This window comes from Lepidochelys olivacea (genome assembly GCF_965140295.1).
Source record: "Lepidochelys olivacea isolate rLepOli2 genome assembly, chromosome: 6".
NCBI lineage: Eukaryota > Metazoa > Chordata > Testudines > Cheloniidae > Lepidochelys > Lepidochelys olivacea.
Window position 1 is genome coordinate 95,061,315 of NC_140416.1, and position 72,089 is coordinate 95,133,403.

The 72,089-nt window shown below is 41.9% G+C and overlaps 1 long non-coding RNA gene across 1 annotated transcript; it reads right to left on the reverse strand.

Moving 5' to 3' along the window:
• Positions 1-5,629: 5,629 nt before the first annotated feature.
• LOC311521955 lies at positions 5,630-40,876 on the reverse strand. Its single transcript, XR_014712015.1, has 3 exons — positions 40,760-40,876; positions 5,921-5,993; positions 5,630-5,740 (listed from the first exon to the last, which is right to left on the reverse strand). It is a non-coding gene; the product is annotated as an uncharacterized lncRNA (long non-coding RNA).
• Positions 40,877-72,089: the final 31,213 nt, after the last annotated feature.

Genomic DNA, 72,089 nt, shown 5'->3' on the forward strand with positions numbered 1-72,089 from the left:
ACATACTTGTTTCTGAGTGAGAATGACTTCAACATTATGGAAGGGTCTCACTTCAACTGAACGTGAATCAGCGTCCCACCTTCCTCAGGAACAAACAGAGAGAATTTCTCCGGAAAGAATATGAAGCCAAGTGTAGTAGATGTTGACTTAGTACATGGGGTGTCCAGAGGTTTATGTCCACTGTGAGCTGAATTATGACTCAGAGCAGGAATATTACTGAAACTGAGAGAATCATAATTCCTGAGTATGAAAGATGAAGGGACTCGATGATGTCAGAAGCAGTTGGGCTCAGATTTATCTCACGTAATTCAGGCCGACGATAGTAAATTACTGTGTATTTTTCCAGCCAGTCTAGGGATAGTACTGTGTAGTGACAAAGCATGTGAAATCTATGTTCATTAGGAATGGAATTCTAGCATCATGGGCTAGTGGGCAAGTGTTCCTCAATCTCCTAGAAAAGAAAGTAAAAACAAACAACCAAAAAAAAATTCCTATCAATTGATGGTATTATATGAATTCAGATATGATGTCCACTCATGCACATCATCTGTAAGCAATGGCTAGACAGAGAAAGGAGCACATGTTTTTCAAAAGACTGCTGGAATATAAGTGTACCCCATATCCATATTTGGCTTTATTGGTTTAACATGCAGCTCTTTAAGAATGCAGATTATCCCCAGCAGACATTTTAATGGGGTACAAATTGCATGCAGGTTTCTCAGCATCAATGAAGACAAGCCCAAAAATGAAGTCTTTGCATGAAAGTAGACAGTTAAAAGTACAGCAAAAGAAATACCTTTACAGATCAATGAAACATCTTGTAGCACTCAGGGGGAAAAGATGTAGTACATACTGGTGTTCCAATCCTGGAAGAACTATGCTATAGTTATGAAGCAATTTAAAATGCCATAGTCAGCAGCACTCACTTGCATTGTGTGGTGTATCAAATCCTGAACACAAAGTGGACCAATCTATAGAAAATGTTGGAAAATAAATGAGACATTTCTATTTCAACCAGAATTGGATACAATCACATGACTCTCAACTGTTGAGATCTAACAGGGAAGGAACCCAAGGCTAGAGGTTAAGCAGTTAAAATAGGAACTGAAGAATTTGTAGACTAATATGTATAACAAAGTGACTAGAGGCACTATGGTATAATCTTGGCCCCATTAAATTCAATACCACAATTCTCTAACTTCAGAACTTTAACCTAAGTTACAAAGATATGTTTCTTACAGAGAAATCTTCCACTGGTGCAAGCTCTATTTCCAACTGGAGGGAGCTTGATCAATTAGCAGCATGCATCTCTATATGCATCTTCCCCTTTGTAAAGTGCCTAGCAAACCGCCAGTAATAATATATATTACCTATATTACACTGGAACCTAGAAGCCCCATTTGAGATCAGGGTCTGATTCTGTTAGGTTATGTATATAGAAGAAACACTCTGCCCTGAAAAATTTACCATTTAAATATACAAGTTAGACAAAGGGTGGGGAACTCAGGCACAGCAAAATTAAACCATTTGCTGAAGGTGACAGTGTCTGTGGCAGAACCATACATCAAACAATGATATTCTGAGTTCTAGTCCAATTCCTTAGCTGCACAACAATCCTCCCGACCAAAAAGTAAAAAGAATAATAATTTTGCAGATTAACACAGCTGAGAGTCTAACTCGGATCCTGTGGTTTGCTTAGCAAGCCAAAATGGTATCTATCCCTGGTTAAGTCAGTAGGCCTTATGAAGCATCTAGATGCCATTACAATGTCTCTGCTGGATTTTGCTGTTTGGATGTATTACAATATACTATGTTATAATTTGGAAAATCCTGAAAGATTACTGTCACTGAAGATTTTCAAAGAAAAGCTAAGTGTGAAGGCACAAAATTAAGAAAAGCAAAATTTAGATTCAATATCAGGACAAAATGCCCTAACAGTAAGCTCCATTAAGTAGAATGCCCATGGTTTGGGTCATTTCCAAATGTACTGGAGAAAGCACAGGGAATAGAATCATAGAATATCAGGGTTGGAAGGGACCTCAGGAGGTCATCTAGTCCAGCCCCTGCTCAAAGCAGGACCAATCCCTATACCATATTGAACCATCATGCACTGGCCATGGAACTGTGATGATTTAATTGTTCTCTCTGTAAAATCTATGATTCTATGAAAGGCAATTTTCACAGACAAAAAACTGTAAACAGTAAACCTTCATGCTGGGAAGATCTGCATTCACCGGAAAAACTTGGCAAAGTTTCATATTCATGAAGATATCTATGGTGAAACTGTGACCCCATTAGAGTCAATGGCAAAACTCCCATTGCTTTAAGGAGGTTAGGATTTCACCCCAGGTTTAACAATGAAAGGAAAATGTGGTAGATTGGCAGAGAAGTATCTTTTCTGATTGCAGCTTCACTGTCAAAATTTCACTGATCTCTTTGGGGCAGGAACCAAATTTTGTATTACATGTTTGCACAGTGTCTAGCATAACTGGGCCTCAATTCTGATTGTGCCACTATGCATTATTGCAACACAAATAATTATTATTGCTAGAGATGGGCATGACCCATGGAGTTCTAGGTCAAGGTCCAAACTTATCCAAAGTTCATAGAGCTTGATTCCAATTTGGAATCAGGTTATTTTCCTAGTTTGTAAAAAAGGGCCGGTCTTACCACCTGGTCCAATGTCCAGCAAAGTTAGTAGGAATCTTTCTATTTACTTCAACTAGCACCGGATGAGGCCCTTAGCTACTATTTGGGGGAAAAAAATCTTGTGATACTTTAACAGCTTTTCAATAGCAGTTTTGGTTTAGACTTTTCTTTAACTGAAATAGCCCAGAGTACCCCACATGTACATTAATTTTAACCTGGACAGATGTTAGCCGTTTACACCAAAGCAATTTAATCTTACAAGCACTGTATGAAATTATATAAATCTCTCAGAAAACAAAATCGCTTATAGTTTGTTTCTAACCAGTATGATTGCTTCCAGATGGTAACTCAGATCATGACAGTAACATTGATAATACATGGAACATATCATAAAACTATAGTATGGCTGGGAAACTGGGCTAGTTAAAAAGGCTTTGTATCAAGCCTTTCAAGATTCAAGTGTTCTTAAATGAAGATAAAGTTATTCAAGCCTCAGTAATGTAAGGAGTTATTTTCCCACAATGTTTTAAAAATGTCATGGCTTATCCTGATGGGGGGGTGATTACAGGGAAAATCAAGCGAATATATTATTGAGCTCCTTTGTTTTTATTTAGTCATAGGTGCAACATCACCTTTCAATTATTCTTAAAGTGAATTAAAGATGGCAAATTGAGAGCCACAGCAGTGGACATTCTCTGTTTCTAGAGAACATAGTACTGGCAATGTCAGCACAACTGTCCCCTATTCATCATCAGTCCTGAACTGGAAGAACCACCACAAGGTTTAGAAGAGTATCTAGGTTTTGCAGTCTGTTCTGTCCTTGGCTTCCCTATGAATGAGAGAGCCAACTGTGGTGGTGGGTTTTGTAATGTTGAAAAATGTTCAGTAGCAATGAATTTGAGATCACCAGCTCTTTCACATTGGTCTCTGAGCTACCTTAAATGGGAACAACTTTCAGTAGCTACTGGCTTGAGCTGGATTTAAAGGTGCAGCCTTGCAGGGAAGGGCACTTGTTTTTTTGTGGTTTGTCGTTTCACATTCCAGCCAATATGAGATCAGCTGTTCCTTTGCAACTCCGCAATACTTGCCTGGCTCAGTGATGAGCTGGTCTCCCAATTCAAATTAAAGCCACCTAATGGTAGCTCTAAACTATGCTGACATAGGAATTGTCATAGTTGATCAGACCAGTAAGCCATCTACCCCAGAATCCTAGTCACTCTCCTCCAATGGAGAGAATCGGATGGTTCAAAGGAAAGTGTATGAACCTTGCAATAGGCACATGTGGAGTAATCTATCCCCAGCATTAAGTCTCATCCTGATCTCTCACATTTACAGGCTGGCTTAAAGCACAAGCCCCCTAAATTTTTATTGTAATTAATTATTATAAAATTGTGGATAGTCTTGATATCCATGTAAATAGCAAATCGTTTTAAAAATCAGATTAAATTCTGAGTCTCAACAACTTCCAGTGGTGGTGAGTGCCACCGGGTAATTACACATTGTGTGAAATAGTATTTCCTTTTAGCAGTTTTGAATTTCCCACTCTTTAATTAGATTGACTATTCCCTTGTTCTTCTTGTGTCATGATGAGACATGGAGAACAGAAGTTCCTGATCTACCTTCTCTAGGCCATTGTTTTATATACATCTGTCATGTCCCCTCTTATTCATCTCATTCCCAAGGGCGGCTATACCAACCTTTTCAATCTCTTTTCTTATACGAGGGGGTGTTTTGTTTTGTTTTTAGGGGGGTTGCCAACAACCACTTGAAGACATTCTAGCAACCAATAATACTGTGATGTAGGAACACTCTGGCCACACTCCCTTTTCCTGGAAACACCTCTTACACCACGGATCAGGAGTGGGGATGGTAATCATTAAGGTGGTTGTACATCACTACAGGATTTCCAAGAGGAAATCCTTTGGTTGCTGGATCTAGCGTCTTTAGGGCAGGTTTTGGCTGGGAGATCACCAAAAGAGTATCCTAAAGGGATAAAAAGTCTGGCCCCTGGTACACAGCTCTATCAGTGGCAGAATGATGTATCAGGCAAAGCTGGTGGCATTTACACTCCATGTAAAGCTCATCCTATTGTCTTAGCTTTGAGAAGGATTATATTTCAAAGCACTGGTGCCATAATCTCTTCTTGATTTTGCAATGGGGAACACACTTATAAAGCTTTTATTAATTTTTTAATATATTTCCTTTCCACATGTATAAAATATTTCTTTGGGAATTAGAATAATTTAAGAGCTAATTACAGAAAGTGAAGATTGCATATTTCTCAGCTCAGTGGCTTTCAGATGCTGAACAAAACACCAAAATAAGAGTTTCAATAAAACTCAGCAAGGCAAGAAACTGTAAATAACATCTGTGAAAAAGCCTTGAAATGTCAATATGTTTGGATGTGAGTTTTCCAATTCATCCCTTCTGTTATAAGTGAATTATAATGAGAATCAAGAGGATGCCAAGCCTTTGAGGAGCTTGTTGAAAAATTGATTTACCTTTCAGGATTATCCCACCTGTTGTTATGAAAGGACAGACGTGGAACATAGAGCTGTAAAGTCACCTAAAATGCTTCTTAAATATTTTGAATCTTTGTAGGTATGTGCAGTGGCAACCACTTTCCAAAACAAAGAAAGCCAATAAATTCCATGTCTAACAGCCAACTGGTGTCCATTAGGTACTGGCCCATGTTGGGAGTGATGCACAGCTGCACTGCCATGATATAAGAGACAGTGTGCTTGTGGGAGCCAAAACTAACAGGGCAGCATATTTGCCTCACTTCTCTTTAACCCTTTGGAGAAGTCCTATGGCCTGTGTTCTACAAGAGGTCAGACTAGATGAACACAATGGTCCCTTCTAGCCTACAAATTTATGGATTAACCACACTGCAGTATGTACTCGGCTCCACGCAACTGGCTAGCTTCACGTGCTGCTACAGCAGGGGGCATGTTAGGCCAATGACTTCTCTTTTCACCCCATCCATATCCTTTTTGGGATGGCTAGCACCAAAGGCGACCTTGCACAACCTTCTGCGTGTGCACATCATGTGTACCTTGGACTGTCCTTCTCCATCCTTCAGCCGCCTCATCTGTAAAACGGAAAAAATGATGCTTCCATCCTTTGTACAATGCTTTGAGACCTAAAACAGATCTTACTTATACTTGTAATAATCAGGACTAAATGAACTGAAAGTTAATGGTTTTATACTAATGTTACAGAGAGGAGAAGCATGTCTTTATTTGTTGTTAGCAAAAAAAACAACCCCTACCTTCTCTGCATCCCATATTGCTTGGATGATCTGTACAATGTAATATAGGAATGAAATACATCTATTAACTGACCTGAAAAAATTAGCACAATTGATCAGGTAGGAAATAAGCAATTGTTAAGCAATTATTATGTTTTTAAGCAATTGTTTTTAAGCAAATTTTAAGCAATTGTTATGTTCTGCTAATCTTATATGGCCTGCATTAAGTTATGACTTTGCTGTAAAATTGTTTACCCCAGATACTTGAAAGCAAATCTTCTGCAGGGCATGCCAACAAATGACACCGAATATTATTCTGTATGATATAAAGATATTGCTGATAATCCTAGAGTTTTCAGGAATGGCACTGATTTTTCATCCCTTACTGTGAACTATCAAGTGCCTTATTCTGTCTCCACAGCCACAAATTAGTCCAATGGGAGTTACCCACACCTATCTGGATATGGGTGGGTATGGGAAAGTGAGATGAATAAAATATTTTTTCTCTCCTGTCTCTACTACTCACATTTCAAGGGGAACCTTTTATTGATCATCTTAGCAACTATCTGGGGCCTGCTCCTCTAATAGAAACATAGGAATTGCTACAGTGACTCACTCCAGAGATCCACCTAGTCCAGTGTCTTGTCTTTGATAGGGGCCAGTACCAGCTGATTCAGAGGAAGGCAGAAGAAACCCTGCAGTAGGCAGTTATGGAATAGCCTGACAGCAGGACCTGAGTAATTCCCATTGACTTCACTGCAAGTTACCCATATCCAAATGGGGAATGGGGTCCCTAGAATCTCATGGAAGGGTCCTCAAAGGAGCTTTGAATTATAGCAGCAAAGTTATGTTGGCAGCATGTATTGACAAGATTTCAGCTTTAACTTCATTGTACCAGGAGAGTAACCACCCAAGTCTCCTCATGATATCACAAGATATGACATGCAGCACAGTAACTCTATTGTCCTCAATATACTCAATGGAGTTACTGTGTGGCATGTTATCCTATATTTCTAGGCAGCTAGGAAGTTAGCAAGGTAGTGGTGACATGCTGAGATTTTCTGAAAAGAACAGTGTATGTTTCTCCTGGCAGAATCGAATGCTATTTGCACAACATTTAATTAAAACCCAGGACCAGTTAACATAAAGGCCTAATGATGTAACAGCACTTAATTTGTTAGAAAATACATTTATAGCTTCTGCTTTGGTTAGACGTGTAGAAGAAGAAAAGGTCGACAGGAGGATTTTTTGAACGATTTCTAAATTCTTGCCATATCAATATAAATAGCCATTCACCCTTCTAAAATGGAATGCATCAAAAACCACGGGCATGAGGGTATGTTGATTACTTTCATGCAAGTTGGTAGCACATTAGTATTCTGAAAGGGGAGAAAAGCCTAACTTGGGCTTGAGGAGCCATGAGATTGATAGCCACCAGGAAAATGGTTTCTTTAATTAATTTTCTTCCAAAAATTATCCAGACCATTAAAACTGCTTTAATACTTGCTTGCAGTGAGAATCAGTTCTGACTTATGAAATGCTGCTAAAACGTAGCAGACAAGTATGTAGGGGAAAATGCTTAAAAAGAAATCTAATTAAACTCATTTTAATACCTTTCATATTAACTAATAAGCACTTTCTCTGCAACCTGTGCTGAAAATATACATCTGGATATATATCTTCAGGTTAACATTTATTCATTCTTTTCCTGGTATAGCATTTTAATCAGCTATAACAGTGTGTAGCAAATGTGCAAGGGAAAAAAAGCATGTAAATACTGATGGACTAGCCTAAAGAAGTGAGAATTTTATGACCAATAACGACATTTGTAGATACACAAGCTAAGATAAGGGTAAACAATATTTAGCTGCAGGGTACCAGCTGATCACTGTAGGGTAGAAAGGATATTATTCAACTAGTTTGATGCACTGGGTCCGCACAGGGTGAATGGGAGCAGTAATCTTTCTCAGAAGCATTATTTACTGGCCATTACCAGACACAGCAGCACCATACTTAAAACTGCCTAAGTCAGAAAGCCGAGAATTTCTTCCATGCAGAGGAATGCTTGGTGGCTATGGACCAGATCAGATAAGGAGTGTGACAGGGTCAGGAGGAGTTAGAGCTGAAGCAGAAATTACTCAGGTGATACTGGGGTAGAGGAACAAATAAGGGAGAGTTCCACCTGGCGTAAGTTACAGAGCTGCTGTAATTTGTGCCTGAGCCAGTTCAGACCTTGTCTGCCCTATAGGGCCAGGAGAGATGGCAATGTTACTTTGGGGTATGTCTATACTGCAATCAGAACAGCACATTAGAGGCATACTCGAGCAAACTTTGATCGAGGCAGCTCACTAAACATAGCAGAATAGCGTTGGTAGTTCACAGGCAGCAGCATGGGCTAGCCGCTCGAGTACACACCTAGGGTCTTAGACAGGAATGTAGTCGAGTAGTTAACCCATCCCACTATCTATCCACCATGGCAACACAGCTATTTTTAGCATGCTAGCCTACCTTAGCTGGAAATTATGTCTCTTGTTCCAGTGTAGACATGACCCTTTTCTCCCCTCCCTTCTGTGCATCGAGGTAACATTGGATGCAGCCCAGGATACAAACCAACATGTTGTGCATGGTGTGCCAAAGGTCTAACATAGTTTAGTAATTTCTATGGGCCCGATAGCCCCCTCTGCAGAAAAGTCCCATATAACGGAGCTGGAAAATCTTTGTGTATCAATTCATGGATTTTCCTTCTAATCACTACTTTGGACAGGCAGAAGGTTTGGTGGGCCAAATACAGATTTCTCCTAATCCCTGCAGATCTTGGCACACTTCCTGATGATAGGGGACATCTGTACATAGGCCTAATTCCATAGCTTCTTGCTCCTCCTTCTTCCCCGACCTGTGCTCCTGCTGCCTCAGTCCACCTTGGAGGAATTTCACTGAGAAGAGGAGCAACCAGCAGAAGATAAATATGAAAATACTGGTCCAGTCTGCATGATCATTTATATAGAAGTCAAACTGTCTTAGGTGCTTTGAAGACAAATGAAAGATACACTTCCTGCCCTGGAGAGAGGGTGGTCCACTGGTGTGGGTGCTATGCTAGAAAGTGGAGGGCTAGGGTTCAATTCTTTCATCCACCCCGACTTAGTTCCTCAACAGTAAAATAGATAACTCTCTCCTGCCTCAAACAGCTGTTGTGAGGCTAACTCCATAAAAGTCTGAAGTGCATAGACAGTATGGTAATGGGAGTGCAGGGGCCTGTGTAACTACCTAAAGGTAAATAGCAAGTCTCATGATTCTCCCATGAATAAGCATTACTATACCAATTTCACAGATGGATGAATCAAAGCACAGAGGTTAGTGTGACAAGGCCACATATAGTACCTAAGAGTTCTGAATCTCACTTCGTAAACCTAACTATTAAGCCACATTTGCTGCAATCATCTAATATAGAGTTCAATCCATTATAGAGGTTGGATAACACTCAGACCTTGACTCTCAACTGCTTTGCACCTTCTGTTGTCACTCTCACTTGTGCAGAGCAAGTGTAAAATACTTCAGAGTCAAACAGAAGCATTTTACAATCACATTGTTCAGGTACAAAAGACTCCACAGGCACCATGGCCTTGGAGATATAGGCCCAATGGATTAATTACTGGTTTTGTTACATGGGTGAACTGGTGTTGATTAAAACAAGAACCAATATGAACCTGAACTGGAAATTCAGCCTGAAACCAAACTTATCTGGAGGTTCCAAAAGTGTAAGTAACTTCATGTGATTATCATTATAGCATTTTCTTGCACCACAAAATGCAAGACTTTTCCAAAAGTCATTTTCCTGATTCATGCTCTACTTAATCATCGCTCATGTGTCCAAATTCTCCCATCTCCATCTGACAGTTACTTCTAAAGCATCACAATCTTCAGTAGTACTGTCAAGAAAAAGCATAAAACCCTGGAAAGACCAGTTAAAATGTCTATGATACACAGAATCTTGCAAATTACAGAAGGAAAAACCTGTTTGATGCTCCACTTCATCTTCCGGACTGTCCAAAACTGTTCCCTTTGGTATAGGTCAGGGATCGGCAACCTTTGGCACGCGGCCCATCAGGGAAATCTGCTGGCGGGCTGGGACGGTTTGTTTACCTGCAGCGTCCACAGGTTCAGCCGATTGCAGCTCCCACTAGCCATGGTTCACCGTTCCAGGCTAATGGGGGCTGTGGGAAGCGGCGTGGGCCAAAGGATGTGCTGGCCGCCACTTCTTGCAGCCCCCATTGGCCTGGAAAGGCAAACCGCGGCCAGTGGTAACTGCAATTAGCCGAACCTGCGGACGCTGCAGGTAAACAAACCGTCCCAGCCCACCAGCGGCTTTCCCTGATGGGCCACATGCCAAAGGCTGCGGATCCCTGTATAATATAGTTTCTACTTTTGTTCCCAGTCTTGTTTTATGTGTCCCACAAGAGAAACGTCCAACACAACCCTTGGGAGACTGTTCTGAAACTTAAGGCATCTGTAAATTCATCAGATATTTTCTTAATAAGACTTTATGAATTAGTACAGAAAACAGGTATTCTACATAAGAAGAAGGAACATTGGGGTATCTCTGCTTTTGGTAGGAAGTGCGTCCCTGGCATACAGATCTTATTCCAACTAAGACAAAAAAATCTGTGCAGCACTCTCCTGGATTGAAGGCAGTCATTTGGAACTGTTCCTGGCTCTGTGGGATTTAGCCAGGGGGAGCTCTCCACATTCTCTCTAATAAAGCAGAACCAGCACTTTCAAATGTATTAAGCTTCAATGATGCTCGACTGTGGATGACCTCTTTTTCAAAAATAACACTACAGTGGATTCGCCTATTTGCTGGTGTCTGAACGCTATAGTTGGCCTATTTCAAAGACATTACAGAAAATCTCTCGTTCCCTTCCAGAGTCAACTTAGACATTTACTTTGCAACAGGTATTGTGCTACTGAACATTACCATTTTTGAAATGCAGAGTACAGAGGACCAGCTGAACAATGTGAGTGAGGAGAAGTTTGCAACTGGGTGAAGTACAGTGATGCTAATCTTTTGTACTCCAATGCAGTTTAGTCTCCAGGTCAGGGTAAAAAGCAAGAATATATATTCAAAAAAGTATAAAGCAATCTGCTTGAATTAGCTTTGCCCTCATGAAAAAAATCAGTGGTTCAGTGCTGTTTCAATTCAAAATTCCTTTATTTCATAAAATGACAAAATGTTGGCAGTTGGCCAGCTACCTGCCAGGTATAAATCAGAAGCTGTATGATTCAGCCTGAAGTCTTCACCAGGGCCAAAGGGCAATGCAGAAGAGCACATCTTTATACATCTACTCCTTTAAAGAGATGGCACTTTCAAACAATTGCATTTACACCATTGAATATATTTTCATTATATGAATCCAGCTTTATTTGGTTTTCTTTTATTAATATGAAGAAATGAATAAAGGAATATATAGACATTGATTTATACTCTAATAGATGAGGACAGTTGATCTCATCATCAAAGTACAAAAGTGGGAGTCAGGATTTCTGGCTCTCTCAAAGACTTCCTGTGTGACATTGGGCAAGCCAAAATTTTCAAACATGGCTACTTATTTTGAGCATCTCAGTTCTGGAGTATACAAAGTTGGATGTTCTTAAGACACCAAGACATGCAACAGTGACTAGTACCAAATGACAGGTTTCAGAGTAACAGCCATGTTAGTCTGTATTCGCAAAAAAAAAAGGAGTACTTGTGGCACCTTAGAGACTAACCAATTTATTTGAGCATAAGCTTTCATGAGCTACAGCTCACTTCATCGGATGCATACTGTAATAAATTGGTTAGTCTCTAAGGTGCCACAAGTACTCCTTTTCTTAATACCAAATGGTGCATGGAGAAGTGGCTGCCACATGGAATCACAGAACCTGACACAACAAGGTGCTGAGCATCTCTGCACATTTTGGGCACCGTGCCCTTAATGAGGAGAAGGCAATGATTCACCACGCTCTGTGTCTAAACAGGATTTTGAAAAAAAGAGTGTACGCACTCAGCAGGACCATATAGACAGTTGTGAAGCAGCCCTAGCACTATGTCAGAGATTTACAAATGTTTTAACATTGCAAGCCCCATCCTTATAGGTGGCACCATTAACAAAATGCATAGATAGGGATACCTAACATTTTCCATGTTAAACCCCATTTGGGCTGAAATGTTCTATTATTTTAATTATAATTATTCACTATTTATTCTTACAGGAGAAACTTGAGTAGGAGTAAAGAGGTTATTTTAGCTCTGCATTTGGTATTGGTGCAACCACTATTGCAATACTACATCCAGTTCTGGGGCCTACAATTCAAGAAGGATGTTAATAAACTGGAGAGGATTCAAAGAAGAGCCAAAAGAGTGACTGAAGGATTAGAAAACATGGCTGATAGTGATAGACTCAAGGAGTTCAATCTATTTAGTTTAAAGAGAAGATTAAGGGATGACTCATAGACTTTAAGATCAGAAGGGGTCATCATATCATCTAGTCTGACCTCCAGCACATTACAGGCCACAGAACCTCACTCACCCATTCCTGTAATAGGCCCCAAACCTCTTGCTGAGTTACTGAAGTCCTCAAACCATGGTTTAAAGACTTCAAGTTACAGAGAATTCACCATTTACACTAGTCCTGGTCCAATCTCATTGTCTCCACCTGGGTTTTTACCCAGTGTCTTTGCCCTGAGCAGTCACAGTATTCACCTGCACCCTGGTTCCTCATCAGATCTATCTTCCCATATATCCTCACCTCCTTGTCTCCTTCTCCTTGGTCCACTGGTTTTCATCGCCAGTCCCCTTGCCCAGCCCGTCCTAATTTCCTCCACTAGCTTTTCATTGATCATAGATATCTCCCTCCCTCCCTACATTTTTTTCTTCCGGCTCCCAGTCCCAGTTTCCTGCTTCACCCCCTCCCCCACTTCTCCCATCCCCACTAGACTCCAGAGCCAGACAAGACTACCTGGCTTCTTGTCCCAGTCTATTTCCTTCATCCCCTCCATATGTCCAGTTCTGCTCCCATCTGCATTTGAATCAGGCAGCTTCCTCCTCTAGGCTGCCTGGGCCCAGCAGGGAGGGTCACTGAGAACACAGGGGGGAGACAGGCTCTCTGCTCTCAGTTTAAGTATCTGAATTTGGCACAGCTTCCAGAAGCCCAGAGCTGCAATTGAAGGGAAGGTCCTGCTCAGCCCCAGGCTGGAGCATGCTCAGTGCAGACAAAATGTTTGGGAATTTAGCTGCTAAAATCTAAGTCTCTACTGAGCATATGTGAAATGTGATTTTTCAAAGTCTTATCACTTTGCCAGATGTGGGTGGATTTTCAGAGGGACAACAAAAAGTGCATCCCTGACACAAATGCAATTTTCAAATCCCTGCACCAAAGCTTGGGGTTGCTGGGATTTTTAAAGAAAATGTCACCAGAATTTTTTATCCTGGGCAACACAAAGTGTTTTTCCCCAGTCTCGTTCTAGTTTCCATAAAAATTCAACCTAAGGCAGATGCCTGGCATGCAGAGAAGAGCCACAGGAATGATTAAAGGATTAGAAAACATGATAGACTCAAAGGGTGCAATCTATTTTGCTTCATAAAGAGAAGGTTAAGAGGTGACTGATTACAGTCAATAAGTATCTATGTGGGGAACAAATATTTAATAATGGGCTCTATAACATGATCCAAAGATTGGGAGCAGAAGCTAGACAAATTCAAACTAGAAATAAAGCATACATTTTTAACAGGTTTCAGTGGAAAAAGAAATGCATCTGATGAAGTCAGCTGTAGCTCATGAAAGCTTATGCTCAAATAAATTTGTTAGTCTCTAAGGTGCCACAAGTACTCCTTTTCTTTTTTGCACATTTTTAACAGTGAGAGTGATTAACCATTGGAGCAATTTACTTATTGTCATGGGGGATTCTCCATCACTGACAATTTTTAAATCAAGTTTGGATGTTTTTCTAAAAGCTACACTCTAGGAAATATTTTGGGGAAGTTCTCTGGCCTGTGTTATACAGGAGGTCAGGCCAGATGATCACAATGGTCCCTTCTGGCCTTGAAATCTACTAATCTTTGGAGAATATAAACTACTGAAAACAGGGTCTTGTAACTGGAATTGTTGGGAAAACTTAAAAATAATCAATGCTACCAGTCCCACCTACATTATCTATTTATAAATTATATGATAGATAGATAGATAGATAGATAGATAGATAGATAGATAGATAGATAGATAGATAGATAGATAGATAGATAGATAGATAGATAGATTAAAAGGCAATACATAGGCTTTCTACTGAATTTACCTGTACAAAATTCAGGATACAAAAGTTACAATGCATTTGAATGCTGGCCTTTGCAATATATTGAATACATAGCATTCTTTTAACAATGTCTGCTTTTCTACTGTGCCCTGGAGATGACAAACATTGTCTACCACAAGGATGCAGTAACCCAAGAAGGAGGCACTACAAAGCATGAATTACTATTCATGAAATATTTTTTGCTCCAAAGTGTATTTTTAAAAAAATGCACTGGTTTTCTGCCCACATGACAGTTTCTAAATTAAATCTATCATTGAAGGCAGATCTAACTCCTGCCACTCATTGACATTGTGTTCACTTAACAATGTTCATGTAACTATTTTGCTGTTAAAATACCTTAACATTTTAAAATGTTAAAAACCTATATATATTAGGTTCATAGCAGTCCATATTATAGCACAGAGCCCATGCTGTCTCAGAGATACAAAAACACATTCAGTGATATATGTGCTGTGAACTTGACAAAAGTAACTTTCTTTGGGACACACACACAAAGAGAAGTGGTACATCTCCATGCCCCAATTTCCTCTTTGTTGAATATCTGGGTGTGTTTATTTCACTTGCATGTCACCAGGTAAACAGGGGATGTTTAATTTAATTGCAGAAGATTTGAGTCATTAGGTCTCAGACTCTGGATAATACACAGCAGGGAACAATCCTGCACTGGCTCCCTGAATGGACTGGATGCTTTAATAGGTCTTATGTGTCTCTAACATACTGTGAATGTGCTTAATGGAAGTTTGGGTTATGGAGAGAGCTAGGAAGGATGTGAAAACAATTCCTGAAAGGATGGGCCATAGCCCCGGGATGGGGGCTATTGACTCAGCAGCCAGTTGTTCACTCCTGCTGAACAGGCTGGTTAAACTGTGGTGATTTTGAGAGGGGACTGCATGGAACGCACACACAGGCACAAAAAAATTATCCAGTGACAGTAGTCACTGGGGAGGTTCTGAAGAAAAAGGGTTGGGGCAGTGGCAATTTGTCCCATCCTGTGGTCATGGGGACTGATTGCAATCCATTGCCTTTAAGGAGAAACAGGGATGCCAAGGGGGAAGACGCCTCAATGGGGAATAAGGAAAAGAGGGGCTGAGGTTAACCCAGAGCCCACAAGGGAAGATACGAGAAAACCCTAAACAGAAAACAACAAGCCAGGAAAGGCCAGGGCAAAGGAGAAGTGGGAAAGTGAAAAGCCTAAACAAATACCAACAAGCGAAGAAAGTGAGGCCCAGGTGAATACTAGGGCAGAAGAGAAGCCAGAAAAGGGAGTGAAAGATCAGGGTCATCCACACAAGGACAACCGAAGAAAGGGCAGGACATATACCCTAGTTAGGGAGCCCGGACAAGGGAGTGAACCCCCCAAAGACCTAACTCCTAGGAGGGATCTGAGACCATTGGCCTTTGAGGAGTTGGTTGGGAAAGAAACTTATTGGGCTGTACAAGGGGTGGGGTAGATCCCTAGCTAGAGTCATGTTGTCTCTGGTGTGATGGCTTGTGGGATGAAATTCAGTTGTGGGGTAAAACCCACCTAAAAAGTGCTTATTCTATGGACAGACAATGGGAAACCCTCACAGGTGACACCAAGAAAGTCAGATTAAGGGAACTTCAGGGGTTGTGAGGGATCACCTCTTTCATAAGGAATAGAGCTCAGTCGGAGAAAACTGAGCCCTAGAGGAAAAGGGGAACCCTAGCTAAGCTAGGAAACATGAAGGCGGGAGGTATCTGACAGAGTGCTGTTAACAGCTTTAGATTGGGCTCTGTGAAAACTAGCACCCTGGTCACTTAGAACACCCAGGGCACTGGCTGTGGTTAAAGTAAAAGGTGGTCACTTACACCTGCTGGTGGAGGAACATCTATTACTCCTGAGGGCATTCTGTGCCAAAAAAAATAAAAATTCTGCACACAATATTTTAAAATTCTGCAAGCTTTATTTGTCAATAAATAAATGCAGCAGCTCCAGCATGGCAGTAGGGAGTACAGGCCACTGGCTGTATGAAGGTGGGAGATCACCCTGAAGACTCCCCACTCTCCACCCCAGGACATGGACTCAGTGGTGAGGCTGCACCTGACCCTGACACAGCACAAGGCTTGGGCCTTCCCCAGAAACACCCTGGAGCCCTGCCCCTCTGCACCAGGAGCACCAGGTGTGGGGCAGGCAGGCTCAACCAGGCAGGATCCAAGGGTGTAGGGGCTCAGTGTGCAGGAATCCAGATGTTAGGTGAAAGGATTTTGTGTGAGACAATCTAGGTGCAGGCAGTTCAGTGGGGGGATCTGGGTGTGGGGGGATCTGGATGTACAAAGGCTCGTTGGGAACGTTCCAGGTGCAGGGGCAATGGGACTCAGCAAGGGCTTCCAGGTGAAAGTGGCTGGGACTCAGAGGAGCAGTCTGGGTGTGGGGGGTCTCAGCAGGGGGTTCTGGGTGCTGGGAGAGTGGGGCTTGATGGGGGTCTGGGTGCAGCTAGTTGGGGGTCAGTGGCGTGGGGGTCTGGATGGGGGGCTCAGGGTAGTACAGGGGATGGGGCTCATGAGGGTGGGGTTTGAGTGCAGGGACCTCAGTGGGGGTGGTCTGGGTGCAGGCGTGGGGGTCCGAAGGCAGGGGGTCTGGGTGCAGGGGGGTTCCAAATGCAGGGGTTGAGGTTCAGTGGGGTGGGGTTCGGGTATGGAGGGATGGGGGGGTTCTGTGTGTAAAAGGTGAGGCTTGGCGGGGGTATCTAGGTATGGGAGGTCCAGATGCACGGGGGTTGGGCGGATGGGGGAGCAGCTCCCCATACAGTGACCCCTCTCTCCGCAGCTAGGGAGCGATGGGGGCAGGAAGCAGGGGAGGATGCTGAGCTTCCTGCAGCTCAGGGAAGTTTCTGGGGGTGGGTCTGACACAGCCACAGCCACTCCTTGCAGGGGAAGAGGAAGTAGGAGTAGGAGCCCAGCCGGGGTAGGAGCCACTAGCTGGGGTGTCCCCAACCCTGTGGTTATTTGCTTCTCCACCATTTCCTCCGGGTTCCTGGAACAATGTACCTGCGCAGCCAGGGAGGGGTGTGTAACTGCTCTTGCATCTTCCCTTTGCTTCCCTGTCAGAAAGTCATTTTCCCGTGGGGAAGCAAAGAAACCTGCATGTGTGCAGAATTCCCCCAGGAGTAATCTGTTTGATTAGATACATAGCCCCAGAACAAACCACCAAGACTTATTTGAATATGCCTGACTGAAGTATTGATACAAAAAAGTAGTCAGCGTAAAGGAGAATACATGCATAACTCCAAAGGCACTGCCTCATCTACACTGATACTGTGTTGTAGCTGGTGTAAATGACTTAAACATTGCAGCAGGTGAGAGGGAACTCTCTCCATGTGGAGGTGCAATACACAGTAAACAGGTAAGAACAGATAAGCTGTCTATCTATAAGCAGATAAGCTGTTATATCTAAAAGGGAAGCACAGAGGTCGAAGCACATTAATAAATTCATGGATTATCAAGCCAAAAGGGATCATTGTGATCACCTAGTCTGATGTCCAGTATAACACAGGCCAGAGATCTTCCTAAAATTAATTCCTGTTTGAACTGGAGCACTTTTAAAAAAAAAATCCAATCTTAATTTGAAAAGTGCCAGGGATGGAGAATCCACCATAATCCTTGATAAATTCTTCCAGTGGTTAATGTTTTCAGTTTGAATTTGTCTAGCTTCAAGTTCCAGCCATTGGATTCTATTATACCTTTGTCTGATGGACTGAAATTATAAAATGTATGTTCCACATCTAAATGCTGATAGACTTTGATCAAGTCACCCCTTAACATGCTCTTTGTTAAACTAATTAGATTGAGCTCTTTCAGTCTCTCACTATAAAGCATGCTTTCCAATCCTTCAACCATTCTCTTGGTTCTTCTCCAAACCCTCTCCAATTTACCAACATTCTTCTTGACCTATAGACACCAGAAGTGGACACAGTATTCCAGCAGTGGTCACACCAGTGCCAAATACAAAGGTAATACAATCATCATACTTCCACTCAATATTTCCATTCATGCATCCAAGAGTTGCATTACTTCTTTGGGTCATAGAATTGCACTGGAATCTCATGTTCTTAATATCTATCATCATCCCCAAGTCCTTTTCAGAGTCACTGCTTCCCAGTATAGCCTCCCATCCTATAAGTATAGCCAATTTTCTTTGTTCCTAAATGTATGACTGTACATTTGGTCTTATTAACATGCATATTGTTTACTTTCACTCAATTTACCAAATGATCCAGATCTCTTTGTATCAGTAGGTATTTTACATTTTCTTCCAGGTCATTGATAAAAATGTTAGATTGTATACAGCCAACAACCAATCCCTATGAGACCCCACTAGTAATGTACCCACTCAATGATTCTCCATTTAGAATTACAGTTGAGGCCTATCAGTTAGCCAGTTTTCAATCTATTTAATGTGACATATTGAATTTGTATAGTTTTAATTTCTTAATCAAAACATCATGTGGTACCAAGTCAAATGCCTTGCAAAATTCAAAGTATATTACATCAACACTATTACCTTTATCAACCAAACTTGCAATCTCTTTAAAAAGTTACCAAGTTAGTTTGACAAGATGAATTTCATAACCCATGTTGATTGACATTAATTATGTTATTCTCCTTTAATCCTTTATTAACTGAGTACCATATCAGCCATTCTATTTTACCTGGGATCGATGTCAGACAGAGTGGAATTACTTGAGTTGTCTTGTTACCCTTTTAAAATATTGGCACATAAGCTTTCTTCCAGTACTTTGGAACTTTCCCATTCTTCCAAGACTTTTTCTTAATCTGCATTAACGATACAACAAGCTCCTTCGCCATCTCTTTTACAACTCTTGGATGCAAGTTATCTGGACCTGCTGATTTAAAAATGTCTACGTTGAGTAGCTGTTGTTTAACATCCTCCTGAGTTACTGCTGGAATGGAAATTTCATGATCATATGATATGAATACATCATGTGGCGTTTTTCCAAATACAAAACAAATATTTATTGAATATTTCTGCCCTTTCTTCATTATTATTGACATTTCTGTGCATTTTTGAACATTATCTGAAAACTGTGAGAGAGCAAAGTGGGTAAGAGGAAGTGAGAGAGCTGCCTGCAGGAGACCTTAAGTCTGGAGCAGGATTGCTAAATAAGTAAACCAGAGACACCTCGCACAGGAAAGGTACCTCAAGCAGCTAGTTCCTTATAAGCAACTGGATGGGGGAGAGGGATGAAGATGGGGAGGGACTGACTCTGAGAAGCCTCAAGGGAGTCAGTTTGGTTAGGGCATCTGCAAGCTGGTAAAACAGGCTCTGTGAAGGAACTTTTCCTCTTCCCCAGGCTCTTTTGTTTGTGCTTGCTTTTTTTGGAAGTGTGTAAATAAAGAAACCAGACCCCAAGAAGGGCTTTGATTGATGGAGAAAGACCATGTGGGGTTTGCTTACGGAGCCCTGAAGAAGCGGTACTGCAGAGGCACCCCTGGCCACCAGGCACCCACAGGTGGTGGCCACCCAGTGGCAAAAGCCTGGAAGGAAATTCTGACTATCAGAAAGAAAAAAAAAAAAAGAAAAAGAAACTAACAAAAAGTAGAAGAGCCCAAGAGTAATAAATGTTCCTGGAGAGGTCAGGAAAGCAGAAACTGCCATTTTCTTCAGTAGCAGTTTTTGCCTTTTGTCATAAATATAAAGGGAAGGGTAAACCCCTTTAAAATCCCTCCTGGCCAGAGAAAAAAATCCTCTCACCTGTAAAGGGTTAAGAAGCTAAAGGTAACCTCGCTGGCACCTGACCAAAATGACCAATGAGGAGACAAGATACTTTCAAAAGCTGGGAGGAGGGAGAGAAACAAAGGGTCTGTGTCTGTCAGTACGCTGCTTTTGCCGGGGATAGACCAGGAATGGAGTCTTAGAACTTTTAGTAAGTAATCTAGCTAGATATGTGTTAGCTAGGCAGCACGCTCCCACTGCTAAGCACATCAGTTCCAAACCTGCACACTATACCTTCCTTCAAGGCAGTCTCAGGCTAGTATGTAAAAGAGGTATAAATCAAAATCAAGAGACATTACACAGCACCTAGTACAATCTACATTCAGAATGTTCCCATTTAGAGTGTACACAATGTCTAGGCAAATGTTTAAATCATAGTGAATACACATTTTGCTAATATAAAATTAATTAATCTTCGTAACTTACTCTGTTAGAAGTATTTTCCTCTGTGACTGGTGGGACAGAAGAAGATAATAAAAAAGAATATCTTATTCCAAAAATCCTGTCCCAATAAGATTATACTGATAGTTCCCAGAAAACCCTTTATTTTCCATATCTTATTTTCTAAATATATTTGGTCTCAAAAAGCCCCCATGTATCCCTCATGGTATTTTGAAAGAGCGTTAGTAAAGCCGTTATATTGAACCTGCCAGACTTGGACTATTTTATTTTCCAGCCACATTTTAAGCCAGATCTTCAGCTGGTGTCAATCAACATTGTTTCACTGAAGTCAATAGAGCTATACTGATTTACACCAGCTGAAGAGCTGGATTTTTGTGTAAATGGGGCATTAATATCAGGGTACAAAATAAATATATAGGAATGACAAAATAGAGTATGCTAGTAAGGGAGTAGGACTATGTGCAAAAGAAAGCATAGATTCAAATAGAGTAAAAATCTGAAATCAATCAAACTGTCCCATAGAATCCTATGGATAGAAATTCCATGTTTGAATAATAAGATTTTAGCAGTAGGAATATGTGACCCACCACCTGACCAGGATGATGGTAGTGATTATGAAATGCTCAGGGTGCTTAAAGAAGCTATAAAAAAAGAAAATTCAATAATAATGGGGGATTTCAACTATCCCCATGTTGAGTGGGTATGTGTCACCTCAGGACAGGATGCAGAAATAGGGAATTCAATAGTGACTATAATTTCATTAAATTTAGAATCCTTGCGGAGTGGTGGGGCCAACCGTAGCAGCTTGTAACTTCAGAAAGGAGAGTTGCACAAAAATGAGGAAGCTAGTTAAATGGAAATTCAAAGAAACAGTCGCAAGAATGAAATGCATGCAAGCTGCATGGAAACTTTAAAAAAACACCATATTAGAAGTTCAAGTTAAATGTATGCTCCAAATAAAAATATAATAATAAGACCAAAAAAAATAAATACCAACAACAGAGTAAAAGAGGCCGTTAGAGGCAAAAGTCATCCTTTAAAAATTGGGAGTCAAATCCTATTGAGGAAAATAGAAAGGAGCATAAACTCTGGCAAGTCAAGTGTAAAAACATAATTAGGTGGGCCAAAAAAGAATTTGAAGAGAAATTATCAAAACACACAAAAACTAACAGCAAAAAAAATATTGAAGTGCATACGAAGCAGGAGGCCTGCCAAGCAATCAGTGGGGCCATTAGACAACTGAGGTGCTAAAGGAGCACTCAGGGAAGACAAGGCCATTGCAGAAAAGCTAAACGAATTCTTTGCATCAGTCTTCACTGCCGAGTATATGAGGGAGACACACCTGAGCCATTCTATTTAGGTGTCAAATCTGAGGAACTGTCCCAGACTGAGGTGTCAATAGAGGAGGTTTTGGAACAAACTGATACATAAAACAGTAATAAGTCACCAGGAATGGATGGTATTCACCCAAGAGTCCTGAAGGAACTCATCTTTGAAATTACAGAACTATTAACTGTGGTATATAACCTATCACTTAAATCTACTTCTGTACCAGATGACTGGAGGATAGTTAATGTAATGCCATTTTTTTGAAAAAGGCTCCAGAGCCAATCCTGACAATTACAGGCCAGTAAGCCCAATTTCAGAATCAGGCGAATAGGCAGGCGAATAGGCTGAAACTATAGTAAAGAACAGAATTACCAGACACATACATGAACACGATTTGTTGGAGAAGAGTCAACACAACTTTTGTAAAAGGAAATCATGCCTCACCAATCTATTAGAATTCCTTGAGGGCATCAACAAATATGTGGACAAGGGTGATCAAGTGGATCTAGTGTTCTTGGACTTTCCGAAAATTCCATTAGATGACTATCTACATCTTTAGGCACATAAATACCTTTACAACTTTGGCCTTTAGTCACTTTTGAAAATTTTACTCTTCATCTTTAAATGGTCATTTCATTCATCCCTTAAAGACAAGCCCCACACCATTTTGCTTCCTCTCTTTACTGCTATTTAATTGCATTGCCTTCTCATTCTGTTGAAGCACAATCTGATTGATACCATTTAGGGATTACATATGGAAGTTATTACTGTCATCTGATGAGACATCACTCTGATACCTTAGTGCCCAACACTTTAGGAATGAGGTATTGACAAACAGACTAGGCAACATCTGCAATGTGCTGAGGGCTTTCAAATTCCAGTGACTTCAGTGGGATTTAGAAAAAAACTCAGAATTTCAAAGGGGAGCTCAGCACCTTACAGGATCTGACTCTTTATGGAGATTTCAAAACTCAGAATTGGTTGGGTCACTTTAGATATTAGGGAAGGAACGTCAATGCTGTGGTATCTTCTTAAAGTCTTCATTTTTTTTTTACACCTAATTCACCATAAAGAATCCTGAGTCAGGGCGAATGGAAAAGGACCATCTTCAAAGGTAACCAGGGAGGGTATATTTCAATTTCCCAGAGCCTGAAGTAAAGTACAGCTCTGGGTAGGAGATTGAGCCACAAAAGGACTCTTTTTATTTTACAAAAGATTGAAGCCCTTAGATTGAATCCAGCCCTTGTTGCTGCCTTGGGCACCTGGCAGAAGGGTTACATGAATGCAATAATATGGGCCAAATTCTGCCTTGTGCTATTGAGAGGTGGCTGTTAGAAAATTCACAAGCAGCAAGGAGATCACAAATGAGCCTTGCCAATCTCTTTCCTGTTCCCTCAGAAAGGGACAAGGAGGGGAAAGTAGGGTTGCCAGATGTCCAGTTTTTGACTGGAGCACCACCACTGGGAGGGTACCGTGGCGGCCATTAAAAGTCTGGCTGGCAGTGCAGTGGGGTTGGCAGGCTCCCTGTCCATCTCCATGCAGCTCCGAGTAAGCGGTTGGCATGTCCTTCTGGTTCCTAGGCAGAGAGGTAGCTAAGGGGGCTCCACGCACTGCCCCCACCACAAGCACCGGCTCCGCAGTTCCCATTGGCCTGGTGCTCACACACTGCACCCTCTCCTGAACCCCAATCCCTCACCCCAGCCCAGAGCCACTCCCACACTCTGAACCCCTTGGCCCCAGCCCAGATCCCCCTCCTGCACCTGGAGCCCATACCCCCAGCCCATCGCTCATACCCCCTCCCATACCCCAACCCCCTGTCCCAGCCCAGAGCCCCCTCCTATATTGCAAACCCCTTATCCCCAGCCCCTCATCCCCAGCCCCTCCTGCACCCAAACCGCTCATCCCTGTCCTCATTCCAGAACGCTCCTCCCTTCCCAGCCAGAGTCCACACTCCCTTCCCCATCCTGGAACTCCCTCCCACACTCCAAACTCCTTGACCCCACCCCCCATTCTGGAGCCCCCTCCTGCACCCAGAGCCCTCACCCCCTTGCGATCTCCAACGCCCTTCCCCAGCCTGGTGAAAATGAGCAAGTGAGCAAGGGTGGGGGATAGCAAGTGATGGAGGGAGGGGGGGATGGATTGAGATGGGGTGGGGCCTCAGAGAAGGGGCAGGGCAGGGGCAGGGCCTTGGGAAAGAGTGTTTGGATGTCTGCAATTAGAAAGTTGGCAACCCTAGGGGAAAGTTACAGTCCTGGCCTGGGAGAGCAGAGAGTCCTGGGCCAGGACTGTGAGGAGGAGTCATTGTCATCCCTAGCTGAGGAGGAGATCACCAGCTGCTGAATGGCTCCATTGCTGGGCAGGAGCCATTCGGTAGCAGGGAGACCTCCCCCACGGCCGAGCTTTCATCCTCCTCTTCGCAGCCCTGGCCAGGGGTCTCTGCTTTGCCTCACCAGGACCTCAGCCCTCCCCACACCTTGCACCTGCAGGGATCTGGTGTCACCACTCCTGCAGCCAGGAAGGGAGCCCTCCTCTGCAACTCTGCTGTCATGGCCCTGCTCGCTCGTTCACCATACAGAAATATGTGAGTTGTCCCCAGGCAGGAACTGTTCAGCAGTGGGGTGGCCTCCCCTGCAGCCAGCCACTCTTCCTTGGCCTTGAGTCTCTCTGCTGTGCCAGGCGAGGATGACCGCAGCCTCCCCCACGCTTGTGCCCTGGCATTTGGTCCCTGGGCCGCACATGAAGCCCACTGCAGCCCCACTATAAGCACTGCCCGAACCCTATCCCCAACTGTAAAAATAAGTCAATAAAAAAACCAGAAAACAATCTTTAAAATAAATATCAATATTAACATTGCTGAAATTAGAAAAGAAATTAATTCTGTGAAGCCTAAGTATGCGTGTGCTGAGTTCCGTGGTCATTCCTCCCCCTATATAGTTTGAAAATGTGTCCCTACATTTACGAAGGAGTTCAGTGCTTATGCAACTGTGAGGCTGATCACTGATGCACCAGGCTTAACCTGGGCAAACAATTTGCATCTCCTATCCACCCCTGTCTGCCAACGCACCTCAATCCAGATTTGCAAAACCCCTGCCAGCCCAAATCTGAGCCTTTTTTTGATAGGAGAGCTAGTTTTGTGATGTATAGCTGCTGATGCTGTGATGTGATTCATTTTCTCTTGGGATGCTGAGATCTGAAATCATTTCTCCAGAGATAAAATATGAATAAAATATCCCCTACCTCTTCCTCCCATCAACACAATTAATTAAAATAAATATAGAGAGATCTGCTGACATGATACGTTGTGAATTCATAATTAATAGGACAGCTGCAGTCTAATAAATGACAATCATTTAAATCATTAAGAAAGGATAATGGTGGACTAATCAAACTCCCCTCCGCCCTAGGGATTTACTCAAGTCTGTAGTGACAAGGCCTGCAGGCAGTAACTGGAAGGGTCCAATTCATCAACAGGATAAGGGGGAGATGGGGTTTCCCCCCCTTCACATTGTAATGATGAAAATGGGGCATTTACATACATAAAAATGTGAAAGCACATCATAGTGCCAATCATTACCATACCCCCACATTTATAGAAAACCATTACCAAATTTTTATATTTATAGAAAACTGGCAAATCCTGTATGGAGCGGAGAGCATAATTCGAAATTTATGAAGCACCGACATTCCACAAATAGAAATTAGATAATTTTAATTTATACAACTTTTTTGTTTCTCTGCATTTGAAATGATTTGGGATGAGGGTGTGAGAAGGAAATGGAGCAGCTAAGCACAGCTAGGCTATAAGAACAGAGAAAGAAAGAGAGAAAACCCATTTGCTTCAAGACAAAGGAATTGGGAGCTAGGAGTCTGATGATGTTCCTTGAAGCAGGGAGCATATATGTGTAGAGATGGTGCAGCAACTGAGGAAAGAAAGGCCTGACAATGGCAGTAGAGAAAGAAAGAGATTGAACCATTGCCCTGGTTTTCATAAGGTAAAAACAAATTGTAGAGAAAGAAATAAACAGAGCCATTTAGGGTCAAGGATCTAAATATTCCAAAGTTACTAGTGATTTTGGCTGCCTTAGTTTTTTAATGCCTAAGATAACAAACACCTAAAATGGGCCTGATTTTCAGAGGGTGGACACTCAATACTTTCTTAAAATCAGGCTCCTCTTGGGCAAAGCACTCAAGAATTAAAGCATCCCAAATAATTACTATTTTTTGAAAATGTAGGCCAGGCTTCCGTATTCTTTTTCTGACTCTTTTTAAACTTTAAACAAGTCACTCAATACATCTATAAAATTGAGACAGTAATGCCTTACTCCCTCCCTCAAAAGGGGCATTGTGAGGCATTGTAATTTAATTAATGCTTGTAAAAGGCAGTGAGATCTTTGGATGAAAGATGCTACGTAAGTGCAGAGTCAAATTACATTGGCACTAGTGGATAATGGGATGGAGAAGATGCCTAGGAAATAATGTAAATATCCAAGAGAATTTACCCTTTACTAAGATTCTCATTAGACATTTACATAGAGTAGCATCTGCAATTTTAAACTAGGATAAAATTAAAGCATTCTATTACTTATCATGTGTCAGGCCATAAGCTACCTGCTGAGGTCAAAGGAATATCTCCCTCTCTCACACACATACATACACAAACGCAATGGAACACTTGCAAAATTAGGGGCACTATGAGGAGTTTAGATCTTCCTCTGACTTGAGGTATTGGTGTCTTTTGGAGACAGGATGCTGGACTAGATAGTCCATTGGTCTGTTTAACTGTAGCATTACCTATGTTCCTATGCTTCAAAGCCTAAATAAAGATAATTGCATTTTGCTGCTATGCAGACTAACTGACATTTGACTCAGACAATATTTTCCTGGTTGGGGTAAAGGAATTAAGAACATGAATGGTTGCATTTAATTACGACTGTCTGAACACTGAGTATTTTTCTCTGCTCTTTCAGATTTGGTACCAGTTCATCAACTAGTAACTCAATCCTGTTTCCATGGCAAAAATGGAAAGGTCAGTTGTAAGGTGGATTGGGTAAGTGAGTCTTCATTTAGGAACTCTGAAAACTGCTGCAGATGACACTAATGGAGATTTAAAATAGCTATGAAAATAGAAAAACAATGTAAAAAAAAATTCATTCAGTTGACGAGCCACAATCCTTCATTTAACAAAATCAATGTTGAGTTCATTACGTTTTATGAAACCTTAATTTCTCTTGCACTTCAAAAATTATGTGCAAAATGTGTGCTCAATTAGCAACGCGGAATCCTTCGTGTTTTGTATATAATGGTTTTCTTTTTCTTAAACGAAACCTTTGCACCTGTATTCTGCATGATAAATGCAAAATGAATGCTGAAGGTAAATTCTGGGGGCATGCGAGTAATAGACATGCAGTGAAGAGATGTCAGTTGTTAATTTGTTACCTGTGATAGTACTGCCAACCCAAATATGCATACCGGTGCACAAGCAACTCGGGATATAAACATCAAACTTGTCAGCATGCCCCAATTCTTAAAATTATAGTCCACATAACAAATAAACCATAGCTAACAATTATGTAGCATCTTTCATCTTTACATTCCAAAAATGCTTGGAAATAAGGACCTAATCTTGAAGTCCTTTCTCATTCCTGATTCAGGCAAGGGTCTCCGTGAGCTCAATAGGGGTTTCACCCAAATGAAGATATCAGGACTGTGCCAGTTTTAAAGGGATGACTGGATGGATAGGTGGAATGTTATCGTTTCCCAACAAAAGAAGGAAGAGAAGATAGAAGGAGTATGTGGAGGCGTATTCGCACGTTGGAGTTGCCTGTGAATCTGCATTTGTGTGGATAATGAGGCATCATGATAGTGCATACCTCCTAAAACTGGAGTTGTGTTACAAACTAATTGAAACAATGGAGTATCCACTAGAGGTGTGGGGGGTGGGGGGAATAATACACCATCTCTGTAGATTACTGTAAAGAAGAGTGGGGAAGGAAGCACATTTCCTCTCCTCTCCCTGGCCTGGTAAAGCAGCACTCCCTTATTGCTCTCCCCTCCAACTTGGCTGGTGCAGTGAGAGCTCCCCACTTCAATGTACTTAAACCATGTATACTGTGCTCCAGCAAGGCAGCTATGTGGGGGACTGTGCAGATGCAGTCAGACTTTTCTAGGACTGCAAGTGCTTTGAAGGGACTAATTGCAGAGACTGTAATCTCTTTGGGCAGGGACCGTCTTAACAGTTACAGTGCTTAACACAATGGGATGTGGATCAATGACTAGGACTTCTAGGTGCTACCACAATACAACTAATGAAGAATAATCAGCCAGCTGCTGCCATGTTTGTGCTGATTGACTCAGATTCTGCCTCTCTTTCTATACCCAGCCTTGGGAAATGGATCTATCTGAGACTTACAATTTCTCACACAAAGATATTTCCATTGTCCTGGGCCCGGAGAAAGAGATATGTTCAGAGGTGAAAACTTCTTGCAAAGACACATTTCCTACCAATAAATCTAAATTGGTTTGTATTTTGCTCCTGTGTTGTGGAAACCTCTCTAATGTTCTGAGTATTGATTCTAAGGCATACATCCTCCTCTACTGGCTTTCATGGCCCCAGCAGTGTTATGAGACTGGTGCAGCGTCTGTCAGAGCTCTTTAAATATTTCATTAGGACTTAAAAAATGCAGAGTTCCTGGACGATCCAGATAGCTACTTACATAACAGTCTGAATAACCAATTTATCACTGTTCTAAACAAACAGAAAACACTTTCATGCCATTGAATAAATAAATATGAGGGAATTTATCTTTGCAAGCATTTTAGTGAGACCTTTCCTGAAACAAGTCAAATACACATTAGCAGGTATGCTCTGAGTGTTTAAGCTCTCTATCAAAAAAACCAAAGTGTCTAATTAGCAGGAGGTTAAGAAGTGAAGTGGAGAGGATAAAACAAACACAGCATGAGATCCTTCACAAAATACATTTGAAAATAAACAAGAGAAAATTCAAAGGGATATCTGTTTGGCCTATCTGTTTAAATAGTACTTTTAGTAATGCACCGATTTTCCTAAAAAGGCATTTATTGTAAGTTAATTGAATTTCATGCAACTGTCACGAGAGCACTTATTGAAAAGTAACAGGTAAATCTGTATAAAATATTGCATTTGTGTCTGTCTTCCCACAATATGCACTGTACATGTACATTGCATTCTGTGGATGGGATACATAATGTCTGCTCATGGGTGCATGGTTAGGTCACCCTGTATATTGGCTAAACACAGCGACACAACACACGCTTAGTAAGGTGATGTGATCCAGTAGACAGAGCACCAGAATGGGGATTACAAGACCTAGGGTTAACTGCCCTAGCAGTAGTCCTTTTCTTTTTGCCCTAGCATTGACTTTTTCTGTACCTTAAGCAATTTGTCACCTCTTGGTGCCTCAGTTTCTTCACCTGTAAAATGGGGATAATTAAGAGCACTATTTAAATGTTTGATGTTACATTATAAGATACAACATTGACATCCTTCTGGTAGCTGCACGCTATGGAAGAAAAGTCCTAATACTACTATATACTGTTTGGAATATGCACCTGTGGGTGTTGACTGACTAAATAAAGATTCTGGTTTATAATCAGTGCATTCTTATTTATAGTTATAAAAATAAAAAATAATGTATAAGTGCCCCCAAACTCCTTCTCATGGATTGTTCAAAGTACAGTACATTTTTAAAAATACTATTAAAATGCCCTCATTAAAATTCAAACAAATTAAAACTAATTGGCAATGGAAGGTAAAAGAGTCCAGTACAAAAGTGAGGAATGAAAGGAGGGTGGCGTAGAAGGAAATAATCACAGGGCCAAGAGAAGTGGTACTAAAAATACCTTTAAGATATAAAAGTCTTGAGGTGTCATTGTTTGGCAGGTAGGGAGAAATGACTTGAGATGATTGCCAAGGAATGAGAGAGAATTCTACACCTGAGGGTGCATCACAGCAGAGTCATGATGACTAACAATCTAAAGCAAGATGGAGAGATCCCTGAAAGGTAGAGAGCAATCTTTCCTCTGACACTCTCAGGACAAGGATCAATGAAATAGTCTCAAATATAGCTGCTTTTTAACTACTCATTCCAGAGATTGGATGAACACAATGCCCAGTTGTAGGTACTTTTGACCTCTGGGGATGGTCTCTTCAGAGGGCCACAGGTGTACAGTATATAACCCATACTTTCAAAGCTATTACCAATCAACGCTGTGAATATCGATTTTGAATAATGGACAATAACATCTGAGATTCAATATTTTTGTCCTGTATTTAGAATAGGAGCTAAGTGTGTTATCTCAGATATCACCATGTGTCTACTCAGGTTTAAGGCTGAATTTTTAATGGCACCCACTGCACCTCCAGGATGACATTAGACTCCAAAAGTCTGGCCTTATTCCCAACACCTCTATTTCTTTTAGAGGTGGTGTTCCCACAGGTGGTGTAAAGAGATGATAAACCTGGCAGCAGAGTAGTTCAATGTCCACTCCACTATTAATTGATTTGTCTTCTACTAGGAGAGAACGTTAGGCCATTTAATTAGTATATAACAAGTCAGATGTATCAAGTCAGATGTCAATTCACATATTTAGAGAGCAGCCGCATATTATCTTAGCTACCTGATATCTGATTAAATTGCTGAGGTTATTCATTAAGTAATAGCAAAACTGCCTATACTTTTATTGCTCTATCATTTGGAGTTAATTACATAACAGCTAGGTTTTACCTACTCCTACTGTGAACTCACTTACTGTTTCTCCTAGAAACCAATTTGTATTTAATAATGTAACAAACTTGACTCATTAGGCCTAAGTGAAAGGGCTATATTTGATACATGCAGTAGCAGGTAATAACAACAGTTCCTGATTAAATTAGTCAGCTTGGTACAAGAGAGACTTGAGTCATCGAGTCTCGCACATTAGAGAAAGAAAAGACATTATTTCATCATTTACCCTAAGGTAAATTTTGTAAGTTTTTTGTCCAGACTAATTTTAAACGTCTCCAATGATGAGACTTCTGCTGCTTTCCTTGGAAGGCTACTGCACAGACTAGTAGATCTCACTAATAGGAAGCTTATTCCTAGTTGCTCTTCCTTGAACTAACCTAAGGAATTCTCTATCCTTCTTATTAATAACCTTTAAGTATTGGAAGACAGTAATGTTCACCATTCTCTTTTATAACCAGGTTACCCTCTGTATTCTCATCCTCCCACATGCATACATATTGTGCATCTTTTTAAGAAAGACAAAGTGATATATCCACAATAGGCTGACTCTTGTGCCAGTTAGACATATAGTGTTTGAAGATCATGAGGTTGCCACCATAACAGAAACTGAATTGGAACTAAATTCGGCTCACTTGGCTTGGTATATCCCAATGGGACCATAATTTAAAGATATAAGCTCAGATGATGGGAAAAGTACTTATAATAAATAGGACAATGTTATTCCAAGTAAATTATATTAAATTAAAAGTAAAGGAAATGAAAATTAAACAAGAAAGACTGGGATACAGGACTAATTCTTCCACATGGCAGAAGTGCTGAAAGACTGCTCCACTCCCAGAATATCTCATTCTGACATGCATTTCTACTTTGAAAAAGCAAGTGTGCAAAAACAACACTTTCTAACTTGGCTCCCTGTGTGCATTTCAAGATATGCCTGCTGACTTCAGTGACAAAAGCCTTAAATACTTTTTATTCCAGTTAGCCTCGAAGACTCGCCACAGCTAACAGCTAAGGGACAGTGAACTAGATTCTCTTACGGCTCACATATCATTAGCAGAATTGTTAATTAATTTCCCAATGCAGACTTAAATTTCTGCTCTTAGTTATAGCCTGTTTAGAGACACATATTAATTTGAATAACATTTGAGGATGACAGATCAAGGGCAGGGTTTGTCTGGAAAAGTCTCTATTACTGATCATGATGTGCAAGGCAGTAATAGAACAGCTCACATTTCAGATCACCAGTTCAGTGTGCAGGAATGAAATTAAAAACAAAATAAAACAATGACTTGTAACTAAGAGTATTAAAGCTGACAGACAATAAACCTGAAATACAGTAAATGTAGCCCCATTTATAACAAATCACTTTTCAGAGTAGAATGGCACTTTAAAAAATAGGCTCTTTAACCTGATGAAGGGCTTTCATGGTGGAAATGGCTGGGTGAGAAACCACATTTAAGATTTAAGTGGCAATCATGAGATCAAAGCCAAAACTAATACAAAATTATTTTCTTTTATAACCACAGCTCATACTAAATGAGTTTGTTGGGCTGTCTCAAGTGGACATTTGTCCACATCACAGAACTAGCAGTCATGCCTAAAATAAACAAACAGCTTCCTTACAAACTGTGCAAGCTGGTTCATAATCACACACGTCATTATTCACATTGCAAATACACAGAACAAGCTATTGAAACTGATTGACAATTTGCTCTAAAATGGTAGTAAATTGGTGGCTAGTGACCCAGGCATGGCATTTTATTGTTTCTGTTACGTTGCTCTGAAACATGCTGAAATAAAAGAAGAAAAAACTATGTAAAAAAGACAGACAATAAACCTGCAACACAGTAAACATGCATACTTAATCATTCTAATTTTTTTGCAGAAACTGTTGAAAAATTCAACAAATGGTTTAAGTTTTATATTTTGCTTTCTGTTGTCGTCGTAGTTGTTGTTTCTGATGTTGTTGTTTTGTGGGTTTTGGTATTTTGGTTATTTTTTTTCCCTCCAGGATAAAAACAACCCAAATATCTATTATAACAGGTGTCTCTTTATAGCAAAAGCACAAAACCAGAAGCAGCAGCAGCAGCTGTGAAGGAGAGTATGACAATCAGGAATATTAAGATGAAGCATCATTTGTTTTTATAAAGCAATGTTTATTTTGTGATAATGATACAATTAATAGCAAATATGCTAGTGAGTTCATAGCAGCAGTAATTAATGTAGCATTAATTTCAATGGGTTTTTAAAAAATGTAATAAATCTGAAAAGCTACAGAGTTTCTACATTGCTATAAAAATAAACCAGTTCTGTTTGATAAATCAGCAGCGGCAGTCATATTTTGGTATAACACGAATGTTCCAGGTACTTCAGCTAAAGCCTGATTTTATTAATAATAACAATAATAATGGGACAAAGGGCTTTGTGCTCCTAAATGAATAGTTTAGGCACCTAGAATGTTGATCATAGGGAGAGAGTGGTAATTATTTAAGTTAAAAACAGCTGTGAACTGACATTATTAATGTTCATCTACCTTAATTTATGCTCATGGCAATATGGCTGTTTTGAGCAAAATTTAAATTAAATAAAACTAGATTTAAATATGAAAATAAAGATCATTGCATAAAAAAATGATACTGTAGTGAGCCATAAACAACAGGGTCCTCACTGGAATAGTTGGCGCTTTAAAAGTTTAACTCAACAGCTCTCAGGCAGCAAGAGAGAGTGTAACTTGTGGCCATCATTTCATTCTTCTTTTTAGTTTAACAATAATTAATACTTTGTCCTTCTATACCATATCCATCTGATGGTCTCAATGCTCTTTACAAATATTGATGATCATCACACAAGTGAAGTACAGGAGGTATAATTAGTCCCCGTGCTACTGATGAGAAAACTGAGGCACAAAATGGTAAATTACAAATCAAGTACAGGATCTGAAAATGACTATACTGGTAAGTGGTTGCAAGAGGCAAAGTATTATAACTTTCATTGATTTGGCATTCAGAGGGTGTGCAAAACAAGTGTATCTCACATCAATTTCGTACTCTGTGGGAATCAAAATCAGACTCTAGCAGAAGCAAAAGTAATTGTCAGTGAGTTCCACTTGCATATACCAAAGCTGAACTTGATGATGGCAAATGGTGTAGCATAAATTAAAGTGTATAGCTGGTGGAGGATCCGTCTTTTATGCCCTGAGTTTTCTGCTACAAGTCCCAAAGCTCCTTCTGGTGCCATCTTGCATGTTGGTTACATTCATACGAAACTCCTATAAAATAGCAACTTGGTGCAGGGAAGCAGCAGACATAGATGATGATGCTTTTCTCCTCAGCAAGACATTTTTATCATGGAAAAGTTGTTTCTAAAAATTTCTTAAAGGTGATCCGAGCTTCTGATTCAGAAGTCTCAGTGGCACAGGAATGTAAGCCAGAGGAATTCTTTTCACATCTGACTCAAACTAAATGTATGTTCTGGATTGTTTTGTGGGGAGGAGAGTGAGCATTTATGAAATTTCATTGTAACATGCATGAATTCAAATGAAGAGCCAGATATCTAATTACATAACTGCTACCAAGAGCCAAGCTAGCTCAGAAGTCATTCAGATCGCCAGCATATCGTGATATGAATGGTTTGACAGTTGCTCTATTTTGCACCTGTCACAATTTTGTAGACCTCTTATCTGAGCTTTTAGTCATATCAGCAAGAACCTGTGTGCTTGGCATACTGATCCTAAGAAGTGCAACCTGAAGACCCACTGCCTGCCTCCCCACAAGGGGCACGCAGAGACATGCCAGCAGCAGAGCTAAGGTGGCTCCCTGCCCGTTCTGCCTCCCTCCCTCCACGCCACTTTCCTCCTGGAAGCGGCCGGCATGTCCCTGCAGCCCCTGGGGATGGGGGATGTCTCCGTGCACTGCCCCCACCCTGAGCACTGACTCCACAGCTCCCATTGGGCAGAAACCTAGGAGCCGCTGCCGGAGGAGTGTGCATGCTGGTCACTTTGGGAGCAGTGCCACCTGTGGTAAGTGCTGCCCCGCTACGTCCTCCTGCACCCGAGACCCTGCTCCAGCCCAAAGCCTGCACCCCGCATCCAAACTTCCTCCCAGAGGCCACACCCCTCACCCCCTCCCACACCCGAACCCCCTGCCCCAATCAAGGTACCTCACTTTATTTTCATTTACTTCCCATTACTTACAATATAGGAGAAGGATGAAGAAAAAACGAATGAAAAACAGGGGGGAGATAAGAGAGAATGTTCTTTTTCTTGGCTGGGTCCCCAGGGGAGGGTGGCGCCTGAAAATGAAGCTGTGCACAGGGCTCCACTAACTCTAAATCCGCCACTGCCTAGCCCCAAATTTTGGTAGTGGAATAGTTTGTAGTCTTTTGGTTTTGGTTTTTATTGTTGTCAGCATGGGAGCAGGGAAAGTTGTTCAGTACAGTTAAATGAGAAGAGAAAATCCCATTGAAAATATGATTGCATGATTATTAAATTATACATATTTTTATTGGTGGTGGATCCTTCATTTAATTTGTTTGTATACTTTTCCACCTTTGTACCACTCTCCTTCTATAATACGAGGCAATATAAAATCCATGTTACAAATTAAATGGCATGTAGTATTTCAAAATTAAATTACAGCCAGTGGGAGCCAAGATCGGCCGAACCTGTGGATGCAGCAGGTAAACAAACCAGCCTGGCCCACCAGGGGGCTTACCCTGGTGGGCCGCATGCCAAACATTGCCAATCCCTGGTGTATTATTTAATGTGGATGGGTGGGGGCAGGAATGTAGGGTAGATCTGGGGAAATCCACCCCAGAAAATTATTTGAAAATACTTATCATTTGGTGCAATTTGGTCCATTACAAAGGCAATCCCATTGCTCTTCAGAGGTTTTTTTATAAGGCCCAAGGATAGCTCATCTCTGGCAGGGATGATTTAGCAGTATGCAGAAAAGGGGTGCATTTAATTAAAGGCAAAGAAATCTCCCAAATCTCTCTTCTGTTTGATGACAGAATTTTAACAAGGGGCTTTCAGGGGCCCAAAAGAGACCCGACCAGACTATTTCTTTATGTGCATTTCACATTATGCTGTGCTACAGCCAATTAGGGTGACCAGATAGCAAGTGTAAAAAATTGGGATAGGCGGTGGGGGGGTAAGAGGTGCCTATACAAGAAAAAGCCCCCAAAATTGGGACTGTCCCTATAAAATTTGGATATCTGGTCATCCTGCGGCCAGTTTCTCTCCATGGAACAATGCTACTAGTATCTAACATGACAGTGGGGTGCCCACAAATGTACACAAAAGACTGTTCTTTGAAATCTGATACTCACTGATTTTAAGAGGTAGAAGTGGATTCATTCAAGTTCCCTGCATACACTCCAAATCTGCATTTAATTCAATAGGTCATAACAATAATGGTTATTAGTTTGTTCATATATTCTGGGGAATACTAATAAGCAGAAAAATAACCTGCTGGGAATTGTATGGAATGATCTGCATCATTTGTTATCTTAAATTGAAGGAGGAAAAAATTGTATATGTTTGAATAATGCAGGATAATAAAAAAATATACAGCAAGACTATGAAGGGAATTTTTCATAAGGGTTTTTCCAGTGTATAAATAAATCAATAAGCCACAATAGATCATGCATTCGTTTGCTAGTGGTGCAATGATTTAAGCATTTGTTTCTACTGTATTGTCCTGTACTGTGTAGTCTATTTATTGGGGTAAATACGTGGTTGACTAGAGACAGATACTTAAATATCCCAACTCTTGAACTGTGGCCTGTGAGTTCCCAGAAAGGCATCACATCCTGACCTCCACTCACCATCTGCTGAAACCTGGTGGGCTAACAGGTTATTAGGATTATAGCCTCAGCCAAGGCACTGCCCAAAGGAGCCCTGATTAGAGGATTGTCCAGGTCCAATGGGTTCCGCCATGTTATTTAAACCAGAAGGAGGCACCAGAAGTCAACTGAGAAACTCGGTGATTTCCTTTTGTGGTTGTATTGGACCTTGCTTGTGCCTGCCTCCTGCTTGGTTGTTCCCTCACTCCTGCCTTCACTTCTGTTCTCATAGAGCCCCTGCTTCGTGCTTGATCCTTGCCTCTCCTCCGTTTCCTGCTTTTACACCTCTCTTCCAACTCTCAGTTACCTGGCTGCAACTCTGCCCTCTGATTTCTGACTTTGACTCTGGCTTAACCATTGGTTCTTGCATTTGGTATCTGACCTCAACTCAGACCCTCGGCTTTGATTCCTGGCTCTGGTGATCAGCAGTTGACTCAGCTTCCTTCCCCAACATGGATGCCTCTCCCACCCATGAGACCTGACTCCTGCTCTTACTAGTAGGCCAAACCACCTACATGCCAGTCTGTAACAATAGACATCAACCCAACACCACCAGAGAAGTGCAACCTCAGCATTCTCATACTCACTCTTACACGGCTCCTCAATTATTTAGTCATCATGGATTTATTCAACCTCTCTTCTAGCATGCAAGGTGAACCCCGAATCATCAAAGCTTTTCTTCACACATCAAGCTGCCACTGATGCTTTTTTGAGTTGTAAAGCAGACTTTTTGTGTGTGCATGTGGACTTAAACACTCAGGGCCTGATTCTGCTAAGAGCACTGTACAGGTAGACACCTGAATCCATGCAGAGTTCAAATCAACGGATCCAGAAGGTCTTCCCATGCTGAGCTAATTGCAGGATTGGGGCCATAAGATGTACCTATAACACCTTCCTGGGTTATTTCTTGTGTGTGAAGAAATAATCAGCAGCTTCCCTGTTAATTATGCCTTCCTCATCTCAAAGTAGCCTCTGAAATCATCTTGCAAAAGAGGACCAATACTACACAGAGTGGAAAGCTTATATGAAATGGCTAAAATTCAGAAATATTTGGCTCCTCAGTTGGAAATTACTTCTTTCAGCTAGAAAGTGTTTCTGGTTAATGGCCTAATAAATGGATCAAGGAGATTCAACAGTATGGAATCAACTTGATTTCCTGGTGATGATACTTTGATTCTATACCTAGGACTGAGTCTATCAATGTTTCTTATCCATGATGTGTGTTTGATAATTTCACTATAACTTGATAATAATGGGAAGGAAGGATGTTCTTGTGGATGTTTATGCACTGTCCTGTCAGATAGGAGATTGGTCCTAATGTCACCCTGAGAGGACAGCACCATGTGCTCTCTTTCATAACAGTGTTTCACAGGACACATGCAGATTCTGTAGAGGCCTTTCTAGCATCTACCAGGACATTGATTGGCCAGTCAATGCAATAACTCAGTCCCCAAGACTAGTAGACATAGATGCACGGACCAGTGAAAAGTTGTCTCATTCCCCTCCAACACCAGCTCCACTGCCACCACAACCCATGATTGAGGCCAAATTCCAAACGGAACAGATTGTTTTGACACCCATCCATCCTCCATCAAATGACTTTTCTCTTTCCCAGTGCTATTCCTTAATTGGCAGCTAGCATTCTGCCATGAAACCTGACTCCTGTATTGCCATATCATCCAGCACTAACACCTCAGAACAGCACTGTCTGTAGAAAAGAAAGTGTGTTGTATTACCCTCCTCACCATGTCATCAAGAAAGCCTTGAGAGAGCAGATTGTCCTTTGCCATGGATGTTCTTTAGAGTCTTCTGAAAAAGCTTGGTGACTAGCATGTCCCGGGAGATAAGCCAGGGTTGTATTGCTCAAGTGCGCCACCTTACTCAGGTCATTTCTAAGTTCATCACATAGGTGAGTGATGTCCCCTGCAAGTCTCCTGCTCTCCCTGGCAGTTGACCAGGATGAGGGTGCTCTAGCCTAGTGGCTGGAGTGGGTAGCAAGCCCAGGACTGGGGTCAGAGCCATAGTCAGTTATCAGGAGCCAAAGCAACAGGTACAACCCAGAGGCAGAAACTGGGTACCAGAGACAAGGATCAAGGTGGAGTCTGTAGTTAGGAGCCAGTGTCAAGGTTTAAACCAGAGGTCAGGAAGTGGAGGGAGCAGGCGGGCAGGCAAGGAGTGGTCTAAGGCAGGGGCAGGACAGAAGCAAGGCTGGGTGTAAGGCAGGAGCAGCAGAAACAAGGTAACACAGGAACAGGCAGAGTGGTGGGCATGAGTGTTGAGAAGCCAGTGGGCTGCTGCTGCTGCTGGCTTAAGAGCCAGCCTGCTGGCCTCTGTAGCCAATCAGGTTGTGTGGCCGATCAGGCAGCCTGCTGCAGGCCAGCCATACTGATTAGGCTGTCTGGAGACAAGCGCTGCTGCAGACCCTGACACTCCTTCCAGACCTACCCTTAGCAAATGCTTTTTCTGCATCTCCCTCTACCAGACTCACGTTCTCTCCTTCCGTCTCTCTCTCATCAAACTCTTCTGCTTTTGGGGGGAGTTTTCAGCCGTTGAGAGTAGTGTTTCCAGTAGTGTGGTACCTAGAGCAACTAATGAATATCTGGTGTGTTGGTGGCTTAAACTGCATCTCCTGGGCTACCCACATCCCACCATGATGACATCAGAAGTGCTTACTTGACCATGAGGAACCTCTGAGAACTACTACAAATCTTCATTGAGCAGCCAGTGTCTGGAAGCGTGGCCAGGACCCAACTTTTGGGGAACCTGATCCAAAACCCATTGAAGTCAATAACAAGACTACAACTGACTTCAGGAAGCTTTAGATCAGGCTCTGGCTACATTCAGCCAACAGAGCACTCAGGAGACTTGGGTGTGAATAAGGAATTGTTCTGAAAATCGACTGAGCCCCTAAATATGCCTGAAGCCCCCATTTAAATCAAGCAACAGGCCCACTCGGGTTTTTTTGAAAATGCTGTCTCCATCACCATCTCTCGCACACCCACACACACTTTTTGGGGTGAGGGGTAAGTGAAATAAGGGGTGTTTCTAATAAATCGTATTCATATCATCTTTAATAGTGGCAAATCATCCACTTCTTCAAAGGGAGTATTTTCTCATCAGTTTAATTTTCACATACACCCACGCTAGACCTCTTCTTTTATGAAGATTAGTCCATTATTGTGCCAGAGTATACGCTTGCCTTGGCTTTCTGCTTTAACAGCTACTTATTAGGTATTTCAAAGTTTGCCATGAGCTGCTGCCACTGCTGCAGGATTCTTTTCTTTTCTTTTCTTTTCTTTTGCCAAGCCTCTAAGTTTCAAGCTTTGGAAGAAGTTCTTGCACAGTATATAACCTGAACTATTAATAGGTGATAATATTCATAAACACTTAGCGTTTCCTCTTCCCCCTCCCTCCCACCTCCATGGCTTTGGCAACCAAGCCAAGGACCAAGGAAGGAGAACAGCTCAGGCGAAGCAAGGAGTACTATAATGTACTTTCTGATTTCCTAAAGAGCATGTTTATCTCTGCCTTCCTCCCACGCACACTGTATACACACCACTGCCCTAGGGTCCATTTCATGTGCTAGAAGCAGAGTCAAACAAAAAAACAAGATTACTAGCAATCATCTTTGCATTACTTAAAGCATCTAATAAAGGGAAGGTAAAGGACACATACTAATTTAAAGACACAGCCTCCTGATTAACACAGGTAAACAACAGACAAGTAATGAACAAGTCACTACTATTGTTGGCATGACCACTACAGAAAACTAGTAATAGGTGGTAGACTGTCTCATAAGACATTTTTCATTTGATGTAGATTAGGAACTTTTGCTATGGCTATTAGAGAACTGTCTACAAAGTGCTTTCTAATCCCTTTCTCTGGATCATCTGGTACTAACTATTGCTGGAGATAAGATGCTGGAATAGATAGGCTATTGGTTTGATCAGTATGGTGATTCCTGTGTTCCTCTCTGGAGAAGGTTGGAGCTTGGACCAGAATACATTTGGCTTATACGTTTTTGTTTTGTTTTTAATTTAATACAAGTATTTGGCAGTGAGTATCAAGAGCAAAGGACTCTGGGGCTCAAGAGCAATGAACTGTGTAAGATGGTATTATGTTTTTCTCTGTCTCAATTTGGAGACCAAGAGCCCCTGGCAGTGTAAACCGCAACATGTGTGTATCATATATAATGCTCTGTGTACTGTGCAGTAAGCTAAACCTGAATCCTGAAGTAAGGCCTCGTAATTTCCTTGGCATTGCAGAGTGGCAGACTAGCAACTCAACACAGTTTCATTTAAATGTAGAAACAGATGTTTCCACTAAATTAACTATATACACACAGCAATGGACTGTCGTTTTGTAGATGCAAACAAAATGTATTAATTTTCAAAGACTCCCACTAATGTCTAAAGTGGTACTTACAGATACTGGATATATTGGGTCCTCAGATGGTGGGGTCTTCTAGCGATATATACACATACGTTGCCTGGGATTTAGTCTCTTTACAAAACAATTTCCATGTTATAGACAGAGAGTTTTTCTTGGCTTCAGTATTGTGTAATGCTTGTAGGTGTTCATTTTCCTCTATCAACTCCTCTTCATTGTGCCTACAGTGAATTATAGCATATGTTTATTGGGTTATATTGACCTTTTTCCATTTGTTAATTAGGTTTTATGATGTTTTCTGAGGTATTCAGAGCTATTCGGGTCTGAGCACCTCAGCCATTACAATTCTTACCGTTATTACAAAATGATCCACCCAGTGGGTCATTGAGTGATTCAGCTGGTAGCAGAATGTGTGATTCTGACTGACAGTGATAAAGAGATCACAGATAGATGTTAGGGGGCTTATTCCTTCACCCACTTCCTTCCCTGGTCCTTCTCGCATGAACAGAGAGCAGCAATACCCGAAGTCCAAAAGTGCAAACAATTCGATGTTTATTGGGGTGAACTTCCAGAAAGCATGATTCCAGTTTCCTTCCTTAATATCCTCCTTCCCAGCTCTGACACCACAGAGCCTTACACCTGTGTCCCTATTCCCATTCCTGCCCTTAGCAAAACATGATTCCAATTTCCTTACCCCCATTCCCTGTTCCCATCTCCCCCTTTAGCAAAACATGATTCCCGTTTCCCCACCCCCATTCCCTGTTCCCATCTTCCCCCCCCACCCCCCCCCCACACTTTCTGATTGACTGCAGACTATAGTAAAACTTGAGTTCTGCTTAGCTATACCTTAACCAATCATTTTCCTGAAATTTAACTAACCAATCCTAACATATTGTAACATGATTATGTAACCAATTATATCCCACCACCTTAATTAGTTTACACCCAGCAAAATTAATTATACAGCAGACAGGAACAATCACAGAACCAAACAGAGATTATACAGACAAACAATAGCAAAGTGGGAACTATAATGACAAAACAATACCGAAGTGAGGATTTCACATCCCAGTATTGATAAGTGAGTTCTTGCCAGACAGGATGCTATCAAAGTAAGTTTCCTTTTACATTTTCTAGGCACATCCCTTTCTCTGGAGGCGATAGGCACTATCAGGACAGGATTGTATTCCTAACAGCACAATAGCACCTTCTTTCAATGTGACTAGTTTGGAATGTGAGGATGTGACCGGTCGCTTCCCAGTTTATGGCTGCCTCTGTTGCTTAGCCAAAGGCCTTAGCCTAAGAACAGGGCCTCAGACTGCCACAGTAAGAGAAGGCCCTTACACCGGCCGACAGTGATTTTGATTCTTTCTTTTATATCTCTATAACTAGCCAAGTGATAAGAATACATCTAAATTCTTAGAGTACAGGCCTTTACAGACAGGCCTGAATATCAATATCCTAACAAAGGCCAAAGAAGGTTCTCACTGAAATCAGTGGAGTTACTCCTGCTTATTAAATCTGGCCTAGAGAGAGAGGTTTCACAAGTTACCAAGTCAACCTGAGCCCAGGATTGATTTCACAGTGATTCCAACATGAGTTAGGGCTTTAACCTGCTTAGGTGTTTTTGAAAATCCTAGTAGGTGCCTATTTGCATATTTAGGCACCTAAATACCTGCGTCTATCTGGCCTCCAGCTGAAGAACCTATTCAGTACTTTTTGACCTGCTAAAATTTCTGCATGTTCAGACCTTATCCAGAGAAAAGAAATCTTGGATCTTTTTCGCCAGGGATTAACAACTAAATCTTTTTTTTTTTTAAATGTAAACCACAGCTGGTTACTGACAATTACACCTCAAAAATTTCTGTAATGATCACTAATTTGCTTAATGACAGGTTTCAGAGCAGCAGCTGTTTTAATCTGTATCCACAAAAAGAACAGACATACTAGTACTCCTGTTCTTTTCACTAATTTGCTGTTAACTCTCATGCTTTTTTCCATGTTGGTTCATACTGAAAATTAGGAGAAATGTTTTGTAGCAGTTCAGTACCTGTCCAGGAAGCATAATTGTCATCTTTTTAAAAATTCTCCTATCATATTTCAACAGAAAACTTGTTTGTTTAGTGACACAAGGATAAAAATTATTCAATGCAAGCAAATGACTTGCTGCTTTACCTAAGAGTTTTGAGAGGCTCTTATCACAATAGTTGATAGCTGTATTAATTATTCATACCTTTGCTTCTTACAATGACAAAGTGAAAAGCCAGTTGCTATATACTACAATATTAATAATTTTCTTTTCTTCTTATAGCTACAACTGGAGATGTGTCTGAACCCAAACTCTGCTTTTGAATATCCAAACCCTAGGGATGTTCAAGATGCAAATCCAGATCCTTTTGAGCATTAGAAATCCAGATTTGGATCCAAGTTTTGAAGCTCATACTCACCCCTAATTACAATCTACAGGGTTGTGATTTTCCCCACCTCTTCATTTCCCCCTTGTTGGCAGAGCTAGTCTATTTGTGGAGATTCCCTAAATAATGTGGTATAACTATTGATCACTGCTATAAGCTATTAATATGAAACACACTTGTGTGTGTCAACTGTCAAAAGAAAAGGAGTACTTGTGGCATCTTAGAGACTAACAAATTTATTTGAGCATAAGCTTTCGTGAGCTACAGCTCACTTCATCGGATGCATTCAGTGGAAAATACAGTGGGGAAATTTATATACATACCCGTTGTTTCATGTTCTCTATGTATATAAATCTCCCCACTGTATTTTCCACTGAATACATCCGATGAAGTGAGCTGTAGCTCACGAAAGTTTATGCTCAAATAAATTTGTTAGTCTCTAAGGTGCCACAAGTACTCCTTTTCTTTTAAAAAAAACTTTGACAATATTGTACCAAGGCCACAACAATTTGCAATGTTGCAATGGAATATATTACATTATTAAAAATGTATTGATCTAGTTATCCACGACATTGATAACATATTGTAAGGTCTGAGGCCTTTTTCTGCAGCAAGCAGCAGCAACCATGAGTTAAGAAGCAGAGTCATATCCTCACATTCCATATAAATTGCATCAAAACCATGTAATATTGGGCTGTTAAGAAGGAACTCCTGTCCTAACTCCACCATCACTAGATTAAAAAACAGATCTTAAGATGGTTAGAGAAAACTTTGTTTGATAGCATTCTGTCTGGCAAGTAATCACTTATCAATTAGTTGTGACTGTGAAATCTATACTTATTTATTGTTTTGCCTTTATGGTCCCTATTTCTCTATTGTTTATCTGCATGGTTTCATGAGAAGATAAGAATGGCCATACTGGGTCAGACCAATGGGTCATCTAGCCCAATATCCTGTCTTCCAACAGTGGCCAATGCCAGGTGCTTCAGGGTGAATGAACAGAACAGTTAATCATCAAGTGATCCATCACCAATCACCCATTCCCAGCTTCTGGCAAACATAGGCTAGGAGCACTTCAGAGCATGGTTTTGCATCCCTGCCCATCATGGCTAATAGCCATTGATGAATCTATACTCCATGAACTTATCTAGTTCTTTCTTGAACCCTGTTATAGTCTTGGCCTTTACAACATCCTCTGGCAAAGAGTTCTACAGGTTGATTGTGTTTCTGTGTGATTCTTTGATTGTTTTTGTCTGTTACATAACTAATTTTGCAAGATTTAAATCAACTAAGTGGTGGAGTCGGATTTGTTAAATAATTGTTTCATAATGGGCTAGGACTGGTGAAAAATACTGTTTTGTAGTACTTTAGTTTAAAATGACTGGTTCAGATATAGCTAAGCAGGACTCAAGTTTAACTATATAAACTGGGGTCCAAAAGGAAGTTATTTGGAACCTAACTCCAGGACACAGCCCAAGGTCAGAGTTACCACACTGCAACACCCTGCCAATCAAATCATGCAGAAGCTGGAGCCCTGGACAATCTAATTTTGACTGGACATCAAGAAAAGTTCATCTGCCTTGTTGGGAGTGGTGAGCATTGTATGCTTAGTGTGTGTATTCTGTTTTGGTAAGTAATAATAAATAGAGGTTACGAATATTACTGTGTAAGGCTCTTTCACTGGAGAAAGGACCCCAAACCCACAGAAGATTACATGCTGAGCCCTAGGAACTGGGTAAGTGTGGGTACTTAAATTAGCCAGGTTACACCCTGAAGTCCAGGAACTGAGAAAGGGTGGGGGTACCTAAATTAACTGGGTTACGCCTTGAGCCCACAGAAGGATAAAGATGGTGTGCCATAGTGTGTGTGGGTAACAATACAATGTGAGTGATCATACTATTTGCCAAAATTATTCTGCAAAGTTATCTACCGGACTATGTGATGGACTGTTGCATTGTCAGGACACAAGGGAGCTTTAAACAGCTGTTAGACTTCTTTAGGGGAAGATTCCATTTTGAGAAAATAGCTGTTTACTTATAGTAAAATGCAGAAGGTCCACTATGCCACTTGGGAAATATTCTTTAGAAACCATCCAATTTGCTCTGATTCAGGCTGAATTTTTTGGGTTCCTCCCCAACACCCTCTCTGACCACCTCCCCAGAGAAAAATGTGATCTTGGAACAAAATGGCAAATTTCAGGGAAAACCATTACATTTCATTAACACATATTTTAGTGGACAGGGTCAACCCAACAGGTTGCTTTAAAGATTTCACTGAATACTCCAAGAAAGATACAAAGAATTTCTACGCCTTTTTAACTACTCCTAGTTTAACTAGTTAACTAGTGTTAACGGTACTGTCTTCTCTAGTAGATTGTTGGGTGCAAGAGTCTCCCTTCTTCTAAATTTTTATGTTTTTCCTCTCTCATTATTGAAAAGTCCTATAGTATCTAATAGGGATAAAACCAATAAAGATCTATAGATACTAAAGAGGATTATATAGAAATTACTCTACAACCTCTTCGAATTTACCAGTGAATGAGGGACATTCTATAGGTTTTCTTAGTTTGTTTGTTTCCTTTTTTAAAAAATCAGCCTCTAGAATATTATAGCAGGGATATAATTCTTTACTAAGTTCTATAAGATAGTTTGGAAAACCCATGGAAAGAATATAACTCTATAATATTGTAAGTGTCCCTCACTTCTGAATGGATTAGTCCTTCTCAGGCAGGTGAAATAAGGAACTTGTCCTGAGGATCAGACCATCAAGAATTACAGGGGGAGAAGCACAAGGAAATCACAAGAATTTAGGAGGAAGAAGTCCAACCTTAGTAATTTCTCAAGAATGAATTGTAATAAAGAAAAGGAAATGTTAGGCTAAATTGCAGGAAGAATGACCTGAGAGTGAAATCTACAAGACTATAGAACAGTCTTCTGGGAAAGAGGTGCAGGCTCCATCCTTGGACAGACCGCTGGAGAATATACTGGAGTTCTTTTAGTCTCGCCTCATAATTAAATCCCTTGTACATCTTAATCATTTTTGTTCTTCTGTGAACTCACTCTATCTTATCTATATGCCTTGTGCCAATGAGGTGCCCACAACCAAATATAATTGCCGAAGCTTTGTCAATGCTTTTGCCATTTCTTTGCTACATATGGTAATAGATTTACATTTCAATATGACGCTCTCTTAGCATCAAGGGAAGATGTTCTCAACTAACTTCAAATTTTAAATTAGCCCAGATAAAGCATTAGTATTAATATTCAACAGGGAATAATCTTGCTTTGAACAGGAGACTTAATCTTATTGTGAAAGGACTAGTTGATCTAATAGGTCTTTTCCAACTTCTATTAATCCAGCCTAAAGTCTTTGCAGTAGCTTCAGCAATAAATCACAGGAATATAGATGGCTTCATGTTAAGAATCTCATTATTTAGGAGAAATATGTGTAAGGTTATTGTCTGTTAGTATATAGTTACAGCAGTTTACATGTGTTTCTTCAGATTTACTGTTGGAACTGGATGAGAAAATATTTGAGCCTGATTTGTCTTGGTTTCTTAATACCTTGCTTGAATACTAAGCTTTCTGTACAATCATATGTTCCTCAAGAATGTGTGCACTCTAGTATAGAACTTCTGTTGATATTCTTGTGTAAAGGGCATTTACTGAGTTCATAATTCCATTGTCTAAACTGTTCAATGTTTGTTAAGAAAACTAAATTCCCCTGCCTGAGCTGATCGATGCATGTCACACTGTAGGATTTATCCTGTTTTTTAGAGTCACTGTTTCTTGTAGTAAGAGAGAGTCTGTCTCTCTAAAACCAGTTGATTTGCATGGTCTTAGATGGTCACTCTATCCAACTCACCAATGTGTTGTTATGCAGATCTAATGTGAACTTTATAAATGGAATTCAACCTCCTAGGTATGAAGGAACTGCTAGCATACACGCAATACTGTACTAATTGCCAGAGAGAGGGGTTTTTAAATTAATTTTGTGGCAATATCACACTGAAAAGAGACAAGGATTATAATTCAGCAAAATTATTGGACCGCATCTGGAAGTAAAGGTTTTTCTTATTTTAGTATTCCAGGCTGAAGTTTGTTCCACTGCCTGACAGGAGCTATTTGCTCTTTACCTGCACACCTTATTTTTGTTTGATTGCTCATACCTTGTTGATCTAGATATATGTATTGCATCACTGAGAGAGATGAAATTCACTCCCATGTAGGGACCTGCACAAAGCCTATGCCCCATTAAAGTTCTATTTCAACTCTGTTTTGGGGAGGCGCCTACGAGTATAAACAGGGCAAAGCTAAGCGGATGGACACCTTCACTCCCAGCCATTCAGATAAACGAAACAGAACCCCATCCCACCCCAACCCCAAAAAAACAACCTTTTGCTTCTTTGGCTGCCACCTCTCTAATTCTTACAAGCAAAAATGTTCATTTCAAATGTGAGCCGTATCTAATATAACATCTCTAAGCCAAACATGGAATTTCTAATGCATTGAGCACAGTGGGATGGAATTAAATTGCTCCTTCATTCAGTTCAGGATTGTTCTCTGCAGTACAGTCTAATGGGCTTTAAGTCCTCTGTTTTTCAATTACCTATGTAATGGGGCTTCCATCACTTCCCTTTAGAAAGCAAAAAACCTTTTTCAAGAGTAGAGGGAAAGGTTCTTCATGAGATCAGAATGTCTTGTTAGCTAGAGAGCCCTGGCACCTGTATCATCTCCATTATCTGGGGAGCCATCCAGTTCTTGGCTGACTCTGATAGAATCCTCCAGCATCTGACTCTGCTCTCATCCTGCTAAAATGGCTTTGTTTTCCACATTCACTACAACACTGTTCAAATGCAGGGCACTCTTCTTTCAGCTGCTTGGGTCCTCTGCCATAATAAATGCAGCTTGCTAACGGTACAAGCCGCTCTCACTCGCTCCTGTCTCACTATTCAGCTTATTTTACTTCAGATATCTTGATACCTCTGGTCAGATTAAAGCTCAAAGGTAATGACTCTGTTGCTATGCTTATGGCTTTAACGTTCATTGGCCTGACTAGCCATATCAGACTGTTCCACATAGCACATGCCAATGGCATTCACTGCAGTAGAGCCAATATAATTCTGATTGTTCTACATCAGTGGACTGTTCTATGTCCTGGACTGTTCTTTACTGACTGCAGAGAGCTCACCGTGACAAGAAATTTTAAGCTGTTGAGGAGGATGGAAGGGACATAGTGCTACCACTTCTCCTTCTGCTTATTCAAACTTTCTAGCAGAAGCACATATTATATGAGTACACACACATCCCTTGTCACTCCTAATTTATAAAATTTTGATCATGAACTAAGTAGAGTCAAAGGAAGAGGCTGAAAAGATCATTATCCATTTTAGGAGTTTGGCAACAGAAATAGCAAATTTCAAGCCAGCCCCTTCTGGCATGAAACCTATGGAACTTTAAGTCACTGTTGCTTAGGCTGAGCTCCTTTGCATAAAATGCTTTGGGAAATAAAAATCTCCAATCTTATTTGCTTTGTATCACAAACTGCCAGATGCCACCCGAGGACGCTACATTTAGCTTCTGCTATAAAACTTTTCTTCGTGAAGATGCGATTTCAAATGAGCCGTGAAGTATTACGTACTCGAGAAGCAAAGGAACTTTGACTGGTTCTTTCTGTGACATAACAGCTGAAGTCACACAAGAAACAACAGAAGAGTCTTTAATAGATTCAGTGGTGTGTTTATAACTTGGAAAACAACTGTCACTTTGTATTTTTGGATGTTATCCAGGATGTGAAAGCTGAACTTTAAGAGTGCTGAAGAGTAAAATGTTGTCAGAGGCCTTGGCAAGATAGGCTCTGACAATAGCAAAAGCAAATTGTGATCAGTTGATGCAACCCAATATGTGAAACGGAGAGTTGTTCAACTGGTAATTAGATGTTGAGATGCTACCTTAGTAAAAATGGTATCTCTTTCTTCAGATTTTTTTTTTCAGAACACTGCAGTATCTTACCAAAAAAGGAACAATAATTCCATGTAAGCTTTGAAATTTTCTGTTTCAATGGGTTTCTTTGTTTCTAATTTCAACTCTTTTTGTGGCACTTGCGACTGCGAAAAATATTTTCCAGCTGTCCCCTGCCAGTGAATACAAACTTTCAGCTGGGAATACTGCTGATATAATAATTCAGTATGTGTATGTTTGTTAGGAAAAGTAATCTGACACCAAGTTATCGCCCACTGCTTAGAAAGAAGCTTATAAAACACTTGCTGGAGCTTTCAAGATACCCAGCTTCATGAGAGTGCTCACGCACAATTCACATCATAGACTCTCCATGATGGCTTCTATTGTAATGGATATATGAGTTGGTTTTCTGTTGGTTTTTGTTTTTACACACCAACTGTTTGAAAGGGTTTTATTCTGGTGAATTCTTATTGTAGTGATGGGGAGGGTTTCTATCGTTTGTTTCTCTCAGTTGTCTTTGGGGGGGGGGAAGAGTATATATCAGGCATAGAAAAAAGGCTGGGGTGGAGGGTATAAAAATGTCTGGGGAGTAAATTCACAAAAACCGCTCAATAGTCAGAGAAAATAGCTATCCCGGATCCAGATTTCAAAATTCTGAGGGCATCCTCTCAGCTGATGTAAACGGCCACAGCTGCACTGGAGAGCTGTGGTAATTTACGGTAGCTGAGGATCTTCTCCCAGGAGCTTTTGAAGCTGAGGTTTTGGCAATAAAGACAGGTACCACTTGTAACGTTTAGAGCTCTGTCTGGACCAAAAATTTTGAAGGCGCTCAGATCAAACATTTTTCTTTCAGTTCATCTCCATTAAAAAAATGTTGAGAAGAACCATTTGCTGTCAGCTGTAAGTGCTGTGCTTGAAAGGTACACTGGGCACTTATTCCAATCATTCTGCTTTCCACTGAGCAGCAGAGAAGCAGAAAAGGATAATTTTTCAGAGCCATAGCCAGTGAGAGAAAAGTGGTTCTTGCAAACATTAAGGACCAATTCGCTGTTGACATAAATCCATTATTCCAGCACAGAACTGTCGCCCTTAGGGCCAGCTCAGCCTTATTTTAATTAGCAATAATGCAAGGAATGTACAGGCCTGCATCCAGGAAGCCTTTAGCTTAAGCAAGTTAGCAAAAGTGAAGCATAGGTGTGTCAAGGTTCCTTCCCCACTCTGAACTCTAGGGTACACATGTGGGGACCTGCATGAAAAAACCCCTAAGCTTATTTTTACCAGCTTAGGTTAAAACTTCCCCAAGGTACAAACTATTTTACCTTTTGTCCCTGGACATTATTGCTGCCACCACCAAGTGTCTAACAAATATAACAGGGCAAGAGTCCACTTGGAAATGTCTTTCCCCCCAGAATCCTACACCCCCTTTCCTGGGGAAGGCTTGATAAAAATCCTCACCAATTTGCATAGGTGAACACAGATCCAAACCCTTGGATCTTAAGAACAATGAAAAAGCAATCAGGTTCTTAAAGGAAGAATTTTAATTAAAGAAAAAGTAAAAGAATCACCTCTGTAAAATCAGGATGGTAAATACCTTACAGGGCAATCAGATTCAAAACATAGAGAATCCCTCTAGGCTAAACCTTAAGTTACAAAAAGACACGAAAACAGGAATATACATTCCATTCAGCACAACTTATTTTATCAGTCATTTAAACAAAACAGAATCTAATGCATATCTAACTAGATTCCTTATTAACTCTTTACAGGAGTTCTGACCTGCATTCCTGCTCTGGTCCCGGCAAAAGACAACCAGACAGAGAGAACCCTTTGTTCCTCCCCCTCCAGCTTTGAAAGTATCTTGTCTCCTCATTGGTCATTTTGGTCAGGTGCCAGCGAGGTTGTCTTAGTTTCTTAACCCTGTACAGGTGATAGGGTTTTTCCTCTGGCCAGGAGGGAATTAAAGGTGTTTACCCTCCCCTTTATATTTACGACAAGTTGTATGACCTTTAGCACAGATAAAGCGGCCCAACGGTCACCCTAGATTTTTGGGGAATTTAGGAATAGCTTGCTTAAGAGAAAAGTTGGAATAAAATGAGACTAGGCAACCACCGGAATACTGAACTGATACGAACGTGGATATTTTAGGATAGGATCATTGGCAGATGTCTAACCATAAACTTGCTTTAGCAATATTGTAATGATATATAGGAATTAATATGCTAGCCTATCTGGTAAAGGCAGCCCAATATTATGAGGGTGAGGAAGTTCGATATGGACAGAGGAGGCTGGGTGTTTGTATGAATTCTCATGGTGATTCTCAGGCCTATATAAGCAGAACCCATATGAAGACGGTAGCTCACCCCTCCACCGTTCAATGTATTAGTGCTATAATATATCATCTATCTTCAAGCACTGGGGATATGGACCCTCAGACCCATTTGGCATACCAGAAACACGGCTGGTCCTTTGTCTCTTCATATCTTAACCACTAGATCTCCAAGAAATGGGTGTGAGTATACAAGTCTATGAGCATATGCTATGCGAGGAATAACCTATAAGATTTCTCTAATATTCCATTATTGCTATTTGCTTATGTGGTTTGGAGCTTTCTTGTCTCTATTAATTGTATTAATAAAGGTGGTTAAGGCTGTGTTTTGCTCTCCATGTGAGTGCCTTTGCCATATACCCCAGGGTCTCATACAAGATGTTGAACTTGTCAATTTTGACTCTGTTGTAGCTGATTCTGAGGCAAGAACCTTAGTACACTCCTCTCATTAGTTGAGTACTAATTGGCATTCATTATAGGATCAGGCTACAGAATTCATTCTTGAGTGGGTTTGGAGTAAGTTAATTCTTACCGTGTGACATTCATCCCAATGAAAAGGGCCTAAACGATGTTAACAAAACTGGAACACCACAGTGGTGAATCAGGCCCAAGGAGTTCAGAAAAGCATTTTAATTCTAGGTGTTTACCTAAACCTCAGTTAACATTTGGCCTGTTGATGGCCATCTAACACCAATGTATAACTGTTTATGTTATGTTTATATTAGCTGTAAAATTCCTCTTAGTAGCTGTTCTCTACTTGCTTTACCCATAAAGGGTTAAAAAAGTCCCCAGGTAAAGGAAAGGGAGTGGGCACCTGACCAAAAGAGCCAATGGGAAGGCTAGAAATTTTTAAAATTGGGGAAAAAAACTTCCCTTTGTCTGTGTGTTGTGGTTCTCCAGGAAAGAGGGGAACAGGGAGCAGTTACACTGTGAGAAGCTTAAGCCAAATATGAAAAACCATCAGCTCATACCTAGGGATTGCTCACCTGAAACCCCAGATATGTAAGTAAATTAGGGAATGTCTAGAAAGACGCGATTAGGTTTATTTCTGTTTATATCTTATTGGCTTGTGGTCTCCTCTGTACTAACTCCAAATGCTTTTTGTTTTGCTTGTAACCTTTAAGCTGGACCTCAAAAAGATTATTCTTGATGTTTAAATTTTGTAAGTGGATTTTTTAAATCTAGCAAAAGCCTAAATTCCAGATGTATTTTCTTTCCTTTTGTTTTTAATAAAATTTACCTTTTTTAAGAACAGGTTTAGATTTTTGGTGTCCTAAAAGGTTTGTCCATTTGTTGTTAAATTAGCTGGTGGCAACAGCTGATTTCCTTTGTTTTTCTTTCTCAGTTCTTCCCCTAAGGGGGCCGGGGGGTGAAAGGGCTTGAGGGTACCCCACAGGAAGGAATTCCCAAGTGCGCCTTTCTGGTTTCAGAGGGTTTTTTTGCATTTGGGTGGTGGCAGCATCTACCCATCCAAGGTCAGAGAAAAACTGTAACCTTCTAAGTTTAATACAAGCCTGGAGTGGCCACTATTAATTTTTAGAATCCTTGTGGGCCCCCACCTTCTGCACTCGAAGTCCTACGTTGGGGAATCAGCCTTGACAGGTGTTTTGAAAATAAGTTACATTTCAAAACATGTTCTCTATGCAGACTGCTATTTGGAGTCATCAGTGGGATGTACTGCAGGTTACGAAACTGATGGATAGCTCCCTCTTCCAAATCTCTCACTCTCCAAAATGGCCAAATCTGAGCAAATGACTAAGGAGACTAAGGAAGTGTATCGTCTGGTGAAATTTGCTTGGAATATGTGGGCATTATGTCTTTCAAAAATGTGATTTGTTTTATTTGTCTTCACCAGTCTAGCTTTGATGGGCACAAATAGAAAATAATAACCTGAGTAGCATCACCAATCTCTATCCCATGCCTCTCATCCTGCTAAGGCCTAAGTATAGGACACTATTTTGGATCCATAATGAAGGGTTCTAAAATCTTAGACAGGAAACTGAAAACACTGAGGAAATAACTCTTCCTGTAATCTCAGTTTCATGATCCTTTTTTTACTTTTGATTATATCCATCAGACATAGTGAAGAGGACACAGAATTTATTTGGGATGTAGGTAACTTTGGGACTAAAATGACTGATATCCCTTAAAATAAGGTATACTTGAAATGTGTGGTTTGTCCTATTCTATACCTTACACTTTTATTTTCTCAGAGACTGGTACAATCAAGATTGACAGCACTTCAGGCTCAGATTTTTTTCCCTCATACCGAGAGCAGAGTTAGCGAATCAGATCCATTTATTCTCAGTCTGAAGGAATTTTCTTACCAATGAAACCTATCAGACACATTTATGTCTTTTAAAGTCACAGTAATTCTCCCTAAAGAAGGAAGAACTTGCAATGGAACCAGTTTGTGTTTCCCAGATCCTTTCTAAAGCAGGCCATGCACATCAAAAAAGCCTTTCTTGTTCTTAGAAGTAGTTTTGCTTTTGCTTTTCAGAAACCAACTGGGGCAAATCTGGTTTTTGTGCCAAATCCTTAACTCTACTCAGTCAAATCTCCCTTCAAAATTAGAGAGTGTTACTTGAGTGACAGCTGAGAGAGCCTGGTCACCTCCTACTCTGGGAAAATCATGGAAGGGGCTAAAGAGCAGGAAATCTCCCTGAAGTTCTCCTCACAATGATTTCTCCCCAGTCATTCCATTGCATGGTAGGGAAGTATTCCTCCTGTGCTTCTATGGAACAATGTGATGCCTACCCACTAACCCTGTGGATCTCCCCATTTCCTTATGAATTTCAGTGAATCAGCAGGTATCCAGAGTCATCGGACTGAGCCCCCTATTGTTTATGCAATCTTACTGTACCCGAGCTGACACAAATAGAACAAACTCCACATTTCTTGGCTGTATGTGTTTAGCCTACATCAATCAAGTCATTTGAATTATGGCCACAGGCAAATGAGGTTTATAACCCTCAGAACAAGATTGCAGTCTTTCATTCTAATTCAAAAGCACCTGCTATGTATAACAGGGGCGTGCTATTGATTTGGCTGCATAACAGGCAGGAAAGGGAGACAGGAAAGTCTCTAAACAGGTAAAAATGTAGTAGTACAATAATAGTGTAGATGCACTCTGACATGAGAATGTCGCGGGGGTGGGAGGAGGGAAGGGAAGAACTCACACACGAATGTCTGGAATCTCCCCGCTACAATAGAACAAAAAGAAAAGGAAATGTCACTAAGAACCTAGCAAAGTAAAAACAGTGTTGGTCAGTAAAACAAAAATCAAACCTAGACTGCCTATATGCATCTTCCCAATCTCTCTCATACAATATGATGAAAGGATTAAGTTACCATGTGAAATTCATAATAAAAGCAAATCCCTCATTCACACAGTGATGTAGTGGCAGCTGGAAGGATTCTGGCCAGCAAATTGATGCATGGACTGAAAAGATGTGCATAGGGGCTTCTTTTTATCATCATGACCTTTAAGATGCTGTGACAGATATGGCAATTTCCTGCAGTATCCTTGAGAGACCTTACCAAATTAAGTTTCAGTGAGTTTGGGGTCCATTGTATTAAATTAATGGTTTAGGTATTATTGTGGCTTGGGATTGTATGTACTCTCCCTCTTGAGGTGGAAGATGGGATATGTACCCTGAGAAGTGTTATGAACTTCAAAGGACTCTACTGAACAACATGCAAGACAAGAATGAACTTTTGGGACAAAATAGCATTAAGTAGTTTGCCTAGGGAATCTCTAGGGCAGCAGTTCCCAAACTGTGGATGGCAAACCCAAATGGGGGCCATGACATCAGGAGATGGGGTTGCGGAGATCCCTATTGTGCAGAGGACACCATTTTGCTCCACACAGCACAACCGCACATATATTCGGTGCGTGTGAGGTCACGGTGCATGCAAGGTCACTGTCCATGCTCTGCAAAATGGCATCCTCCACACAGTGTATGTATGGTGCGTGCAAGGTCACATTGGATGGAGAATGCTATTTTGTAGAACAAAATGGCATCCTCCATTCAGCGTGACCTCAAATGTACAGTGCATGCAAGGTCATGCTGTGTGGAGGATGTCATTTTGCTCTACAAAATGGCATCCTCATGCAGTCTGGGGTCCTGGCAAGAAAGACTTCATTAAAATGGGGATGTGCCAGCAAAAAGTTTAGGAACTCCTGCGCTAGAGGGAGATGAATGCAAATTCCCCACCTCCAGTTATGCAAAAACCCAGCCTTTTGAAGTTAGCAGGGCACCATTGTCTGCTGATTACCTGTTCCCAGAGTCTCATGATTAAAGTTCCAAGCTGTACCAAGGAAAGACAGAATTACTCATTGATGTGCTTAGTTCTGAGTAAGGTTTGCAAACTTATAATCACAAAACAAATGCTTTGGTGGGATTTAAAGGACTAACTCTTGTTGAAGGACTGACAGAGCCCTTGTTGGAGTCAGGATGTGATCTCTAGTAAGCTTATTGGCATGCATGCAGGTTCTTTTACACGTTTTCTCTGTAATGCTTTCATCTTAAGAAAAAATGCTTGCTTACAAGGAGCACTTTATGATAACTTGTTACGGCTGGCAATTACAACTGTTCATAGCCTGGATTGGCAACCTTTGGCCCGTGGCCCATCAGGGTAAGCCCCCTGGCGGGCCGGGACAGTTTGTTTACCTGACGCATCCGCAGGTTCGGCCGATCGCTGCTCTCACTGGCCGCAGTTTGCCTTCCCAGGCCAATGGGGGCTGCGGGAAGTGGTGCGGGCCAAGGGATATGCTGGCCACTCTTGACAACTGAAGAGATCTGAATAGTTCAGATAAGAGTCAGATACGTGTCTGGACTTGTGTGTGCTTATCTGAGCCAAATTGTAACCTTCAATTTAAACAAAGGCAAAGTTTTGAAATGCTCTTTCCTGGGAAGATTTTCTACTTCCTCTGTGGGAACATGGATAGCACCATTAATGTTCAGCACTCCCAGGAAAGGAAGTTAACTTTGTTGGAGAGAGAGAGAAGAGAGATAGAGAGAGAGAGAGAGAGAGCAATATCTACCCAATTCATTTCTAGGAAACTGGGTATAACACTTACAATTTGCATTGTAATTACTTATGAAAAAGAAATCTAATTCATTTGGTAACCATAACTCATTTGTCAGATATAATTAAAATGACCCCAGGTAGCAGGTTAAAGTAGCGCAGTCAATTTGAGCAGAATGAAGCCAAAATTTTTCCAAAAAGAATACTTAATAAATTCTCATTCACAAGAAAGCAGCAATCATGTTTTTGCTTGTCTCTCATAACTAGGCAAGTTATAATGATACCAAATGCTTCTTGCCTGAGGAGCTGAGAATGACAGCAACGAAATGTGATAGGCTAAATTCATCCATGCTGTAACTTCATTGAAACCACTGGAACTACACCAACGATTAATTTTACTCTATACTTTATAGTCATTTATATACAGTACCATAAATATGCCCAATGCTCAATAAACAGACAATTCTCTTCGCTGAAGAATTTACAAGTGAATGATCTTGTAAATCCTTAATCATGCAAGTGGGCTTTCTATAAATAGTCCCATTGAAATCAATGGATCTATTCACATGAGCAAGGAGTATTCACGCAAATTAGGCTAATAGGACTAGGTACTTAAGACAGCACCACCATTCTATTTCTTTTTGTGGTAGCTGAGGTACAGAGAGGACTCAAAAACATAGATCTGCAGAAAGCCTATTGCCACATTGACTGGAGCAGCCCAGACTTCAAAAGTATTTTAGTGACTCTCATTGTCTCACATTTGTAAAGGCACGTAAGGGATTTCACTAGGATTTGGACACAACTCCCTTCAGCTCATTTTAATGTCATTGTTATGGTATTGTGTAAGCACCTCAGTCAAGATAAGAACTTCGTTGGGTTCAACACCATCAAGCACAAATTTAAAAAGGAAAAAGACGAGACAGTGTGGGATATGAAGCCCCAAAACCCTATGGAGTTACAGTATAGAACTAGATTACAGTATGCAGTGAGGCAAGCTACTCAGCAAACCTCAGACAGCTTTTTCACCAAGTTGCATGGGTGCCTCCTGTACAAAGCCAAACAGCAGGCAGAGTTCTCTCTGTGTGCAAAAACACGAGTGCTGGTTCACCAGAGCCCAAAATGTGCCGTATGTAGTAACAGAAGCAGTTTTAAAACTTGTCAGTTTATCCAGCTCATGGCTGGAGTATTGGGGTGGCATACCCCATTAGTCTTAGTCATTGACACACTGCACCGACTGCTGTTCAGTTGTTCCTTTGTGGGCTAAGTGCCTGAAGAACTTGGAGTTAGAGCACATGCTGGTTCCTATGTATGCAAATACTTGTGCCCATCTGTTAGGTTGGTATTAGGCCCATTTAGAGAGTGTTACACTGTTGTAACCGAGTAAGTGCCAACCATGGATGAGTTTTACGGGGGTAGAGTGCAGAGTACATCATGTACCATCTTTTGCCAACAGATCATCCCATCTGTAAATAATTTCCACTGACCAGAGCTTGATTCTCCTTCCATTCAAGACAATGGAATGAACTCCCATCCAGACATACGTCACTATGGTCTGTTAAATACAATATTATGGAGATGTCATTCATGACTTTCCCATTAAGGCCAATTGAATTTTGCACTTAATATTAGATACAGGGTTACAAAAGTAGAGAATAAGTAGTGACGAGCCTGAGCTGCATAGACCGGGATCTGAATGTTCCCAAAGTTTGAGGGTACTTAGATCAAAGCTTTTGCAGCAGCCAGTTTGGATTTGATTTGTACCCAGAGCTAAACTTTCACAAAATACAGGAGTATTCAGATCTGAGGTATTTTATTCAAGTCTATATCTCAAGTCATACCTATATCATCTATAATCTAGTGCAGTGGTTTTCAAACTTTTCTTCTGGTGACCCAGTTGAAGAAATTGGTTGATGCCTGTGATGCAACAGAGCTGGGGATGAGGGGTTTGGGGTGTGGGAGGGGCTCAGGGCTGGGGCAGAGGGTTGCCGTGCAAGGGTGTGGGCTGTGGGGTGGGGCCAGGAATGAGGGGTTCAGTGTGTGGGAGTGGGCTCTGGGCTAGGGCAGGGTTTGGGGTGCAGTAGGGGGTCAGAGCTCTGGGGTGGAGCCGGGGATGGGGGGTTTGGGGTACAGGATGGGGCTTCGAGTTGGGGGGCAGGCTCAGGAATTGAGGCACAGGGTTGGGGCACGGGCTTACCTCGGGCTACCTCAGCAGCGCAGCAGGGGTGCTATGGCAGGCTTCCTGCCTGTCCTGGCACTGCAGACCGTGCTGTGCCCCAGAAGTGGCCAGCAGCAGGTCCGGCTCCAAGGTGGAGGTACACAAGAAGCTCCGCGCAGCTCTTGCCTGCAGGCACCACCCCCCGCCCCCAGCCCGGCCAATGGGAGTGCGGAGTCGGTGCTCAGGGCGGGGGCAGTGCATGGAGCCCTGTTTCTCCCCCGGAGCTGGATCTGCTGCTGGCTGCTTCCAGGGTGCAGCGGGGTGTCACAACAAGTAGGGACTAGCCTGCCTTAGCTGGGCAGCACTGCCAATGGGACTTTTAACAGCCTGGTCGGTGGTGCTGACCAGAGCCGCTGCGACCCAGTGCCTTACATTCCGCGACCCATACTGGGTCGCAGCCTGCCGTTTGAAAACCACTGATCTAGTGCAAGCTATAGCTATATCTCAGCTGATATTGTTACTACAACTTTATTGACCACCAGGAAAAAAGTGATCAAGCAAAAATAAATACAACATAAAATAGAAAGGGCAACAGAGAGTAACATACAGGGAAAGAATTTCTGTGATACTGGCAAGCCAATGTAATAAGGCCCAGCTTGACAAAGCCTGGGCTGGGATGATTTAGTTGGTGTTGGTCCTGCTTTGAGCAGGGGGTTGGACTAGATGACCTCCTGAGGTCTCTTCCAACCCTGATATTCTATGATTCATAAGAGTCTGGGAACGATCCCTGGAGCAGTGTGTATGTTTAGACCCTCAAATAGCTGTTATATCATTTCTTATATCTTTACTGAAAAATGATTTGCTATAATTTTAAGAGTCATGTGCAGACGCAATCTGTTATCTTGAAAACCGCAGAACACGGAGGCTGAAAAATCTCCTCAGTTAGATGAGGCTTCTGTGATGCTGGCAGACCATGTGCCAGCTCATGCCAAGAACCCCATGTCTCAACTAAACTCTAACAAAAACAAAGCTGGAATCAGTCTGGTTCACCTGTATAGTAGTACTGTTAAAATAGGTATCAGGATTATAAGAATATGTTTAGCCTTTATTGAATGCTTGTGTGTTACAACATGCATTGTCACTTATAACAGCTGTATCCCATACTGTAGTGTAAGGTAATATTTAAACATTTGTATTGTAAGCCTCTAACTGTAAATCACCAGACAGGAGAGAAAAGGAGTACTTGTGGCACCTTAGAGACTAACCAATTTATTTGAGCATAAGCTTTCATGAGCTACAGCTCACTTCAAAGTGAGCTGTAGCTCACGAAAGCTTATGCTCAAATAAATTGGTTAGTCTCTAAGGTGCCACAAGTACTTCTGTTCTTTTTGCGAATACAGACTAACACGGCTGTTACTCTGAAACCAGACAGGAGAGAAACATTAACGAGTGTGAAATGCTGGTCTCCAAAAGAAAGTATTATGTTCTGCCCATCTGGGAAGGCCCATCGACACCAGATGGACTAATGTGGATCATTAAAGAGAACAAAACAAAAAAAACCCGTCCCCAACATGAAGCTGAATCATGCAAGTGAATTCCTCAAATCACTTGAGCACAGGTCACTTGCAAGTTTAAACTAGCGTAAATGGTAAATACTCTGTAACTTGAAGTCTTTAAACCATTACTTGAGGACTTCATTAATTCAGCCAGAGGTTAGGGGTCTATTTCAGGAATGGATGGGTGAGGTTCTTTGGCCTGCAGTGTGCAGGAGGTCAGGCTAAATGATCACGATGAGCTGTCTGACCTTAAAGCAGAGGTTCCCAAAAAGTGGGGCACACCAACTAGGGGGGCATCAGGAACATTTGGGTGGGCACAGCAGGCCCAGCCCCCATAGGGGTGGGGAGGAAGTGCCACCCAGCCCCACCCCGCCCCGAGCCATGGCTCCAGCTCCCGTCCCCACACCTGGCTCCGTCCCCAGCCTCGGCGTGGCTCCGCACCCAGCCAGCGACCCAGCTGCCGGTCCCCACCGTGGCCCAGCTGTGGCTCCACTCCCACCGCCACCCCCATCCTCGACACCTGGCCGTGGATCTGTTCTGGGGCTGAGACTGGGGGTGGGGCCGAGAGCATAGCCACTCCCAGCTGCAGGCTCGGCTGCCAGCCCGCACCATGGCCCAGCTTTAGTTTTGCTCCCTCCCCTGTCCCCAGCCTTGGCCCCTGGCCACAGCTCCATCCCCAGCCTCACTCCTGGCCCCAGACCCACCACCAGCTGCTGCCCCAGCCTTGACCCCCTTACCCCATCTGCGTTCCCCCACCCTTCAGCTGCGGCCTCGGCCCTGGCTCTGGGGTGGGACGGCGGGGAGGGACGACCCTCAAAAGTTTGGGGACCACTGCCTTAAAGACTATGAAACTAAAGATTGTAACTAATTTGTGTGTATGTTCACATGCTTCAACCTTGCCAATAACTCTCTTGTTTCCGATATAATAAGTTTTTGATAGTTTATTATAGTGTTGGCGACAAGCATTGTTTTGGTATGAGACCTAAGGTCCAATTGACTTGGGGTAAGCGACTGGTCCTTTTGGGATTGGGAGTCACCTGAATACTGCTATGCTCTTTGGTTTAAGGGACCATCTATTACAAAGGCAAGCTTGCCTAGATGGCAAGAGAGACCGGAGTACCCAAGGGGACTGTCTGCGACTCCATATTGAGGCTGTTACAGTGCATGAGGAGTTTACACTTTTATTTGGCTGGTGAAATCTAAGTATAGAACTCACAACCAAGTTGGGGTTTGTTCCCTGTTTCTTAACGGTCTTTCCTGAGGTCGGTACTCACGCTCTTCAGCCACTGCAGGATAGTGTGACAGCTTCAAACCAAGTCAAGCAGAAAAGAACTATCAGTGTCCAGCATGTGTACAGTTAGCAGCTTATAATTAGGGCTTCTGATTTTAGTTTTTAACCAATAAAACATGCCTGATAAAATAAATAAATGAAATCAGTGTTTATCCAATAAGCACCAGAAAAAATCCAGAAATGGTTACTCGTATCTAAGGCTTGTCTACACTGACATATAATCCAGGCTGTGGGGTTGTGATTTTTAAAGCGCACGAACATGTTGTGCATTAATTGGTCTGTGCAGACCCTACTGGTGCTCAATATAGGTTCCCTAGTGTGCTTTAATGTAGTGATGTTTGAAACAATACTACACTAAAACGCAGGAGGAAAAATTACAGAAAGGTTACCCGTTATACAAAGAGAAACTTAGAATAAAATCCCGCCTTTCCTATGGGGAACTAGACTATGAGGAATACAGTGCTAATGCCAATCTCAGACTTGGTGAATCCAAGAACCATCCCTCCTGCACAGCTCAGGGTGGCTCAAGGTGACCAGCATCAAAATAGGCTCTAGAAGGCATCTTTGTAAAGAGGTTCAGGCACCCCAGCTATCACATGTTGCACATCTCAGCAAGGAGTGTGGCTCGGTGGAGCGGGACCTGACTGCTCCCCACTGAGATCAAGTTATGCCAGCCAGGGTATCAAAATCCCTAACCAGTGCCTCGGAGTGACTGTTTGGAATTCTGGTCTGCAAGAAAGTAGGGAACAAAGGCCATCTACATCCTCTGCCTATGCATGAAAGTCACTGCAGGGGAGGAAAGGATTTTGTCCTTTACTCTGATGGTCATTTTCAATTGACCTTCCCAAATATTTTTGAAGTAGATGGGGGATTACAAGATGCAAAAATCCATGTGCATACAAAAAAATCCCATGCAAATTGTACACTCAGGCATTTGCTTGTACAATTGTATGTCCACTCCACCCCAAATATTGTCGGGAGAGGTACGTACGGAGGCTTGAACAAAATGCAGCCTTAAAACTAAAAAGGACTCAAACTCTGGCTCTAGTGGCCACTCTGCCACCCTAAGCGAAACTTCAGTCTTCTGCCTCTTAGAAGTTCACAGCAAACCCCCATGCCTCCCACACTGCTGCCATCTCACCCCAAAACCTCATGAAGCCAAGTTAGAGGTGGACAAGGCAGGTCGTAGGCTGAGGCTGCAGGGGCTGCTGGGCCCCACTGACAGACTCCATGAGCCACTTCCTGAGGCCCCCTTTACAATGGCCCATTCTGGGCATGTCAGCATCAGCTGCTTGGGGCTCAGAAGGTGAATGAGCTCCAGCTCAGTGTCCTGGGATAGCAGCAGCTTGTTCCCAAGGAGCCACTTGGTTCAATCACAGTGGGACCCAGGCACTGGCAGGGGGCAGCTCCCAGCCTACAAGGGCTCACTTAATGGGCAGTGCAGACACACTGCCCCACATAAGGGCCACCAGAGCTGTGTGGTGGGGTTCTTCCCACTGGACAGAGGTGGGCTTCTCTACACCTCAGTCCCCTTGCCCCTGGCCCAGCCCTGCACCTCAGCCTTCATACTGCCAGTCCCCCACCCACTCCCCATGCACTGCACCCCAAGCCCACTCCACCCTTCACTCTGCACTCCCTGCCTGGACCCTGAACCCCTCTAATATGTCTCCCTCACCTTTCCAGATGAGCTCCTCGCTGTTTGACTCACAGCCCAAGTGAAGGGGCAGCGCCTCCCGAGGTCAGACACGATGTTGAGGTGATAACTGCAGTGCAAGTCCAGGACAGCAGGTGCAGGCAGGGCACTGACAGGGAGTTGGGTGGATCTCTGTGCTTGTGGCTGAAGCCCCAGCAGCACTCGGTGCCAGAAGGAACGGCCCCAAACCTCTCAGCACCTGGGCCACTGTCATCGTGATCTTACCTGCCCTGGGGGTGAGGAGAAGCTGCAGAGAGCACTTCCCCGGCAGCCTCTCTTGGGGCTGCTTCTTGCTCCTCAGAGCCTCAGCTGGCAGCTTCCCCTTCCCCAGGCAGCCCTGCCAGCCGCCAGTTTCCCCCCTAGGTACCTGCCTATAGTGGCCTCTGGGTGGATCCTTTGATTTCTTTCTAACCCATGTTTATTTGAAGGGCTGAACAACCGACCCTTTCAAATATATGACACTTGTCACTACTCTACAGAGACATTAGGGAACTATTAGGGAGGCTGTCACAGTGGGTCTTTCTAAGAAAATTATACTTTGCTGCATTCTGAAAGGGGACATATTTATTCTAATCTATTTAAAAAATAGGCCCATGGGGCAAAAAAGTTTATTACATCAAGGGTCCAAAGAGTTTAGGTTCTTACACCATGCTTATAACCATGGTCTCTGTCTCCTCACAAAAAGTCTTTCAACCTCTTCCCATTCTTGACTCCTCAGGCACCAATTCCCACGTCCTGTTGGCAGCCAGTCAGTAGCAGTTTGACTAGAATGGCTCACAGCAAGATGGACAATCAGGCCAACATCCATAAACCATTTCTCTTGTTTCTCCCTGCAACATACAGAGTTGAGCTCATTCTTCCCAGAGACAACAGCCCCTCTAAACTCAGCAATAGCCTGAAATGCAACAAATGGGTGTGATTTAATAGGCAGCTTGTACTTTTTACTGACAACGTTTACAATGTAGGCCGATGAACAGACCGTGCTGTTATCAGTTAGAGCAGCTGACAGCACCAGAATTTGTTAGGGTGTTTACAAGTGGCTTGAGGAAACACTACCACAAGCAAGTTTATCCGAATATATCAGAAAATCTGCGAAAGATAATATATTACTTGTTTAGCACTTTTCTTTTAGGATTAGGGGACCAAGTGGGCTTGCAGCAGTACCTGTGCATCCCTCACTGATGGCAATGGGTTTTGCGTGAGTGCAAAATGCAGTGATACTGGGAGCTATTTATCTACATCAGATGCAAGTCCACACCAAAACCCCAGAACCAAATCTCTCCAAACTTTGGGGTTTACAGGATTCAAGCCCAGATCTATACTCATTTTCTTGGCCAGCCTGCATTTCTCAAGTATCCTGAACCAAAGTTCCAGATTTAATCCTACCACCCTTGAACTCTGCATGCAGTTTTGTCCTAGTTGTGTTGATCCAGAAGTAGGTCCAATAAAGAGGTATTACCTCACCCTCTTTGTCTCTTTTATATCCTTGAATGTTAGCAGGTTTGGAATGTGGATCCAGACCTGAATTTTATGGGTAGTTGATCTTCAATCTCTATATAGGAATTACCTCACCCATCAATTAAATGCATTCAGCTCTGGGGTGGAACATGGCAGCATTTTAACTAGTCATAACACCAGCTGATTAGAAAGGAAATTTTAAATATCACCTCCAGTGGAAACCAGAGCGGGGAAACTATAGGGAGGGTAAATGGAAGTTTTCAAATTAAAATTTGACCTGGACACTGCCAAGATACAGACTGGTAAAATGCCAGTCGATCTTTAATGAGTGTAAGAAATCAATTCATTTTATCCACAAGATGGCATTTCTAACACCACAATGGCTCCCTAACTCCATGTTGGAATAATGGGTCACTAGTGACTAAGAGGGCAGTGTCATATACTGCATAACCATGGAAATCTCCTATCCAAGAACTGAACAGGCCAAAAATGTTAATAGACTCACCGCTGAAGGCGGCCTGGCTGTAGCAGTTACTGGACAAACCCTTGACTGTGACATCTGATATAAAAACTGAAAATAAGAGCCTGAACAAGCAATTCGCTTCCTTCATGATTGTTTCCAGGGACAGATCATTTCTCACAACTATCATACCTCACTCAGATCCTTAAAAGTCTCCCCCCCCTCTTTTTTTCTCCCTTTCATGCCACTCTCAGGGGCGCTAAGTTGTGATGGCAACTTACCTTACTGCTCTGGAAGAGGAGGATTGTTCACAGCTCCTTCCAAAGTCCATCAAGACCACTCTGTATATTGGCTGAGGAAGGTTGCTGGAGAGTGATATAGGACATTTTTCAGCCACTGTAGTTGGATCGAGATACCTGCTCTACCTTCCAGCCCCTTATAGCCCTGGGACGTGTCAAAACCATTGGCATATACTATTGTTTTTTCTTTCCACTCTGAGCCCTCTGTGAAACTAATGTTTTGACACAATATGCAACAATGATCATTCAAACCACCCATAAGAACACAAGCTTAATGCTTCAACTCACCACACTAGTTGTCCCCCGCACCCTACTAAATAAGTGCCACCATATTCAGACTGCACTTGCTGCCAGCCCACAGAAACAGGAGCAAACAAAAACATACCAAAGGGCTGCTTTTACTGGTAAATGAGACAAATCTGTGCCCCGGCATAAAATTACTGGGATGTCTCATACACATTCCAAAACTGATAAGGACCATCTGGTTGGTTTCATCTAGGGCCAGCCCCTGAAATGAGGAAAGTTGTTATACTGAAAGAGGATTTTCCTACTGTGGCATTACTGTGGAATGTTTAGTGTTTACAGATACGGAAGATATGGAATTTCTGAATTCCAAGGACAATCCCGAGAGTGTCTCACTCTACTTGTGCAGTTTTTCTAGGGGGGTGTGAGTGTTCATAAAGTGAGGGCAATTGATTTCTCCCTGCCATCATGAAAAATGTGAGAAAGAGCTGTCCCACTCCATATGGTGACGCATCAAACCAAATGCAATGATAGCAATGCATTAAAGTGCGTAAGAACTTCGACTGATGTCAGTTTCTTTCCTACCTTAAATGCACATGCACATTCTTTAGTCAATTCCCTTTTTTTAAAAAAAATTGCTTGTAACAGTTCATGCAAGTGTGCTAATACTGTTGCCAGATAAAGCAGCTATTTACTGTAGTTTAGTTAAGCAGCCCTAAAAATGACCGCTAGTGAGTCTTAGGGCTTGTCTACACTTACCAGGGGATCGACGAGCAGCGACTGATGCATCAGCAGTCAGTTTAGCAGCTCTAGTGAAGACCCACTGAATCGACCACAGATCGCTCTCCCGTCGACTCCTGTATTCCACCAGATCGAGAAGAGTAGCGGGTGTCGACATTGCGTAGAGTGGACCACGCAGTAAGTAGATCTAATCGACATCAATTTGAGTTACTCTATTAACGTAATGCATTGAGCAAATCCAATTTACTGATACACTGTCCCCCAGTAAGAGTAGTAAATAAATCTTCAATACAAGGTACTGGATACTGGTCTACACATAAACCTGGATTCAGCATCACTTTGAAATCTCCACAAATTTGGATGGAGCTATCCTCCTTGATCACTGGTATGATGGTCGCAGTATATTCAGTGCATGAAATTGGTGACAAGGCTCCAGTGTTCACTAAGAGGTCCACATCAGCTTCCACTAGAGGCTTCAGACCATAAGGCACAACTCTGGGCTTGCAATATTTTGGCTGACTATTACTGACTCGTTGCTCATCTGTTCAAGTTTTTTCCAAAACTTTGCAGTGTCTATCCAGTATTTCTTGAAGGTTTTGAGGTGCTTTCATGGATTGCTTTAATTTTGGCCCAATTCTCCTTGAGCTTCTCAAGCCACGTTCTGCCAAATAATGGTGCGTCCTTTCCTTCAATCCCATACAAAGGTAAAGCCACCAGATTGTCCATCTAGTTGAATTTTCACCTGGAGTATCCCCTTTTGGGACTAACTTTTCTTCAGTATTAGTCTTCAAAATCATGGTCAAGGTCAGTGTCACTAGACCTCTTGTCTTTTCCACATTATACATTTCCAGCTTCCGTCCTTTTAGGTTTAGTCTTGTTTTGCCATCATGGATGGGGTAAGAGAGAAATGTTCCTGCAGTGCTATAGTAATTATGGCATACATGGCATTTCTGAGCAGAGTTGGAGACAATAGGTCATGCAGCAGTTTGTATGTCTTCAGACCCTTCACTGTCAGCAAGGTTGAAACTTGTTCATCTGAAATGGAATTGCAGGATACAAATTGCTCAAAAAGTTCAAGGTACGTCACCCATAATTTGCAGTTTTCATATAGTTAACCAACATTGCCTGCAAAAGTTGCTATTTCACTTCTCTCTTGTTGAACTTCACCTCCTGGATTTATTCTCTTCTCCACTAAACCTTTTTTCTTTTCTTTTCTATCTGGGTTTGCAGCTTTTCTCTGCAGGTTGAATTTTTTTAAAAAAACTACAGTGTCTGTACTTGATGTCTCTCTGCTGGTTGAATACTTACACTGAAGATTGTAAACTCCCTCATTTGATCCCTCCTGTACTGGGGCTCCCTCTACGGTTGTAGACTGTCAGTGCCGGCTACAGGCAGACTGTTCCTGGAGTGCATGAGGCCAAGAAGGCTGATTCCCCTTCACTTCTCTTTCTTCAGCAGCTACAGAATGGCAAGCGTAACAGCCGTTTCCTCAATACCTCTCCTTCTGTTTTACTTTTATTTGTCTGTGCTCCACTGGCTCCACAGCAAAGGCAGCAGCCTACCACCTTGTGTTGCTAAGTGAATTGTTTTTTAATTATTATTTCCTTACTTGGTCCAGCAGTGGGACCACTGGACCCAGGTATGAATGAAGATCCTCAACACCTATGTTATATTTGGATCCAGCAGTGAAGGAGATAGCTGCCTTTAAATCAGCTCCCCTTAAATCAGCTCCCCCTATGTCTATATGCTGTGGTGAGTTTATTGTTCTGGTAACAAACAAGAACAAACGGAAGTGAGGATCTCCACTGAGTACAGAGTGCCCAACCATTTAACGGGGAAGGATGTCACAGTTGGAAAGGTAGCATTATACCTAATACATTCCATAGAGCCTAAAGAGATGAAACTCCTCAGTGGGGAGGACCATGCAGTAGAATCTGGATGAATACAAATCCCAGATCATGAGAAAATAAGTGTACCAGGAGAATGACATTAGCAATCTCTTGATCTTCAAAAGAGAATGGGTACACAGGGTTGAATGAGATCAAAGACGCAACTAAATCTACTAAAACAGTAATAATGGGTGACTTTAACCACCCAGATATAAACTCGTCAATGTCACAATGGGAGAAGATTGAAAAAAAGCAATTTCTTGACACCTTAACCAACTGATGCTGGAAGCAGCTCATTCTAGAACACACAAGAGGAGTGGCTGTTGTTTTTTTTAAATTAGTCCAAAGCAACACAAAGTTCAAGAAGCAACAATAGTTGGTTCACTAAAGTAATCATAACCACAGTAAAATTAAGTTTAAATTCTTTGGGAGAGTTAATGTGGGCAAAACTGATGGAGACCCTAATCTTTGGAAAAGGGGGATTTCAAATAATGAGGAAGCTGGAGAAAAAGTCAGCAATGAGGACATTACAGGCTATTTTAAGATAGGGTGGAAGAGTCACAGAAGGTACGTACACCTGAATATGAGCAGCTTTGCAAGAAACAGTAAATGGAAAGGGCACAAGAAATTATTCAAGCCTAACAGATATCCTCCTGAAAATGGAAACCCAACCGTAGTGAAGCTAGTTGAAAGGAATGTAAATTGTGGCAGATAAATTGTAAAATGGAAATCAGGCCTGTCTCCTACTTATTGCCAACTGCATTTTCAATTTCTTTTTGGTAAGGTATCCAGAGCCCTTGGAACATGGGCATCCATATTTTACTGTCTATTACAAATCATTTCCTAGACTGCTCATCTCTCTAAGAACCACATCCTAGGCCCACTGAAATCAGTGGAACCATGATTTGGTCTTTAGCATCTTTGAGAATGTCTACCATGCAATTAAAAACCCACAGCTGGCCAGTGCCAGCTAACTTGGGCTCAGGGGGCTCAGGCTGTGGGGCTGTTTAGTTATCATGTAGGCTTCCGGGATCAAGGGTCTAAGACCCTGGAAGGTGGGGGAGTCCCAGAGCTCGGGCTGCACCACAAGCCAGAACATCTACACAGCAATTAAACAGCCCCTTAGCCCAAGTCAGCTGGCTCAGGCCAGCCACAAGTGTATCCATACCTTTTGGGAAGTAGAAATTGTTTCAGCGTTTCAGAGTATGTGAGGCAGCACTAATCCACTTTTCTTTATTTCAAGTGTACTGTAGGAAAAATACATATAATCAAGGACCTGATCCTGCTGCCCATACTCATGGGAGCAGTCCCCTTAGAAATCCTTGACCGTTCTTCTGGGAGCAAAGGCTACAGGATCAGGCCCTGATTTGGTTTTAAGTGATACTTAATTGCCAAGTACACATACGTTTTCAATAATCATAATCACATGTTGACCTACACCCTCTGCTATCTCACTGGGTCAAATATATCCCTGATGTAACTACATAGGCTTCAGGCAAAGGCAAACTCAACCAGAGACAAATTGGACATATTAGCGTCAGTGTGGTTACATGGAGTATAAGTCAGTGCAGAATTTGGCTTCATAAATTTAAATTGTGTGATTTTGTTTATCGTAACCCCATCTGTAAATGTAGAACCTTCAGTCAGCAGGTGGCATGTTAATGTGCCTATGTTATATAGATATTTGCTGCACAGATCATAAACTATAAAACTATTTCGTGAGCTACAGCTCACTTTAAGGCAGGTTTTCTAATTTCATACATACCCAACATATACACACATACACAAACACACATATAAACATTCATACATAGTGTGTAAACCAAGCCCACATTGTGTGTATACACCTTTGGGTGTGAGGGGGTGTATGTATATGTAGGTATTTTTGCTTACTGCTCATACTAAGTCAACTGAAGAGTGTAAATGAAATCTGTTTCCTTATCACAACTCCTCCCTGCTCCCTCCCCTGCCCCCCTACCATCAGCTGAGCCCACACATTGTGCCTGTTAAGTATTATACTAATAATGACTGTTTCACTTGTACCTTATGCACCCCCTTCCTGTTCGTGGGAATGATCTTGTTGTCTCATTATAAACTTAGGTTGCAAGTTCTCTGGGGGCATGGGCTGCTATTTTTATTGGTGTACAGGGCCGAGCACAATGGGATAGGCCCATAAATAAGTGGCTTGATTTTCAAAATTGCTCAACACTGGTTTCAGTACAAATTTGGCGGGGCTTAGCACTTCTGAAAATCAGACTACTTATTTAGAATCCTAAATATAGATTTAGGATCCTAGCTTTAGGTCCCCCCAAAAAACATCTTGACCACTAATTCTGTTATGTATTATAAAGCACTAAGGAGAGATTCAGAGATTCTTAGGCACTTAAATCCCAGAATCAGGCCCCAGTGGGACACACAACCCCCCACTTAGTGGCTGCCGAACACTGTAAACCCCTAAACTCACTCAGCACCTAAGTTTTTGCAGTAAAAGTTCCCTAGGTGCCCATGTTTCTGCCTTTTCACATAACATCCTACTCCTCCTCTCTATGCATCTGGATGCTTACGCCCCAGTGCAATACAAGAATCAAGGGAAGATAGGCATTTATGCCATTTTTGCAAGAAGCTGGGGGTGGGAGGAGATGGAACGTCTAACTCCAAGACAGAGTTTGCAGCTGAGACTCCCAAGCAGAAGGAGGGGACTCTCTACAACCCAGATTTAGGTGCCAAACTCCATGAGAGGGGCAGGATTTAAGACATACCCCTCTCCTCAGCATCTCCCATCAGCTAGTTTAGGTGGGGAGCTGCCTAACATGCTGGCTTTTGTGAATCCCACTCTGAGACGCCTAGCTCCCTCCATTCACTGTATAGGAAGACTGAATGCCTAATTCAGGCTTTGTGAATCCCTGAGATTTTCTAGGCGGACTGATGCTCAGCATCACCATGCCTAAATTCTTTGTGAATCTAGTCCTACGTTTACAATTATACTGAAAGCTCTCAGGCCTGGACTGCAGTAAAAAGATAGGTCAACCCAACTCTGTTGCTCAGGGGTATGAAAACTCACGCCTGAGCGACACTGTTACGCCAACCTAACCAGCGGCATAGACAGCGCTATATCGACCCAGCTACCGTCTCTCAGGGAGGTGGATTACCTACGCCAATGGGAGAACCCCTCCCACTGGCAGAGGTAGTGTCTTCACTGAAGCTCAACAGCGCTGCAGCTGTGCCAATGTAGCATTTCAAGTGCAGACAAACCCTTAGAGACAGCAGTGATAGGCAATCATACAAAATCCTAATATATATTCAATTCATTCCTAATACCTTGGTTTTATCAGCATGATGCATCCTATTAAATGCATCATTTATTTATTAATCATTGTAATTTAACCAAAGGAATTTAAAGGGGCTCATTTTGAGAAAGACTCCCATTTTGGAGCAGCAAATGAATATGCATACAAGTGACATTATCTCTACATCTCACTTTCTGACTGTGCTCACAAATCAGGTAGTTAAATCATTAATTTACTTATATTTATCTCCAGCGCACATTGCACATTTCAGGGCAAATTGAAAGAGTTATTCATTGATAAAGCTTTAGGGCAGAGGTTCTCAAATTGTGGTCCTTGGACTACCAGTGGTCCACGAGCGCCATTCAGATGGTCCACAGATAGTTCCCTCTAAGGTGCGTGCTTGGGCGGCCGCACACGAGAGAACGAAGGGCCACCCACCTAATTAGTGGAGCCACGCAGGCGTAGCTCCACTAATTAGGTGCCTGAATCCTGGAGAAGATGCACGTGTAAGGCGAGGTGGTGGCCTTGCGGGGAATAGGGGGCAAGTGGGAGGGGGCAGTGGT